Below are 69,091 nucleotides of genomic sequence, written 5' to 3'. Positions count from 1 at the left end.
ATAGAGATATCAACTTGAGGAAACACTTCTGAATAAAATGTCCTCCAAAACACTGCAATACAAAACTGATCGGAACAAAAGTTGGCGGTCAGTTCATTTGTTCAGATCCGAATAGGGTAAGAAAGTCAAGGTGAATCCGGCCCTTGCGTTGATTCTTCCTCGTCGATACAGACATTAAAACATCACTCAGTATCCACAAGATAAAAAGTAAGGGATTCTGGTACTGAATATTGCCAATTTTTAGAGTCCAAAAGAGTACTTGCCTGGCCTCTACAGATATAAAGGCTGAGCTAAGCTAAGTGAGGTAAAAGAAGCTGAAACAGAAAGACTGCAGCAGAAACATCACATAGACTCATCACCAGCTAAGAAACAAGCAGCTACGGCATTATAAAAAACCTCCATCTTCATCACAAACCTTTTAGCAAGAACGATCATCTTCAAGCAGCAGTTGCAAGCCAAACAAGCAGGCTAGTCAAACATCATATTTGCATTATGTGCAGGTTCAACGCAATATAAGAAACAAAATCACGAGAATGCAACCAGATGCTACGCAAACACACTGCAATTTAAAGCAAATGCCCATGGGAATGATGTACCTGCAGTTTTCTCCAAAGGAAATGACAAGCATTTAGAATGCGCTCATAGATGTCTTACACTTGCTAGAGAAATTACTCACATGACCTGCGTTAGACTAGCCTAACTGCACTACAAGCACCCGAACCTTACAAGCAGATGTCCTTTAAGTATGCAACTTGCATAAACTGAGCAAAAGCTAATATCCAAGAACTTGCAGTAACTAACACTTATAAGAAACACAACTTTATTACAACACAACAATATTACACAACAGAACTTTATTACAACACAAGAATATTACACAAGAGTGTACAACACCCTCTCTTTAGTGGCTAGCCTAGCACTCACCCTTTACTTCTACCATACTCCACTCATCTACCATGCTCATGGTTGAATGGCATGGCAAGGAAAGGGCCTCTATTTATAGGCCAAGGGAGTTCATAGGATAATGACATGTGTCCCCTTCTATAGTTTTCACTAGACAAATATCTATGTTCTACACTATTCTAATTTCTTCATGGCAACAACATCTAGTGCCTTCATGGAAAATATCATGGATCATGAGTTATGGGGAAGGCTCTAAAAGTTTGTATTGCTTTCCTTCAACACTCCCCCTCAATGCAAACTTCTCTCCAGAGTTATCTTACAGACCATGCCGAGTGCCTCCCAAAATTTCTCGAACTTTGTCTTGTTCAAGCCTTTTGTGAAGATGTCGGCAATCTACTCATCAGTCTTTGTAGGCACCATCTCAATCTCTCCTTCAAGGACCTTTTCTCTTATGTAGTGGTAATAAACTTTTATGTGCTTGGTCCTTACATGAAAAACTGGATTTCTTGCTAGGCGTATGGAGGATAAGTTGTCACAGAAAATTCTTACTCGGTAGTCCACAGGTTGATGAAGATCCTCCGTCAATTGCTTGAACCTCGCGTTCTCTTGTGCTGCCATTGCTGCTAATCGATACTCAGCTTTAGTACTAGATAATGCCACAGTAGATTGTCTCTTGCTGCACCACGATATAGCTCCTGATCCAATACTGAAGAAGTATCCTATGGTTGACCGTCACGTGCCATAATCTCCAGCGTAGTCGGCATCGCAGTATACCATCACCTGGCAATCCTTCGTCTTCTTGTATAGAATACCAAAATTGATGGTGCCCTTAACATACTTGAAGATACGTCTGACTGCATCAAGGTGAGGCTTCTTTGGATTGCTCATGTATCGACTAACCACTCCAACTTGATAAGAAATATCCGGCCGAGTTAACATGAGATAGATGAGGCTTCTGACCAGTTGTCAATACATAGTCATGTCCTCCAAGTCCTTCCCTTCATCTTCTTGTAGCCTCACATTAGGATCCATAGGAGTAGAGATAGGCTTGCAGTAAAGCATCCCATACCTTAGTAAAAGGTCCTTGGCATATTTCTGTTGACCCAGAAATAGCCCTTCCTTTGTGCGCTCCACCTCAAGTCCAAGGAAGTGATTCAATTCTCCAAGCTCCTTCATTTGAAATTGGACTAAGAGATTTTCTCTTGTCCTTTGTATCTGCTCAAGTAGTCTCCGGTGATGATCAAATCATCAACATAGACTAGGACTATTGCTAGTCTACCATCCTTGGCCTTCACGAATAAGCTAGAGTCTGATGGAGTGACTTTGAAACCACTTTGTACAAGAAACTCACCGATTTTCCCCGTACCATGCTCGTGGAGCTTGCTTCAAGCCATAGAGAGCCTTCTTTAATTATAAATGTACTCAGGGTGGATCTTACTCTCAAAGCCTCTTGGTTGCTCCATGTAAATATCCTTATCAAGCTCATCATGTACGAATGCATTCTTGACATCCATCTGCCACAACTTCCAAGACTTGCAAGCGGCTAATGCTAGCAAGACTCAAACATTTGTGATTTTTTCCACCGGACCGAATGTTTCTTCATAGTCTAGCCCATATTGCTGAGAGAAACCTCGAGTTACAAGCCGAGCCTTATACCTCTCAACTGAGCCATCAGGACGAGTCTTTATCTTGTAAACCCATTTGCAAGATATAGACTTTACTTCCTTCAGTCCTGGCACTAAATCCCATGTTTGATTCTCATTTAGTGCCTTGATTTCTTCCTCCATCGCCTTATGCCACTCGGGGCCTTTTGCTGCCTCTTCATACAAAGATGGCTCAATAGGTATAGACTCATCAACTAGGGCAGCATTAGCATACCTTGGATTAGGCTTGCTCTACATTGTTGTTCTCCTTAATCCTTGAACAGGCTCGGCAAGCTCCACTTGTGGTAGTTGGGGCTCCTCCGAGGTCATCTGATATACACCAGTCTTCCAAGGGCTCTTGGGTTTGTTTGGGGAACCCTCTTTATCTTCACTTGGGGTTGGTGGCTCCTCCTCCTCTTCTTGGATTTCTTTTGGAAACTCCTCAAAATCATGTGATTCTGGTAGCTCGACCTTCTCAGGTGACTACCATGCTGAGGCTTCATCAAATACTACATTTCTTGAGATGTGGCACTTTCCTGTGGTTGGATCGTAGCACCTCCAACCTTTCCGTGCATCATCATAGCAAACACAACCAAATACTTTGAGATGGCTGACCACCGGCTTCACCTTCCATAGTAGCTCATGTGGTGACTTGAATCCCATCTTGGGTCGAGGTAGCCTATTAATTACATAGGCTGTTGTCCTTATACACTCAGCCCAGAACCTTGCAGATACGTTCTTGGCATGGAGCATACTTCAACAAGTCTCCGCAAGATGGCGATTCTTGCACTCCGCTACTCCATTTTGTTGTGGAGTATTAGGACAAGTTAATTGCCTTCTTATTTTGTGCTCCTTAAGATAGACAGTGAACTCATTTGATAAATACTCTCTCCCATTATCAGTACGAAGGCACTTAATTCTCATGCTAAGTTCACCTTCTATCTTCTCCTTAAACTACTTGAACTTTGTGACAGTTTCAGACTTCTCTTTCATAAAGTAAACCCAAACGTACCTTGAGAAGTCGTCAATGAAAGTCACCATGTACCTCATCCCTCCAATAGATATTTGCTTAACTGGGCTGAAAATATCTGAGTGTATGAGCTCCAATGGCGTCTAGGACTGATGTTTTGATTCCTTGTATGGCAATTAATGAGCCTTGCTGTACTGACAACCAGCACAAACCATGTCTGTTCGGATGTCCACTTGAGGAAGCCCTTTTAGTACTTGCCTCTGGATCATCTCCTTTAGCTTACCGTAGTTAACATGTCCAAGACGTGCATGCCAAAGATCACCAGTCTCATTCCTCTAAGTTTAGTCCACATAAGCAGATTCAGCGGAGAGGACAAAGACCGATTATCTCCTACTTCCTTCCATGATGGGTGTGCAAATCACCTTCAATTTCCTAAAAATTGCCACACCTTCTGGTCAAAGGAGAACGTATTTTCCTTCTGCTGTCAACTGAAAAACTGACAGCAGATTCTTCTTCAAGCTAGGAACATGATAAACCTTATCGAGTTGGAGTTGCTAAGGACCATACCTTGGAACGACTGCCTTCCCAACATGAGAGATGGATAATCTCGAGTTGTCTGCCATAAGCACAACTCTCCTTCCCTTGTAGTCGGCTATTCCCTCCAACTTTTTGTCATTACTAGTCATGTGGTTGGAGCACCTAGAATCGATGATCCAATCCTCCTTGTAGTTAACTGTTGGATCAATTGTTGTTGCAAAAGCAGGTGCCTCCATGTCCTATTCCAACTCATCTTCTTCAACGTCCTGAGAAAACCCAGCTTTAACATCCCACTCTTCTTCACTAGTGTGTCTCCCCTTTTTCTCTCGTGTGGTGGTGGCCACATTCCCTTCAAAATATTTCTCATTCCCTTCGAAGCACCTCCTTGGAAATCGGTATTCTCGAGCAAAGTGACCCTTCTTACCACAATTGAAGCATCCATCCTTTCTTGGTTGTTGTTGCTGGTTTTCTCGTCCATGGGCTCCCCCATAAAGAGCTACTTTTCTCCTTTGGGTGATGCTTGCCACCTTCTATCCACCTTGCTTTCGGCTTTGCTTGCCCCCGAGGTGCTTTTTACTTGTGACGAGAGCCTCCTCTTCTTCCTTCACAGTAATGCCTCCCCCATCTTCTTAGCTAACTGCTCCTGATTAGCCAACCAATTTTCTAGCTCCACCAATGAAAGTTGAGTAGGCCATCCACTCACTGCGGTTATAAACACTTGATATTCAGATCTAAGACCATTAATGATGATTCTCCTCATACGAGACTCACCAACCTTCTCATCCGGTGCAAGTTTGAATATCTCTGGACAGATGGATTTTACTTTTGTGAAATATTAACTAATAGTCAAAGTTCCTTGAGAGATACTTGACAGCTCCTTTTATAAGAGTTGGAGGCGTGCTTCATTCTTCTTCGAGAATAATTTCCCCAGAGTCTCCCAAACTTCCTCTTCAATAGTTGTCTTTAGCACGAACATGGCCTTATCGGCTTTGATGCGTCATTTCCGCAAGGCATCGGCTCCATCCTTCTTCAAAGAACTATCGCCACTGTCCTTTGGTGGAGGCACTGTTTCGGCATCTGCAACAACCTCCCATAGGTCTTGGCCTTGTAGGTATCACTCCATGCAGGTCTTCCAATAGCCATAGTTATGGCTATTGAGCTTCTTAATCCCACCACTTGCGCTAGCAAGATCTGCCATGGTAATTGACGCCCGACTTCAAGTTAGCTTTCTTGGTCCCGGACCAATGAGCTTCATAGTCCCAGGTTGTGCACCGGTAGAGTCTCCTCTTAGCGCCTTGGTATTGCACCGAACATAGCAAACACTAGAGAGCCTCTTAGTATTGCACCGAACACAGCAAACACTAGAGAGCCTCCTCCAGACGGTCCCGGACCGCCAAGCTCTAATACCCATTGTTGGAAATTGAGGTGGCCCTAATACCCACTAATCTGAGGACCTACACCTAGGACACCAACTCACTCTAGAGTCGGTCAGCCCTTTTAATTTCTAGTTACATAGTACGACGGGTCCTTTCGACAGCAGAGCCACATTCTCACTTCCGAGTGGTAGAGCCTACCAACATATGAAGCTAACTTCCGGGTGGCAGAGCCAACCTACAGTGAAGTCCAGACCCTTGTGATCTCGGGTGATATAGCTAACCTTCGATGGATCACAACTTATGCACCTAGTACTTAGAAACTATATGGCCCAACCGGAAGACTAACATTTATAAGAAATATAACTTTATTACAACACAATAATATTACACAAGAGTGTACAACACCCTCTCTTTAGTGGCTAGCCTAGCAATTACACTTTACTTCTACCATACTCCACTTACCTACCATGCTCATGGTTGAATGGCATGGCAAGGAAGGGGGCCTCTATTTATAGACCAAGGGAGTTCATAAGATGATGACATGTGTCACCTTCTAGAGTTTTCACTAGACAAATATCTATGTTCTACACTATTCAAATTTCTTCACGGCAACAACATTTAGTACCTTCATGAAAAATATCATGGATCATAAGTTGTGGGGAAGGCTCTAGAAGTTTGTATTGCTTTCCTTCAACAGTTACTTTATTTCTCAAAAGGAAAAGAGAGCATCTCACGTATCTCCAAACAAGATCATCAGCAGATTCTGAATTTGATATCATTCTAGATTGCAGCAATGATCATTTGCCACAACCGTTTCTGATGCCAATTCAGTGCCATCATTTAGAGCACAGTTTGTGACATCATTCAGAACAAAATCAGAATTTGCAGCACCTACAACAGCCTCTTCATCTTTGTTTACACATGTATCTTCTTTGTTTCTTCACAGGTCTACCATTATTAGGACTTTGATTGCTGAAGTCTCCAGTCAGTACAGTTGCTTCCGCATAACATCCAGTGCCTACTCTATGCTTCGTCATTGGTCCATCATACTTAATAGACTGCGACTGACATTTTCCGGCTGCACATCTACAGCCTTATTTTCTTCATTGTCATCATCATCATCATCGTCATCATACGGTAGAATGAGTTTTCTGCACTTCTTTGGGTTGTTTTTGCCAAAGTTTTGAAGAGCATCGGAACTTTCCTCTTCTGTAGCACTGTCTGCAAGAATAAATTTTACCGGAGCCAATAGCTTTGATGGCCCGCTCTGATATTCCATTCGATTTTCAAATTCAATGTGCTCATATAGCATACAGTTGTTTTCCTTGGACAACATACCATTGGTTGATCGATGCGGCATGACTTTGTCCACAACACCATTTTGCAGACTGGAAGGCTGCGTTACATTTGCAGCAATGATTTTCTGCTGCAACTCAGTGCTAGCCCTACAATCCTGTTGGGATCTGACCTCTTCATCTTCTCTTTCCAGTGCCAAGTCATCTATGACATTGCCATTACCGCTGCTGCATGATACTTGCTTTGATGTGCACCAACTGAAGTTCTATTATCCTCTACAGGATTCACTTTTGTATTCTTGCATCCAACCTGAGCGGAGTGATTTATCAGATTGTCATGATCTCTGGGTTTGAAAGAAGAGTCTGCACCACTGTCCATGCAATTCAATTTGTCTCCACTTCTCATTAACTGAGTTCCCACGCCCAGATGTGGGACTTGTAGGCTCTACATTTGTTTCCATCACAACAAATCCTTTGAGTGGTGCTGTTACTGATTGGGAGGTTTTCTTCGATTTGCAATCTCTCCTCAATTTCGTGAGGTCAATATCTCCTAATTTATAACCCAAGCAATTGACAATCACAGGGCTTGGCTGCTCATTGTTCCTTGTGTGAACAGAGTTTTCATTGTTGACCTGCCAGTTCTCACCGTTGTTGCTCTTAGCTGTCTCTGTCCCAATTGTTTCACAAGAATGTAACACCTTCCCACTAGTACGTACAATGCTTGTAGCATTGCACCCATTTCTATTGGTGCAGTCGCTCATTGGTCCGACAGTTAACTTCTTTTTAGTGCACTTCTTTCGTGGAGAATTCTTTTCTGGAGAATAAAATTTTTTGAGAGATTTAAATTTTTTATACGGTTTCCTTTTTGCAATCCTCCCTGCCGCTGCATCATCCCTTGATGATCCACATCTTTTGGTAACTGGCTGGTTCACTGTAGAACCAAAATGAGCATCACATTGCTGCCTTTCACTAGACACCTTGTCTACAGGTCCGCTGCAAGGAACTTCACCATGCCTTTGTTGGCATTCATAACAGAACCAGCAGTCTACTGATGATGCATCAAAGAGAACTTTATCCAAACAGTACCTACACAATCACAAATCATAATAAGAAATGATAATTGCTACTTCTCTCTTGAAATCCATTTAAAGATAAACAAATTCGTACCAGCATAATTAAACTACCAAAGATACCGTACTTGATCTGATTTGTGATAAGAGTTTTCATAAGGAAAACAAATTTAGTTTGGGCGGTGCCCAATAACGAGCATAACAGACAGCTAGATATAACAAAGGTGTAGCCAATGTTTTTCTAGGCTAAATGATATAGCTTATAATTCAAAGAAATTCAAAAGCAGATAGACCTGGTAGCTGACTGTTCTATTTTTTGCCAACACATACTTAATACAGTAGCTTACCCCAACTTGCTTGGGACTGAAATGGTTTGATGTTGATGTTGATATTTAATACAATATGAAAGATCATTAGGGAGAAAAGAAAGCATACCGGTGTGTGGCAGATCCATTGCAGTCCCTGCAACATATCAAGAGGTGTTTAATTCCAATATCTCCGCACACTTCACATACAGTTCCCTGCATAAAATTGCAAAACGGTTTCTTATGAAAGTATCATCTAGAAAGTACTCCACGATACAGGTTTAGCTCGTATTGTTTCAGGCACTACCACCAAGAACCGTACAAGAAAAGAGAGGCAGGAATCCGCATGAGAGGAGAAGAGAGGGAAAGATTGAATGCATACCATGTTACTCCAGAATTGTGATGACGAGTGACGACGCCGACCAACTTCCGCTCCAAGAGAAACAAGAACCGCCTCGGCCTCAACGACGTACGACCAACTCCGGCGGAGGAACGCCTCACGCGATGAATGCCCGGCCCCTTTCTCTCACCAAGCAATAACGCGCACGGCGAGGCCACTCTTCTCGCCCTACTTTCGGCGGAGGCGAGGTCGCTGGAGACGGGAAACCACAGACAGTCAGCAATGGCTACCTGGAGTGGCGATTAAGCGGAGCCTTCAAGTCGGAACTCGGATGGCGGCGGGCAGGTATGCATGGTTAAGGCGGTGGAGGCGACAGCCTTGGGTTTTGGGTTCTCTGGAAACCGCACGCGCACGACTCGGCAGGAGGGGACCTTGGAGATCGTGGTTGGGCCAGATGGGCCTACCGTGATACCCGCGGTTTCTGCTCTATTTTTAGTTAATCGTACGTACGAAATTACGGGGCCATATCATCAGATATTACCGGGAATCAGACCCATCTTCGGAAGGTAGGAGAGCCTCCGACTTCCTGCACGCGTCCTGAGCCGTCCGATCGGCCTCCTTCATCATCTGCGCGACAGCTCCGAGGGTGCGAGCGTGCGTTGCATGCCGGCCGCCGCAATGGGCTGTTAGGGTTAGGGTTTCGAGGTTAGAGCTCTCCGATGGCCGGTCGATCTGACGGTGGAGACGGAAGAGACGGCAGCGGGTCGGCGCCCGAGGCAGCGGGAGACAACCGGATGGGTGGGGTCGGCGGTCGAGGCAACAAGCTGGGCGACAAGCGAATGGGATCTGGACGGGCTGGTCGGAGCTAGGAAGTGCGACGAGGTGGCTGGGATGCTGCTGGCCGCTGGTGGCGGAGGCTAACGGTAGGGGACTTACCCGCGGCTCAGCTCGCGTGGCAGGGGTGGCGGCGGCGAATTCGGCGGCAGGGGGATGGGAGCACTGGAGATGGAGAAGATGACAAAGAGTTCGCAGGCGGCAGCGGCGGTGCGTAGGGGAAGCGTGTGTGTGCTCCGCATGAGGCGGCGGCCGTGGCAAAGTAGTTGGCTGATATTGCTCTGCACCTTCCGTGCGATGCCGGCTATGTATCCCGCTAATAGAAAATATGTTCAAATTTGCCAGTACCATTATGAAGGTGGGTCTCTTTACTAAATCGCAACGTACCAATTAAAAAATGAATTTCTTTGATTCGAGGAGGGAGACAAGGTAGGTAATGTCCTTTTTGCCCTCCATAGAAGTGGGGTCGCATGTCAGGTTATCATCTTATCCTCTCCACGACTCCACCTCTTCTTCACGTGCTCCCGTCCACTAACACCGGTGATGGCACGGCAGTACCTAGCTAATTTATACGATTGCGATGTGAATTGGCATATTAGGTGTTATCGCGGTGTCTCACAGCAAATTTTGCTATACGGTAACGGTTCAGCCCTTTATGTGCGTGCCATTTTTTTCCTAACATTGCCATTAAATTTTTACTTATGGCTGAAATCACGATGTTGAGAAAATACACCGAAAGTAGTTCGAGAGAATCGACAGTTATTGTGACCGACGATAAGGCAAAATGGCCCATGTAATACTCACGACTGTCAATTAAGCCATGCCTGCCGGCAACTTCACATTGTCAAGAATTCTAAGCAAACTCCCTCCATACAAAGTTATCAAACCATTCGCTCAAAACCCTGCCCCCTATTGGCCAGCATTGTTAGACAACAAACAGAATCGACCTAATTACAGGCTCTGAATGCAAATGTACCAGCTCTTCAGGACTCCCCCTCTACATCAGTTTGGGATCTACGTCACCGGAAAACTAACTTCATTACAAGGAAAACTTCTAAAACTGCACTACAAAACTTACAGGCGCTGTCAGTAACTGGAGGAAGCAGCCAGCATTGGTAGACAACACAACACTACATTAGGGTTCTGAAAACAAAAGACAAGTCGTCCAGGAGTCCTGCACAGCCACAAACTCCGCAGCAAGCTTCAGAGCAGTGGCGGCAAGGAGGGCGCTCGAGACTGCTTGCCAAGGCTCAAGTCAAGGTCCACTTCCCTGCTAACATCTGCCTTGGGAGCCCATCCAATATGTTCCTGCCGCACCGGGAACAGCTCCAGGCAGGCTTCAGAATCTGCACCAGGCTCACAGTGGCCCATGGACACGAAGTCGAAGGCCTGAGGGGGCTCACTCAGATGCAGCCGTTCAGTGTCAGGGTTCATTTCAGAAGATACAACTCTAGTGCTGATGCCTGTGATGGAGCCAGTAGTCACAACCTCTTCTGGCACTGGGAACAGCAGCGCACCTTCACTAACCATCTCCTGGATGAGTTGCTGAGATCTCGGTGTTCTGGCAGTGACAAATCCAAACAGCTTTCTTGTCGATGGTTCTGAGCCTGAGTGGGGTTGTCCATGACCGTGCTCAACAGGTTTGATCAGCTTGGTACTGACTGCAGCAGGTCCAGAGTCACTTGATTGTTCAGTAATACTTGAGGCATTCGCGGGCAAAGAGGTGAAGTCTTCTTGCTGGTCCAAGTCTCCATGCGCGTCCAATTTACTATAATTTCTTGGCTCCACACAGCAGTTTGATCCAACTTTTGGAGAATTCATCTTAGCAGAGGACCAACTGCTGCCAGGTGAGGTAGTGCCTTCACTTGTGGCAGCTTTTGCAGCTTCCTTTTCTGCCTCGTGGTCGCACTCCACCAGCAGCTGGTTCTCAATATGCACGACATGCTTCACAGCACAAGTTTCTTGGTCTGATGACTCATATAATGCTTCATCCCGTTGGTTCAAAAGATCAGGTTCTTGTAGTTGCCCTTGCTCTGCAGCATTGTTCACTGAACCATCTTGCTCTTTGCCTAGAACAGTTTCATCAGCCATATCCTTCCTTCGCCTGAACACTCCCCACAGGTAGTGATTCCCCTGGAAAACTAAAGTTGAAGACAATTTAATCAGTGACTGGAAAAGTGGATATTACAATAAAATATAAGACAAGGTTATGCAAAGGCAATACTTTTTCTCAAACATGCAAGAGCTGTCTATCATTTAAGGGGGGAAAAGAGATGCATCACCAAGTCCACCCCCTGAACTACTCTTAGAACATACTCCCTCCGTCCCCCCAAAAAAATGTCATTCTAGGCTTGTCCTAAGTCAAAACTTTTTTAAGTTTGACCAAGTTTATATAAAAAACTACAAATGTTTATGGTACAAAACAAGTACCATTAGATTCATCACGAGATATATTTTCATACGGAGCTGCTAGCGCCCGGACGTCTGATCCAGGCGCTAGCGTTGGACGCTACGTCATCCATCTAATTAGAAAAGTGACTGTCGAATCGCAACCAAAAAATTACCGCCACAACAAAAGACTAATGTTGCACGCAACATGATCTGTTCCCAACCTCCTTTCTGCGTCATCCTCATCTGGGTGCACAAGCTCAAGAGTGAGCCATCCCCCAATGAATTCCTCCTCTGCAAGGCATGCTTTGGAGCAAAACTCAGTTGAAACATGTCCCATCAACACCAAAGAACCGAATTCACACCACCAAATCAACCATATACCCACCGCAACATTGAAAAGTGTCATATGCAACAACAGAATCAAACGCTTGAAACATTGAAAATGTGCGCTAGAAATAGTTCGCATCTGACTCCACGGGTGATCTCTACTCTTGGACCAATCTCAAAGGAAAAATGGCATGAAAATGGTTTGAAATCATACGAAATCTAGATTGCCCCCTCTAAATCACATCATTGGCCATAAACATAAGAAATTTGGGATTGCAACAATTCAAAATCCCAACTGCAACATGCTAAAACAGTAGGCGAAACATGAGCCGAAGCTAATCAAGAAAAATATCAAGTAGCAACATCTCAATTTCTCTGTTTCAACATCTCCAATCAGCTTTTGCAACATTTGACAAAGCACCAATTGTGACATCCAAATTAATATTTCAACATCGAGAAAATATCATCAGAACATCCTAAATAAACTACTGCAACATCAACAATCTGACGGCCCCAAAATCACCTTTGCAGCTTCAATGTTCCAGCTCCTCGCACCCCAAATCAATCCCCATCATTAGGATCAATCTCCTAGCTGCCTGAATTAATGATACAATAGGATCGAGTTTCACAGCACCTGGATCGACACTTGCTGCTGGAACGGATCTTCTAGCTACTCAAATCAGCACTCTGTGCTAGAAATCAAGTTGTTGGGCCACTGTCGTCCGCCAGAACCATTGGCGTGCGAGTTCAAGGGCTGAACCCATCGAGCATGGGTGCGCGAGGTCCTCACTAGTCACTACACCCTGAGCTGCTGGATGAATCGCTGGTAGAGGCCTCCGCACAAGGATGCGAAGGCATCATGGTCCAGGTGAAAGGATAGGATGAGTAGATAGGGTTGAGGAGACCAAAGGGATAAGCAGCTACGGTAAATAACAGGAGAGAGAAAGCTGTTGTTGGTGGGAGGCTGGACGGCAGTCACGTGTCGCACGTCCGTGTCCAATATTTTCATCTAGTGTCGGACGCCCTACCACTAGCATTTCCGATTTTCATAATATACCTATTTGATGTCATATCAATGATATTTTTCTGTACAAACTTGGTCAAAGTTAAGAAAGTATGACTTAGGACAAACCTAGAATGACTTGTTTTTTGGGACAGAGGGAGTACACTCCACACTAAAAAAAATAGAAACAACCAAAAGGACAACATATCCTACACTATCCTGCCAGCAAATTCTGGAGGTCCCTAGCTCCGGCACTGCCCGCACGCACAACCAAATACCAAAAGCAACACTGGTTCGCATGAAAAAAGTTTTAAAGTAGAAAAATAATAACAGCTGCACATAATCTGTTTCAGCATCCAAAGTAGGTGTATGCATTGTCCGGAACGGCAAGGAATCAGGGAAAAAGTAAATTCTCTAGCTGGAAACTTACAGTGGTATTGTTCCGGCAATAAAGAAGACGGGAAGATTAGTAGCTCTGCCATACCAACTGCAACTTTTAAGGCACCATCACTTTTGATAATGCCATTAACTAATCTGTTGGATACTTCATTTTGCCTGGGATGTCATGAGAAGATTAGTACATTGAATCACATCAAGCAGGAGAAGAGCAAGCAATAAGATACGCAAACACACCTCGAACTATTTGGGAAGAAAAACAACCCAATGTTGTCATCAGTAGGTCCGAAAGACTTCCAACTCTTTGGCCAGGCTTGTGACCGAGGGAGCTTCTTTACTTCAACTACTGATTGTAACGATGCTGACAATTCCCTCACTCTCTCACATGCTTTCGAGGACAAGTGGGCATCCAACATAAGCACTTCAGTGTCTATCTTAAAGACTCCGCTGTTGACAAAAGAAAAGATAGAATACACCATCTTATACAAAAGAAAATTCGTTTGGCACTTTGGCCCAAAGAAGAAAAATATCATCAAACATACCTCCAAACAGGTTCATCAAGGGGTTGCGAGTAAATGTAATATTCTTGATCATCGTATTCTGAATGAGATGGTCTAGATTGTTGGGAATGACCTGTTGCAACTAAAGTTTGTGGCACCATGTTTGCACCATCATTAAGAGACTGGTTCGTAGCATCATTCAGAGCACACTCAACATTATCAGAACCTACGATATCCTCTTCATCTTCATTTTCAGCTATGTATCTTCTCCTTCTCTTCACAAGCCTACCATTTATGAGATTTTGATCATTTAATTCTCCAGTCTGTACACTCTCTTCCACAAAATATTCAGTGTCTACCCTATGCTTCGTCATTGGTTCATCACACTTAGGAGGTTGAGGATTGACATTTTCCTTCTGCACATCTTCAGCCTTCTCTTCATCAACTTCATCGTCATCATCGAGAATGAGTCGCCGTCGCTTTCTCGGCTTGTCCTTGCCAAAGTTATCAACATCATCAGAAATTTCTACTTCTGTGGCACTAGCCATAAGAGCAATTGCTTCTGAAGAGATCTCTAAGGATGAACTTGAATTATCCTGATTCAATAGCTTTGATGGTCCACTGTGGTTTTCCTTCACATTATCATTTTCAATGCGCATAGATGGCAGACAGTTGTTTTCCTTTGGCAAAACACCCATGATGGATAAATCTGACATGGCTTTGTCAAAAGTACCATTTTGTGGAGTGAAAGGCTGTGGTCCATTGGCAGCTACCATGCTAACTTCATGATCAAGCATTTTTTTCTTCTCTCCTTTGAACATCAAGTCATCTAGGACATTGCTATTTTTATCACCATGTGTGTCAGGTTTGTCCTTATTTCTAGCACAATACATGTTTTGTGCACCGACCACAGTTCTATTATCCTTAACAAACTTATCTTCCATATTTTTGCAGATAACTGGAGCATTTGTTTGTTTGTCATGATCACTGTGTTTGGAAGACAAGATTGTGCCACTGCCATCTTTCAACCCTGATACCTGGTTTGCAGCCACTTTTCCAAAAGAAAATGAAATCTTTCTTATATTACTTTGGAGGTCACTCTGACCAGTTCGGTTGTGTTCAGGCGCTGAACCATGATTGAGACTTTCCTTTGCAATCAAAGAATCATGTTTCTTGTCAGAATAACAATGAGTAACATCGGCATCACCACTTAATGAGTTCTGAGGCGAAGCAATCATCAATTCCCCTCTTCTATCCTCAACTTGATGGCTCACCAAGGTTTCATCTGATGGTTTATTCCCTGCCTTTGAATCAACTTCACAAGTAAGAGAGCATTCATTCATATTAGACAGTTCTGATTCATTAGAATTATCCAATGCTTCAGCAAGAATTTTCCTTTCATCCATGTACTTTGATTTGTCTCCACTTTTTTCACGATCTGAGTTTCCTTCCTCAATTCTGGGATTTAATGACTCCTTGGATCCTGAAACCACCTTCTTTGTCTTCATAAAGAATCCTTTGAATGGTGCCGTTTGTGATTGTGGAGGTTCAGAACTTATATTATCATGTGGCTTCAGGTGATTGATTTGTTTTAATCCTGGTTTCAAATAATTTGAACCACGATCATTGTTCAAACTTTGAACAGATTTTTCATTGTCAACCTGTTCATTCCTATCCTTGTTCTTAGTTGTTTCTGTCCCAATGGTCTCACAAGAATGTAATGCATTCACACTTGTGCTGGCAATGCTAGCATCCCTGCATTGTCTTCTACTGATGCCCATACCTCCCATATTTGAATTCTTTCTAATGCACTTCTTTTGCAAATAATTCATCCTGGAAGAATATTTTTTCTTCACATACGCACTTTTTCGTTGTCCCCGTGGACTAAAAACTCTGGCTGACTCCAACCTCTTGGTAATTGGATGCTGTGATGTAGTGACAAAATGAATGTGACTAGACGGCCTTTCAATTGACACCTTCCCTAGAGACCTTATGTAAGAACCTTCACTATGCCTTTGATGGCATTCCTTGCAAAACCAGTCTACTGATGATGCATCATAGAGAATTTTGTCCAAACAGTATCTGCACCAATGATAAATTGTAATAAGAAAAGGCAGGTCATTACTTTTCTTAACATCAAAAAATGGAAAATTTAATATGCAGTATCAACATAGCTAAACTACAAAAAAAAATGCATTTGGTGTGATCTACTATTAAAAAAATTCAGAAGAGAGCAAATATACTGTGGGCTATATGCCTATTAACAAGCAAAGAATACAAATTGGATTCAACAAAATAGATTCACAGGAGCAGGAACAGCTTTTCTTGACCAGGTGACAATTGCATACTTAAAAAAAAAGGATGGACCAGGTGATCTGCAAGAAATCATTTTTTGATTGAAAAGAAGCATACTGGTGTGTGTGAGCTCCCTTGCAGTCACTGCAACTCAACAGAAGATGTTTGAAACCAGCATCTCCACACACTTCACAAACAATATTCTGCACAAATGTCAAGGGGTTACTTATATAAACCATAACTATAAAAGTGCTGCATGGTATAATCATAGACCTGCCTGATGATATTCTCATATTTTCTAAGGCGATATCAAAGTTTGTGGGCATTAAATCATTAGCTACTCAGATATTAAACTCACTACTAATAGTAACAGAAGGCTTAAATATAATTATTTGATATGGAAGGGCTTGGCATATATTTCTCTGAATATGTCATTTCATCACCTGCCTTGCTACTTGACCTCCTGTTTGATTTTCTTTCACTGCACCTCATCTAATAGCTAGTTCTACCCATACATTACTGCCAGCGTCCTTATCACTGCCAAATTGAATCCCTGCTGTACCATGCACCAGCAGAAGGTGCTCTTCCCTTACCTGAATACGTGATCATGGTGCACCCCAATCCATGATGTGCAAACAAAGCGAATTAAGTTAAGACACTTAAGAGTCCTGAACCAGTGAACAATAAAAGGTTATTGGCAGGTTTATGACCCATGCCAATGGTGTCTCCTTAGTCCTTAGCCCTCTCTACTTGTCACACACAAACTTCAATAGTCAAATTGTCATGGAATCCTGAACAGGATAAGCATTTGACTGCAAACTTTCAAATTTTGTCCAGTTACTTTCACCATTAGTCTAGAGCTCCGTTGTCTTGTAATTTATTTTGACCATGACCTATATAGGTAGATTAGACATTCTTTGTTCATTCCCACACCTCACTACAAATGAGTTAGCTTATCAAATTTACTCCTTTTGTTGCAAATGTGATGCCTCATGGTCCATTAGCCCAATGACCCATCTGTAGGCTAGTGCAATGGGGGACAGGGGAGGCATGGATAATACTCCGCTACACTACACATGGTTCAAATCTTAGTGCCCACTAGAGTGCATCGATGGGAAGTGAGTTCCAAGCCCAGTGAGGCCACGTGGCACGCTTGTGTTATAATCTAAAAAGCCAAGGGTTGGTAGGTAATCAATAAGCCCGGTGTGGCTATGCCCGTGGAGGTCAAATTGTGCAGCATTCAACCCAGAAGCCATTGAGCAGTCCCCACACTAGACAGGCTTGGATTTGGATTCTAGGCAAAGAAACCAGCTTAAGCTGTGGTCCTTCTCAATCAGCCCCAGCAAAAGAATATTCTGCCCGAGCAGTTGAACAGGATTGAACTTTCAGAGATGAATTTTGATCCGAATAGATGAATACAGCACGAAATCAAACGTATAGGGCACCACAATAATGATCTTCCCAACAGTAACAGCCCCCAACCCTGTTGAACAGTGGCCGTGGGAGACCATCTAGATCAAGGCCGGTACGAAGTTCAAAATACCCCCGTGTCCACGGGCCAAGAACTCATCTTCCTTGGCACATCGCCTACCAAATCCATTCCGTCCACACTTCTTGCGCGAAGAACCAATAAAGACAGGGGAAAAGTACCGCAAGGGAAGATATGGGAGACATACCATTTTACACTGACCAAGATTCTCCAAGAACCGCTCAGCCTCAGGCGCTCAAGACTGATACGAATTCTGGAATCTTCCAAGAAAAAGATCCGACGGACACCCAAGGAACCCAAGTCATAAAACCGTCTTCTCCCCCCAATCCTCCAGCCGACCCCTGTTCCTCCCCCAAGGCAGCAACAAAAAACCCTCTTCTCCCCAAACCTCCAACCAACCCCGACTTCTCCGCAAGGCAGTAACAAACAAAGCTCTTCTTGAACCCTCTCTCCCTCTCCCGCTCTCTCCGCAAGGCAGTAACAGGTAAGGGAGGGGAGTAGGGAGTGACGCCGTGACGGCCGAGCGGAGAGGCGAGAGGCAGACGAGACGATGGAGGAGGAGAGGAGCGGAAGGTAATGATGGCATCCCTGCCCCTGGATGTCGGTTTCATCGGGGGATTAGCGAAGGAGAAGGCGGCGAGAGAGAGAAGGTGGGGTTTCGGGTTGCGGGGCGCTGTTGGATTCGGCTGTGGACGGTGATTAGGGCGTGATCAGCGTTGGGTTTCCGTTTCGGGCCGTGGTGGGGCCCGCCACGATCAAAGCTGCCTGACGCGATCACTGGGGAGGAAAGCCGTCGGGTCAAAAAAACGGCCGAACGTAGGGTGGGGATGGTTTCCTCGTCCGCGCTTGAATTTGGTTCAATGCTTAGCACAAATTCTATAAAGCTTATGAGCGTTTGTTTATAAAAAGAGTTTTTAAACAAAGCAAGAAAAATGAACCTTGGTATAGATACGAGATATTCAGGTCATATCCACTTTTAGTGATAAAGCTTACGACGAAGGAGGTCAACATAGGTCATACTTATACCAAACCATACACAAAACACGCATTCAAGACTCCTATACTTACTAGGTGTATACTTACTGAGTGTTGAAGGATCAGGTACACATTTTCACTTAATGTATAGGTGTGTATTCCTAAAATTTATGGACCTCATCGTACAAAGTTTGGTGGATAGCAATTATACACTGTATAGTAAACTTATAATTTTGCATAATAGCAAAGTGCTAGATCATCTTAGGTTCATCCACGTTAGGCGAATATGTGACCACATGCGTATTCGTCACATATGAATTCCAATCTGGATGTTGGGATCCAGTAAACTTAGTTGGGATCCCAACTCTAAAATCTTAGACGCCGATTCCAATAGACACCCTAGGAGTCTACGGCATAAAACCCTCTTCTCCCCGAACCTCTAAGGCCGGATTTTGAAGGCACTAACCAATCTCGTATCTGCCTTTTGTACTCTAAAATCGATGCATGCCAATGCCGAGCCTATTGTATTCAGAATCTGCTGGAGAGCAGGCAGTCAGGCTCAGGCACCCCCTTTTCGGGAATGGTTAAGCTCTGTGGACCCCCACCGTCCAGATTGGGCAAACTCGCGACGGCACGTGAGCTTGTGCCTTTCTTGCTGCATGACCATGATCGGCCTCCGATCTTTTGACCAATCGGCCTGACCTTTCTGAATACCCCTTTCGCTTTTACGGACTTGTTGCGTGGCTTTTGGAGCTCATCTCCGGGCTCCGGCAAAGCAGCCTGTGGCTTTGTGCTCATGTGACCTGATCGATCTGTGCTAACCATCCGTTCCTCGAGTATATGCGTCCATCATCGAGCCCTATACCCTGGCTAAACTGTCAAACACCCTGGCTAAAACTTGCTAAAGTTGAGTTGCTAAAGTTTAGCACTTTAGCAAGTTTTTGGTTGCTAAAACTTGCTAAAAGGTGGGCTGGACAACCTATACCCCTCATTTATTGCTTGTCTCCCCCCTCCTGCGCACCTTTAATAAGGGTAGATAGGTCTTTTTACAGCTTATTAAATGTCTTTTAGCAAGAGTATCCAAACAACTTTTGCTAAAGTTTAGCAACTAAAGTTTAGCAAATTTTAGCTGCTAAACTTTAGTAAGAGTAACCAAACGGGGCCCTATAGTTCGGGATCATCAAAATATTCTCTTGTTCCTTGCGTGATAGCGTTCTCTTTATCTGTCCCTTGAGACATACGTATTCCTGTTTCACTTTCTTACGAGTCAATCTCTGTCCGTCTTGCTTTCTACTACTAGTTTTTTTAGGATAATCGCGTGGATTTGATATTTTCGCAAGTGCCCAAGGCTATTCTCTTTTAGTTTTAGCTTTGGAGAAGAACGGTCGCACATGGACTCAGTGGTACTAGTACTACGGGCTACAGGCACACTTGGAGAGTGATTGCTGGTCCAAAAACTCAAGGTATTTTAGGTACAGTCATCGCTACTCCGTACTAATGTTAACTTACAAATTTTCGTTTGCAACTCTAAACTACATGAAGTTCGATCTGTAGGGAAATTATTGGACGGTAGGTGGACCGTGCCGTACGTGTTGGTGGGTGCCATCCTGAAGATGAAATCATGAAAGTGAATTCCGATCCGATGCATTTGAAGCGGATACGGGAATCTTGTAGTATAAGTCGTCACGCCCACGTTCTACCCTTGCCAGAGTTGGACACCACCACCATCGTGCAGGCTAGCAAATCATCCACACCTAAACCGTGTCACGTACAACCTCACAGGTGCTATGGTGGCAATCACCCTAATTTTGCTTTAATTTCGAATGGTTCTGTTCCAACTAATTTGTGGTCACTATTCAGAATTGACCAAACATATGCTATCCTAGATTTCTGAAGGGGAAAAAAAAAGAAAAACAAAGATCATCGACTACAAGGCGGAATCAAACTTGCTCCAACTCAATGTTCTGTTCTTTCCTGACACTAAAAGATGGAATAAAATACAGTCCTTTGAATTTCGTCATCATCAACTGCAAAATGTCATGTTAAGCAGCACATCTTGAAGGCACTGACAAGTCTACACGCAGAAGAGGCTGAACATGGACTCCTATCCTATGTTCTACTAAATTAAGATAAAGATACAGTAACAGCGCTTGGGGGGAAGCAGTGCTGTATTATGGCGTTCTAACTCTGGATCTCCAATGACGAATCAGGATGAGCATGAATGCACCAATCAACTCCGTTATGATCTCTATGCCCCCTTGTGGCAGTTCAACCTGCTCAGCCATTTCCATGGCAATAGAAAGTCCAGTATCCTTAGCCACGTCCAAAGGGAACTGGACAGCTTTGGAACCACCTGAAAGAATTCCACGGGTCAGTACAACGCAAGAGCTAATTGATTGTTTTCTCATTGATGGAGGCTGTAATTACCGCATGGATCGGGAAACCTTAGCCACAGATGGACAGGGTTGGTAACTTCCATGTTTCCATTCAGCAGAAATTCTCCCTTCCGAAACACAAAACTGTCAAACTGATCACCATCTCTAGTTACATTCTCAATCTCAACCATGGAGACTGAAAATGGAGGTGATGAGAGCGAACTATCATTCTGGAGGAAAGAACTCCTCAAGAGCTCACTTGCAGAAAGTCTTTCAGCTGCTGGAGCTAAACAGTTCTCAATGAAGGATCTTACTTCTGAATCTTTAACCTTGTAGAGAGCAGCTGGTTTCTTACCCTATAATATCAATCGAAACATTATAATTAAAATTAATTATTGTTTTCTACGATAATAGAAAAGAGGTACTATGTAGAGCATAAAGCACTTACTTGAGAAACGTTCTTGAATATATGACCCATGCCTTGACATTCACTATAAGGATATTCACAAGTAACCAGTTCAAGCATGCACATCCCAAAAGCATACACATCCACGAGCTCATTGTAATTCCCAGTGTAGAGCTCTGGTGCCATAAATTCTAATGTGCCTGAATTTGATGGTATGACTAACTATTGTTAGTAATGGATCTAACTGAATAAAACATCTTTTAGAATAAGATATCTGCTCGACTTCAAACCTTTCAAAGAGTGTTGCATGGTGTGTCAAACTTTTAACTAAAAAAATGTACGTAGCCATTACAAAATCACTAGATATTGCAAGAAGATAACTGCAAAGAAGAGAGTTCTACCTTTTACACTTCTTGTTTTTTGTTGTTGCATGAATGTTGCCAAACCAAAATCACCAATCTTCACTTTCCCATAATTTCCATTTATGAATATATTATCACACTTTAAGTCTCTATGTATGATGGCCGGATTCTGGCTGTGTAAATATTCTAGCGCTGTTAGTATCTGTATTGCCCATCGTCTCATAGCCTTCATGTCCAATTTCTTATGTTTTGTGCGATACCTAATCATATGTTAAAATGAAAATGTTATTTCACAGTTCATATGGGAAAAAAAGAAAACAATATCCATTTTAGAAGTTCCAAAATAAAATAGAAAACTAAAATTGTAAGTTAAGTTTTTTTCTCTTTTTTTCCTTGAATGGAAGGATGAAATGAGTAAACTATATATAAAAGGTTAGCTTCTAGGTACTTCAAATTTTGTGAAGGACACTGATGAAGTTTATCTACTCTTTGCATATAACAGGTTAGGCAGCATTGATTCAACAAAAACATCAAGATGTTAACTGAAATAGTAATATGTATCCATAAGAAAAATAATCACATAGGTCTATGAATTTGCTACCTAAATTAATACAACAGACTGGTTTATTCAAGGACATGATTGTTGTGAACACTGAAAGTATAATGAAAGAAAAGAGGTATACTGTCTCAAGCTGCCAGATGTGAAGTATTCAGTAATAATGTTAACAATCCCCTTCTCCTCGTCAATCCAAGAGGCAAACAACTTCACAATGTTTTTGTGCCTTAGTGTCCTCAACAGTTGGATCTCCGTGTTCAGTTGCTCCATCTTTTGCGAGCAACCCATGACAGAATCATTAATTCGTGATTGGCTCCATGCAACCTCAACACCCTCCAACTTGTCGAAAGCTCTGTAGCTATTATCAAATCAGAATTAAGGAACACAGGAACAATAATGTTTCATCAGCATCACACAGCCAAGGGCTACAACACATAAGAGAGCTTCAAATATCTCAATTTAGCTAAAATTACTAAAAAAGATAGCTGGCATTACTTTAACTACAAATAATAAACAGGAAGATGAAATACTACAATTGATAGGTGAAATTAAAAGATAAATGAATAAACCTCGTCCAGTATGTGTTTCCAATGTCTTTTTTCCCCCCACAGATGTAACAATTATAGTAAATATTTTCAAGCTCATCAGTTGATAATCTACCTAGATGGAGTCGGTTTTCAAATGTCGTAGCTGTATAGATTATGTATCTGTCAAAAGCAAAACAAAATATCGGCACTAAACAGAACATCTAACCCCACCAGCAAACGAAAATTCAAAGTGTATTTAATCCACCTAAAAGGAAACGAGAGGAATCAGCAGATGAGATTGCTCGAAGGATACACAATTTTGACGGTCCCCGATCCCACGATCTCATCGTACTGCAGACACGGGACATCACAAAGGAAAAAAGAAACACACGTAAATCATACATTTATAATCAATGTAGCTCAATATCTGATCTGACTATCTGATCTGATTCCAGCAAAGCGATGAGCGAGGAAGAAGTCGTACACGGATGAAGCGCCCGGTAGGATCTCTCTCAGCGAATCCTTCTTCCTCCTCCTCGTCCGGGGGCTCCGTCTGCGCCTCCTCCGCCTCTACAGGATCCATCCGCACCAGCCAATACGATCGCGCGCGCAATTGCCTCCCACGGAGGAAAGGAGTTGCGCGCTGAGATTTACGGGGTCGTCGATCAGTTGGCGGCGGCGCGGCGGCCGTGTCGATCACAAGTCGACATCCAATCCATATCCTAGTGGTGGGCTGGGCCGCAGGCTTCGTGGTCTTGTCAAATCAACTGCGCGATGGGCCCATCCATCACCGCTAAATATTGACGGCTTGAAACGGTCTGAGCCGTCTGATCCGCATCATGTCCGGTTTCGGGCAGCAAATCCATCTAATTAGCTCGGGTACTCGAGAACTCACCATCAAGGCATGATACGAGCAACGTCCGAAAAATCAACAGGTGATCGGGAAAATAAATCACATGCCTACCCAATTTCTCAGTTTCTGACATTTTCATGCCAGCAGGTGCGACTTGTTAATTAAACAATATATTTGAAGAGCATTTTATAAACACATGATAAGAAATGGTTCGTACTGAAATCCTGGGTAGAATATACTCAGCGCACTCAAACTATACAAAAGAAAGAACCCTCAGAAGGACATTGCCACCACACAAAATATACATTTCCAAGGAAATAAAAACACACAAGTGCACCCCGCAGAATCTGTTCTGTTGTGCACTAGTCTTTGGGATCTCATGCATCCTCTACTTGAGAGTTGAATACAAAGCTTGGAAATGTTGTTGTAATATCCCTGTTAAAAATTAATCGATAATAAGGATCACTTATTTCAACAAATTATATTAATAACTGATCTAATATACACAGATTCAGCGGTAAAAAAGGGATTTAACTGCAACATCATTTTAACAGAAAGTGTTCTCTTTTTTCAGTTTCAAGTCAATCTTGAGCAGCATCACATGTATTTTTGGCCTAGTTTCAATTAGCAATCATGATGGTGCCCGATCAGCACAAAATACTGGCAATTTCATCAGATAAGGATCTGAAGGAGAAAAACAAGCAATCTGCAGCAAGCAAGGGTTGAATGAATATTCCCTCCATTTCACTATACTTCCGTGCCTCAGGAGTCAGGAGTATATGCTTCAATACATCTGTAGAAGGGTGGAAGTGATAGTGTTCTATTGTGATTTTTCCTGTTATAATCCTCATAATACTTCTGTTCTTTCCAACAAACTCTCAATGCACAGGGTGCTTCACTCTAGTCTAAACAAGAAGGCTATTTAACATCTCCCTTATCACGATTAACAGGACATTAAGCAGACTTTATTAAGCAGAGTAAAGCAAATGACACTATTTGCATTAAAGCTTGTTGGGAAAGCAACAGTATCCCGTGCACATCATGAAAAGCCACATTAAAACAGCATTTTTTTCACTCACTGAGGGACAATTAATTGAAACAGCATGTCCTGAGGCCATGGACAAGCATGACAAGCTGTTAAGAATCTAACATACCGAGTGAGCTTCACGTATATCCTTAGGGTGCAATTGGAAGTTTAGGAAGAAAACTCAAATAGTTAAGAAAAAGGCAAACTCATCAGGAGTACTGACCGGAGATATGGGAGGGTCATATTTTTCAACAAAGATGGATGCCTCAAGACAAGATTGCGCCATTCCTCCTTGTCAATTTTCCCGTCATGTTTTGTATCTGCTTCCTCAAATGTCTAGTAACATTGAAAATAAGGATTTGCTGAGGAAGCAACTAAGCATAAATTTGATAGATATTTACCCTATACAGAAATACATGTACCCATATATACCTTGTCAATAATGCCTTCAATAATATCATCTGAAAGATTCATTCCTGATTCAGCAAGTGTTGCGACCACCATTTGCTTGACCTGACAATCAAGAAGGTACACAACAACATTTTCACTTTTTCGCGACCACCATTTTTTTTTACAGGCAACGCCGCCAGTGCTGGAAGTGCCGGCCTCGCCCCCGGCTGCTGCCTCTGACTCAGCCGCGGTGAGAGAGAAGACACAAGCTTTCCTCTCCTCAGTGCGGCTTGCGCTGCAAACACCACTTGCGCGCCGGCCTACGCCGCAACCGGTGAACGCAGAACCTACGCACACGCCACGCCGCAGCACACGCCTCGCCACTCAGCTGTTGAACACAACAGTGAGGCCATCCAAGAAGGGGGAGATACTAGCAATGAAGAAGTTGGGTATAATTGCTAGAGAGGAAGAAGCTAATCGTGTGACAGAGGCAGACTTTGACAAGTTCCTCAAAACGACAATGCAACCACGGCATTTCGCTGCTCTTCGGGACATCTTCCCGGCGGCCAGTGTTCTATCAGATGCAGAGCTGCTGCAGATCAACAGTCAGGCGGATGGCGGCGCAGGTGCATGAACACCACCTCCTATCAGAGCGTCCCCGTCCCCCCCCCCCCCCCCCCAACAAAGTAGCTGTCTCTGAATCAATGGAACAAGTCCGCTGGTGTAAGGCAGGTGCAAGGGGCCTCTCGGCATTTAGATGGCCGGCATTAGGGAGATCAGCTAGTCATTGTTATCTCCTGTCTTCTTCTTTCTGGTTGTATATCAGTCATCATGTAGTCATGTTTTTATGCACCAAACCGTGTGCGAGTGCCCGGAAGGCCCGCGTTGTAACGTTCTAAGCGTTGTTTTCTTCTTAAGACAAAGATACGCAGCTCTCCTGCGTATTCACGAAAAAAAAAACATGTTCACTTTTTCAGTGATGCTGGCTGTATTTGATGTCAAATTGGGTATGCTTCTTCCACGCAAGTATTAGGACAATCCTCAAAAGGAGTTGTGAATGAGGGCCTCAGTTTAGACTCATAGATAGATGCTGACATCAGCAACTTAGTTCTGTTAAACTTGAGAAATAACCACTCTAAATTCCGCTGGCAGCAAATCATGTGCTAAAATCAGAACATGATTTGAGAGGATGAATAATGATCACATACAAGGTATTGTAGCACCTATAGGAAAAATACATGCAACATGGAACACGCAAACCAATCATATGCACTAACACATGCAGCTTGGAACAAATTATTAACTTATGAATAAGCAAATGGAAAGTACCTCCTGCTTTTCAATAAAACCTTGTTGTTTGAGATCATACAATTTAAAAGCAACTGCAAGTTGAGATGAAACAAGATCATGAGGATGAATGATTTAGTATCACAGAAGCATAATTTCTCAAAGTAGAATCAACTGAATTGGTTCACTACATAGTCATTATAAATTGTTCATCACAGAAAAGCTCAAACCTAAAGATTTTGTATGTTCTTGGAAACAAAGATGCAGGCCTTGCATAATATACTCTAAAGGCCTCCCCCTCCCTACACAGCCTCAGTAGGTAACCAAATCAAAAGGAACTATTTCTAGTTGCAACAAATAGAATTTAGTGGCAGTCCAATTGACTTCTGAAGGGGGGAATGAATGTCTTTCCAGTTTTTACAATGTTCAATCTTTAGGAAAACTGTAGAACATAACATGCATAGCACTTCTTCCAGGTGCCTATGATGTCCACATACACACCAAGGGATGTTACAATGAATCCAACAGCCAACTGCCTTTCATGGATATCTAGTAAGCAGTAATGACTCAACATCTTATCTTGAACTATTATCACATAAAACACTGTAACTGGATATTCAGTCAGTTATTTGGCATTATCAAAGATAAATATATGGATAAATAGAGGCAAGCATGAAAGGGCTCACAATCAATTTTTTCATCAATTGGTGCATTCGGATGGAACACAGAAAGAGCTCGAGCAAATTCCTCAAATTCAAGAATTCCATTATGCTTCGTGTCGAACAAGTCAAACACCTGGGTCAATGAATTGAAAACAGGGCACCTTAGTGCTGACTTTAGGTCAACCCAAAGGAAATGTAAATATGCATATTTTTTAAATCAAACAAATTTGTAACAAGAAAAATGGAGAGTTCACATTTAGCACTCCCGACAATTGCAGGTGGGTGATTACACATGCAGACACATTGAGATATGTGTCCACGCATGCCCACAGAAACATGTGTGTGAGCACATGATCGAAGCTTAAAAGCTCATGGTCCATGCTGTGTCCTACCACTGTTCTAGATAGCTTGGCATAATGTCAATGTTCATAATACATAGCGTACCATTGATCATTTTGTAACACACAACTTGAAAAAATAGTATGACCAAATAGCGCAGGACACAATAATAGGAAAGAACAGACTGAACACCAGGAACAGAGCAACAGTGAACCTTTTTTCCATGACAACAAAATTTTCACTGACAAAATTTTCACCGACTAAAGGTATAAGGATCCAGTGCACATACCCGATCAGCAAACATGCTATCCTTTCTGTTTGTCTTAAACAGGGCTAATTGGAATTCGTCCTGCAGATAAGATGGTCAAAGCCTCAATGCAAGATGAGGCATCATCGCTTCATGGGTGACAAAATTGCCACCATGGGTGACAGAACTGCCATTTACTGCCACTCCACAGTCAAAGAAATTAGCAGAATTTACAAACCTTATTGATCAAGCCATCATCAACCACGGCGCTGCTAATCTTCTTGAACAGCTCATACAGAGCCTCTATTTCGTTTACATTAACTGCAAGATACAGGATATTCGCTGCTGAATAAAAGGCAACAAATATGAAACAAGCATCTGACAAAGTAAGTGAGTAAAAGAGAACATACAAACTGTTTCCCTGGCCAGGCGTTCGGGGTCTTCAAGGCCCTTTGGCCGATTGGGTATGTCAAGATCACAGCACTTGAGCAAGCCAGCAGCGAGCCGCCGAAGAAAGTCCATTTCACACTCTTAACAACAGCGATCTAAATCAACGCGGTTCACAGCTGCAGAGACCAACAAGTGGGTTGGGTCAGGACTCATGACCACAGTGATGAGCAATTTCGGTGACAGGATGCCACCGCCGCATAATTCCCCCACCGATTTGAAAAAAAAAATAATGAAAACTGAAAATAACCACTTCCCCCGCTCAGTATCAGGATCACAGGAGCATAGCTCAATTGGAACCACGCGAATTGGAATCCCGAACCCCCAGTACCTCGGACATGAAATCAAGCCACAAAAGGATCCCGTCGCCGCACAAACAGCCTCACAAACATGCGCACCCCGCATTCTCTCCACCGCGGCGGCGTCTACCCGCGAGCGGCACGGCCATCCACCACATCAGAGTACGGGCCTGAGATGAACTGGGGCACGGAAAGAGATCGGTAGGGCAGTCTACCTCACCTCATCGGGATCCTCCCCGCGGCAGTAGGGGAAGTTTGCACCGGTGGTGGCTGCCGGCAGCGAGGAGGTACGGAGGCCGGGGGCCGGCGGCGAGGATGGACGGAGGGCGGGGGCCGGGCCGGGGGCGAGAGAGAAGCAGGGAGAGCGTCGCCGTCACGTGGAGAGGACCGCCGAATCGTCCGGAGAGGAGGTGCGCCACGTCAATGATCTCCGCGCTACTTGCCAGATCCCGGCAACATTCCTGGGCCGAGAGATAGGTGGGCTCTGGTGGCAGGGTGGTGGGCTGGCAACCTCGCTCGCAACAAGTGGGCCTTGATTTGTCTGTTATTAGCGAGTTTTGAACCGGATCAAATCAACGAACGTGTACTTCGCTATTTGCACGTACATAGTACATTTCCATCTTAAAACTGGACACCCATTACCTTTTGATTTCGTCCACCATTGCTTTATTAAAACCTCTCTTTTTTAACTATAAGTTTATTAAAACCCCTCTCCCACTCACTCCCAAGTCTTATAAAGGTTGATGACCAAAGTTAACACGACTTGCAGTTCTCTAAATGGGGAAGTCTCCAATCTCATCGAGGCGATCGGAATGAATTTAAGGTCATTTTAGAAATCTGCAACGAGAAAACCGAAGGTTCCGATTCTTGCTAGAAAAATGGGTTTGAGTCGATTTCAAACGTCCTTCCCTTCCGTAATGTATTTGGATTTTTATGGGGCAAAAAATCTTATAAATATGAAGGATGATAGAGCATAGACAATTAAGGATATCCAATCAAATATATGGAGCACTCTACCCTTTTTTACCATTCTCTTTGTCCTGATATTTTCCAACTTTCTCACGTCCCTATGGTGTGAGAGGGCGCGCTACCTACAAAGCCGAGTGTAGAGCACACGGTCAACGAGAAGTATCTTTTGCGGGATGCACTTTTAGTACTCATGCAAACGGCGCTTTTTTTTTTTTGCATCCAACACCTTTCGACATCGGTGTCTTGGACAGTTTTTCTTTTGACGTGAGATCAAGAAGAAAGGTGGGAGAGAAAGGGAATCTTCAGGGCTTCAGGATAGATCCAAAGATGGGGACTGAAGTAGCGACTGTTGTGGCCTGTTCTTTTCTTGGCGCCACATCGGCACCTGAATTACAAGGACAACAAAATCTCCTCCGATCGGAACCTTAATCGCATCAGCAAATGGCTTTTTCCCACAACCACAATAGGTGTATACTAGGAAATTTTGGTTCCTGCGGAGATTTGACTTTTGAGGATCTGAGGCCACTCGAGGTCAGGAATGCTCAGCGAGAGATCGATGGACCCAAGCCAACGGCCAACAGTCCAAGTGGCCAATAGCAAAAGATGTGTGTACAGTAGTGGATCCGGCACTGCCTCAACTGTTCATTAATTTTGCACCAGGCTATCTATCTGCAGTCAGTCCTCGTACGTTTTTTCAGACCTTTGACTAGCGAATCCGGCAGCTGCGTTCAGCAGGGTTCTGCTGCGAACAGCAATCTGCGATTAAGATATACATGTCTCGTTTGCGACACGGGGAGTTGTAAAATGTCAGGTGGTATTGTTTCAGGACCCGGTCCTAGCACCACGATCGCGCAAGCGCAGAGAATCCCAGCAAGGCAACCGACGTACGCGAATGGTCAGCATCCCGAGCAGCGTCAGACGATGCCTAAACCGAGGATTAGCACTAGCTTACGTAATGATCAAGGAGTTAATTACTAAATTTACTAATCGGGCGGCAATGGCGGTGGCGGTCGATCTCCCGAATCGGGAAGCCGGACGGATCGGATTCCCACAGCGCCAGCGCGCGCCGGGGCGGAGAAGATTCGCGACGGCAACGGCAACGCGTCGGCGGCGGCCCGGCGCGTCCCTGGATTCACGTGGGCTCGCGCGCGTCGCAGCCGTAGCCGCCGGCCTCCTCCCCTCTCCGCATCGCGCGCTTCGCTTGTCCGTGGGGTGTGGGGGCCCGCCCGGGGGTTGGCGTGGTGCGGACGCCGGACCCCGGAATCACGGGGGAGCCGAAGCCGACGGCCCGACGGGTGGTGCTGTGCTGCCCCGGCCGTCAACGTGGGCGGCGCGATGGGGACGCGCGGCCGGAGCATGCGCGCCACAGTAGCAAGCGGCCAATGCCATTCTGCGCACGCCTCAATAGGAGGATGGAAATATCCGTTGCCACGATAGGATGAAAATATCCAAAGTTACACACAGGTCATGTGTTTTCAGCACCTGGCTTTATCGAATTAGAATAGAATTGCCCAGTGAGAGACCAAATAAACCACTGGCTTTATCGCCGTTAACACTGGAACAGGGTTGGGAATCGTCCACTGGGAATACAGACGGTACTACCCATGACGCGGCCAGACTGAACCATACACATCCTTCTTTGTGTACCTCCGATCCCATGACCAAGGGACGTCTGCAAGTCAAAGAATAACGTTTTAGGACTTTTTACTATGATCAATCAAGATGCAACAACAATTAAGAGTGTGTTTGGTTGCATGCACCACAAGATCCTTCTAATTAGTATCCTCCTAATTAGTATCTAAACATTCGGTGTGATAGGGACTAAACTTTAGTCCATGGAACCAAACACTCTTAAGACAGCGGAAGGCTAACCTTCTGTGCCGTAAGGTTGTGGAGGGAGTTGATACGGCACAGGCAATCTGACGGTCTTCGTAGACGGTTCCTTTTCTTCGTCGCCTTTCCAGCAGAGCGTGACCAGCTTGGTCTTGATTGTCTTGCCAAGGGCGAGGCCATCCTGGATATGCATGTAAAAACAAGGCGTAATGACAGGAACGGATTCGTAGAGAGATAATTGCAGGGTATACTATTAGAAAGGAACGACTTGCTATTTACCCGGTTTGAAGCGTTCCTCTCCGTGCACGAGAATTGAGGTACAGATTGGAGTGTTTGGGGCAAGAATAATACACCTAGCTGAAAAGTGGTCAAACAACAAGGCATAAGTGGTGACTCCATGATGACCATGGATCATCCGCAACTTGTAGTAAAAAACTATTCCTAGCTAAGTCTTAAGAGCTGAATAGTGCTCCAAGTTGCAAAATCTGTAACCCTGAATCTCCAGAAAATATCATGAAAATGCAAGAAAGCGTACCTCATATGAGCGTATCATCAGCTGTGTGTTGTTCTTTTGCAGCGCACCCCAAGCAGCTTTGCTTAAATTTGATGACGTAAGCAGAAACCATCTGATGGGAACAGACAAGATTTCAGATGTGATCATCCAGAAAAATACTGGAGTTATTTAGTCCTGGAGTGGAATTAAGCTATACCAAAACTTACGCAATGTTTTGACCACTGTAACGAGTAAACGTTTTTATGTGAGGCATTGCCCGACTGGTACAGGGGGAAAAATCAAGGTCAGAATGTCCATGTCAACAGTAAGCACTATAGGAAGATTTAGAAAGCATGAGGAAATCTTTTGGAGGCCATTTACTCACTTGAATGGAACACTCGAAAAAATATACAATATCACAATCATTACCCACTAGTGCTATGAAGTGATGTACTGATGCTGCTTGGTTTAGAGAGAGAGATTATTCCCTGTCCTGTTAAGTAGAGCTAAATCTACCTGGCCTATGCTATCAAGCTATTGTTTAGTAGTAGACGTTTTATGTTAAGAACTATTATGCGTGCAGAAACATGGAGACCTGATCTGCTGCCTTCGGAAAATGGCAAAGAATGGCAGGGCCAGAAGCGTCGCCTTCATCCTTCCTAACCTCTTTTATTACTGATACTCCCCCATTGGCAACTAATAGGTAAAGAAATATTTATCTGGAGAAGTTATACTTGTGCAGGAGGTTTGAAGCCTTAGGCACTTAATTAAAGGTCCTGAAACGCCAGTCTTTCAATCATGGCTATGCAGAAGCTATTCTATAAGTGGTAAAAACATGGTGGTGCAGTGGTACATCATGATGGGCCAATAAATGCTCTAAGCATCCTGACGGTGTAACAGTCATGGAATTTCATTCAAATAACATCATAGTTCTTCAGGTAATTACAAGAAAAGTGAGCATACCAACGACCTACATGGTCCGCTTTCCACCTGGACCAATATTTCTTCAAGAAGTCTTTCTCAACATTCTTTTGAGGACTTGGAATGCAACTACCAGCTGCATAACCCTACATATGAATATGAAACACAGAGAATAGCACGAGAATAAGACAGGTGGTACTCAGGTAAATACGATAGAAAAATAGATACCATGGATCTTGCAAGCCAAGAATTCATCTGAATGGAAGATTAATCTTGAGGCCAGTACAGATCAATCTTGAAAAATATCAGAAGCTACTACATGTTTTCAACAAGTTAAGAATGCACAGACAGCAGGGAGACATCTTTTTTTTTACATTCACAAATTTAAGAAGAGCACTTGAAGATGCGACGAAAATTATCAGCCTTTCAGCTGTTTTTACCTCTATTGAGCAACGGACATCTTCCACTGTAGGCCAGACAATCAGTGGCTTCCCGATACCTAGCTGTGATCCATCATCTGATTTACCAGCTGACAGCGAGTATGCAAATTCACTCATCCATTTCTCATCAAGTGACCCCAAGGAAGAAAACTGCAGCCAAGAATAAACAAATGCTCAACATACTAAAAGTTCAACTTGGGCAGTGATAGATGATAATAAATACATTTAAAACTTTTGGAAAATTGGATTCATGACAATGAAATATCTCAATTTTAGAAATACTAGTCGGGGGTGCCCATGCATTGCGATGGACTTTAAAAAAATTTCTAAATTCTACTCGCTAAGATACTTAAAGTTTAATTGTCCCTATATCTAAAACTTACATACTCACCCAATAATTAAGCTACAAAGAAAGCACATGAATACAAACTCAGCACTGAAGATCCTCCATTCAAACACATCAAATGCAGAGAAGATCCTCGAGTGTAAAACCAACCACCACAAACAGCTCAGATTTTTTTCAAGTGGTAAAGATACAAGCAAACTTGGTCAGTACACTTAAATACCATCGAAAGATTTTACAACATTAAGTTATTAAAGATTAGGAATAAAATTTGGTACTATATCACTTTTATTTATTTATTTATTAATTCAAACATTTACATATTAAAGATCAAACGATTAGTTTTAACGCCATGTTTTGTAAAGTTGCATGCCCTAGAAAATGGAGAAATGGACAAAAGGTACCTGATAAATTAGAGGGGACTTGCAAAATTGTTTATCAAACATGCATTCCTCAAGAACATTCCGAAGCTTCATATGGCCCCACTTTCTAATATTGGGGCCCACGTGATAACCAGGAACTGATCCAATCAACCTGACCTGCAAATGATCACTTGAGATTAAATAATATATAGATAAGCCAAAAAGGATGGGTTAAATTGGCGTGGACGAGGAAAGTAGCAGGCCAAAATGGATAAAAACGCATAGTGTGTTTTTGTGAATCAACGTGAAAATTCTTCCAAGTAATGAACACTTTGTATGATAAGCAGCCAAACGACGATCAAAATGACAGAGTATGTAACTCCTTTGGCATGATATAAACCTTACTGGTCAAGCAGCCCATCAACAATGCACATAATATCCAAAGCCAACTATTACATGGTTAATAATTTGCCATTTTTCTGTTGTTTATCAAAGCTAAGCATTGAAACTTGCTATAACCCCAAATGACATTTAGACGGAAGTGCTAACATCATTGCATGTGCCAGTCTAGTTAAGAGAGAAACCAAAAAAATTAAACCGTTCAGCACTGCATGTAAGTTTGAAGCAACTTTGAGATCAAAGAATTGTACTAACCATTGAATTACTATAGTCAAATTTCCTAAAGAATGCTGCATTGATGTTGACATCACCAACCTCTGGGAGATTTACTCTGAACTCAGGCCACTGCATTTTCATGAAGTGAACAATTCACTTTACTACCTAAAATAAATAAGATGAGTTTAAACAAAACTGCAACTACAGGGGAAACAAACAGGTACAAGAAAAGTAGTAGCCAAAATCAACAAAATCAAAAAGGTACAAGAGTTTATATCCTCATGCTAGGATGGATTAGATAACAAGAATGGAACTTATTACAGAAGCACATCTTCCACAGAGAAGCCAGATTATATCTTGTGCTTCACAGAAACATTCTTCAACTTATTTAATGCATCTTCCAAGCATGCTTTACTGCTTATAACAATAGATATGACAAGGGATAAAAACATAACTTCTTGTGTCAATTGGAAATGCAAAAAAAAAAACATTTTCCATTTTTTCTTCTGATGTGATAAATAATCAGATGGTTTTAAAACTTCCAACGATACTTTTCAGAAAACTTGTCTAGGGGAGATTCCGTTTCTGTGATTTTCTATGTAGGACACTGGAATTTCCTGGCACTCTTTTTTGTCAGACAAGAAATTTTTTTAACAGTGTCCTACACAAAGGTCGGTTTTTTGTTAGTGTCATATAGTCAAATTGCTCTAATTTCAAGACATCAGCAGAAAAAAATACTGAAAATTTTAAACAATTAACAATGGCACGCAGAAAACACCCTGTTACCTTAAGTGCACTAAGATAATCAACTAGATCATTCTCAAATGGAGCTTTTTTATTCAGATCCTTTGTGTCTTTCCAGGGAAAATCTTGCATCCATAGCCCCTGGCTTTTGTAATTCCAGTCAACATGTATCAAATTTGCTGTGTGCACAACAATACGGATTCCTTGAGGATATACAAGCAACATGGCCTTAGAATGATGTGTTCCAAATGAAATTGGGAGTGGAGGTTTGTGAAGGATCCAATTTGCAGGCTTCAGTTTCTGTCACTCAAGCATGAAGATGAAGTAAGCAAAAGAATGCAAGAAACATAACATAGCAAACAGTTTGCACCATTTTGCAACCTTCATAAGCTCTACTGAAGCACCATCTTGTCCATGTAGGACTAGGACATGTGGAACTTTTCTCAAACTTGGACATGCTGCACAATGGTGCATCTAATTAGCATTACATTAAAAATGAATGATGTAAAAAATGGTGAAAAAAGAGAATATTGATATATTACTATGTAGCACAATAATCTGAGCACATTTGTAGGTTGCCTTTTGGATTGAATTTTCCAGAAGCACAATCCAACAATTGTTCAAGCAGCTAAAACGAGTGGGAATAGGTTTTGTGGCTTTTGCAGTTCGAACACAGGCAAATGCACTGTATTTGAAGGAAATAACCTACCTCCACTACACTAAAGGCAACCTTCATGAGAAAACATGCCACATCCTAAGTTCCTAACTACCCATGTCTCAAAGTCTCGTGTGGCAGTGCGAACGACCAGATTCAGAGACCTCCCCTCACTCCCTCAAGACTAGTAGCCCAGCACAACCTCCAAGGTCATCGGTACTAGCTCCAACACCAGCAAGGGTACTGCGACCACAGCTAATGAAGTTGGACTCAAAGTCAGCTTCATCCTCATCTGCACTCACTGACAACCAGTGGCCGAATTTCTCACCGCCCACTTTCTCAGCTTCGTTAGAGAAAGCCATGCATGAACTTTCACCAGTTTGCCACTTTCATCATCAAGCACAACCAAGAGGGTGCTAGACTTTTCCTCTGCTGCCATTCTGCCCTGTCTCCTACTGTCCAGACTCCAGATATGGACAGGGGCAGGCTACTTGACGGCTTGACTACATCCAGCTGACTTCTTGACTTCTAGTTGATTCTCTCTTTTCTTTTCTTTTCTTTTCTTTTCCAGATAGGTTTCTGTTGGTTCCTTACATCTAACAACTGCTAACGTCTCATTTCAAAACTGTTTTTAATTGGTTAAGATTCAAAGATCTGAATTATTGATTTTAACTGGTCAATCTTGATTTAGATTTAAGATCTTTGAATGATCACAGGTTTCAGGGTTTTCAATGATGGATGCTAAATGAGTGTAAGACAAGTGTTACCAATCGGTTCTTGAATACATCGGTTCTGTGTGAATGGAAGCCAAGATGCTCTAAAGGCTGGGATGGGATAATATTTCTTGTGAACTTTGCAAGCGCTTTAGTGCTGATAATTTAGTGGATTACTCTTAAGTTCCATAGATGCCTAGTTTGCACTTTCACCAGCTACATAGTTCACTAAAGGGCATGGTGACTATACATGACACATTGTCATAGCACATAGATGGTTTCACTGTTTAATGTTTGAAACCGTAGGCACACAATATTTTCTCTTTTACTTTGAAAAATAAACAACTAAAAATTTGATAAACATCAGCTAAGGCAATACAGAACATAGACACCCTTAGGTTTCTAACAAATTACTTACCAGAAAGCAACCAATCCATGTCCACCATGTAATTTGAGAGTACAGCAAGAAGCACTTCACCCTAAGAATCCAATCGGATGCAAGAATTAAGAACTACTATACTTCTAAGATGAATTAGGCAGAGTAGGCATATAGTGTGAAAACAATGAATAACATTTTTTCACGAGAAATGGTTGCGAAACATGGACAAAAGGCCCAGTACATTAGTCAAAATGTTTGTGCTATACATGGAGCTATGGAAGAAATGGGCAGTACACCAGTACATAAGTGAACATTGCAGTCCAGGAGTGCTCTTTTCTGTTTGCATTTGCATCATAGAGGTTACTCTTGAGCACAGTGGTGGCAACAAGCGCACAAAGAACAAAAGTTCTTTCATGCATTATTTAAGAGGTGAAGGAATTGGGTTCTTATGCAACGGTTATGTTACTAATAAACGTTTATCTTAACAGCACTGGCATGCCGAATGAAATGAATTGATCAAACACATTCCATCAAAGATGCAAGTCGGTTAAATGAGCAAAACCTGTATGACATCCTGAATGGTAACTGAAGAAGTGTTAGTCCATGATGGAAGACCTTGGACCCGCATGAGCCGGAAAGTTAATGAGAGCATATCTTTCAAAGGATCAACAGAGTGCATTCTTTCATTATGTTTTCCAGAAGAACCAGCACTATCAGGTGGACTTATTTTTTGGCCAGAAGTCATGCCGGAAACAGTTGTATTCTCTTCTGTGAAGCTTTCCTGTTTAGATAGAACACACATAATCAAATGTAAGATTGCAATGATATGTGCATAATTTAAGGGTGCACTGTGATTTTACATAAGTAGACAATATATAAGTGAACTCTGATACTCAGCGAGAGAAGGTGCACAAAGCACACATAGGTACAGAAAGGCATAGAAAGGAATCATATTATAAATTGCATTAAAATACAAGGATTTATGCTCATGTGCAGTGTGATGATTACGGTAGAAACAATTTTGATCAAATTTCTTTTCCAGCCTTCCTTCATTACCCCACTGTTCACTTTCATTTTTAGTTTATTAAGTGATGAAACATGGAAAACTGTTTGTGAAGAAAACAAAGGAAAAGGGAACAATCATATCATAGTTCAAAGTCACCTGTACATGCAGTCATGCTTCATTGAAATTTGAAGAGCATGAAAAATAACACATAAATCCTAGACTCACAAAAGTAGTTTGCAAAACTTATCAAGATATTTATCATTGAACTTAAACCTATAAGAATAATAACTCAAATACATCCATTATGACATGTTATTTCAGACAAATGAGATTAAGGCATAACTTTATTTTCTGTTAGCAACCAACAGTTTTGGCTTAATTGCTATAGTTTCTCAACAGAACATGGCAATTCTAAAAGTAAATAAGCATCAACAAGTCACTTATTTTTCAAGTCTGCTATATTGGTCACTAAGATCGGTTTTAGTGTTATAATACCTAAGTATTGCCCAAATTAAGCAGATCCTAGAATCGATTAAACTCAGCTATTGACAGTAGGAAAAACACTTCAACTTAAGCATCACATATATCATGGATTGGCCTGTTGTCAGTTATGCAAGCATGACTTGAATGGTTTTGCAACAAAAACAGAATATTAGCTAACCTGCAGTGTTCTTGCCAGAGCCTCATCTTCCATGATCTGTCGATTCCTCTTGACTGCTGCACTATCTTCCTCGCTATGCCTCCTTTCCTTCTTTATGCTACCCAAGTCCATTGGTACTGAACTTTTATGTTCATCACCAAGATTCACATACTTCATGAAATAATCACCAGGAATCAGTTCGAGGACATCATCATGTGCAATCCTGGCTTTCTCCAGAGCGCAAACCTTCCTCCTCTGCCCCTTGGATTGCACAACTATAGGGTTCGGTCCTTCCTGAAAATCCATTCACTTAGAACTAAAACTTATTTCCCGAATCAAAAGCCATCAGAACAAAATTGTGTGGGACCATTCACTTAGAACTACAACTTATTTCCCGAATTAAAAGCCATCAGAACATCTTATCATACTGACCACTGCGACTTCAATGGAACCGTCAGCAGAGGTCCGGAGGCTCAGATGTTTGCGGCTAATCCTCTTGTCGGCGACAACCAAATGATTCCTCCCGACGACATTGGACCCCTCGAAGATGGGAATGGTTGATATGGATCCATTTGATGAGCCAGCATTGTCCTTGGCAAGGGGAACTAGAGTGCCAACCCTCACCTGCAAAAACCAACGCGCCACAGATCACAATGGGTTGATCCCCCCGCGAAATCAGACCATTTAATGGGCTGGAGAAACCATGATTCGTAGACAAAGCGCTGCACTCAATTTCGCAGAGAGAGAGAGAGAGACTTACACGAGATGCAGACGCCATGAAGGAGACCGGAGAGAGGGGTCTTAGTCTAAACCCTAAACCCTGACCCCGAATCGCCTACCCATGCCCAGCCTGACGACGTGACACACTAGACGGAGAGAGCTCGTGGCCTCGTGCGGTGAAGAGATCCGGAAGACGAAGACGAAGGCTGCAATCCCACCGATTTCAAGTCGTTTGAGTCGAACCCTGTAAAATATCCTACGAAACACGGATACTCCACCTGGGGACCGTATCCCGTATCGGATACGTATCCGATACGGATACGCCCCGGATACATATCCGTGGTGTATCCACGTATACCCGATTAAATGGGCCGAAAATTTCGGATCGGAAACGTTTCCGCGCCTGGATTCGGCCCAGCCGGCCCAACATCACAGCACATCCCACCTCCTGCCCTACTCCCGTGACCCGTCGGGCGTCGGCTCTCCCACGCGCAGCCGCCTCACGCAGCGCATCGCCGCATTCTCCCGCTCGACCTGACGGCTGACGCAGCGCCTCCGCCTCTCGTCGGCCGCCGTCCGTGAGGCCGCCTCCTGCCAGCCGCCGTCCGCCTCCCGCGGCCACGGGCCGCGAGGCCGCCTCCCGCCGGCCGCAGGCTGCCTCCCGTCGGCCTCCGTTCGCCCGTGATTACTCCCGTCGGCCTCCGGCGTAAGGAGCCCCAGCCCCTGTTCAGGTGCGTGACTTCCTCTGATACTGGTAGTGCAGGCCTCCCGTGAACCGTGAGTTCCTCCCAGTAATGGTAGCATAGCATCCGTAAAGTGCATAGAGATTTACATTTTCTGTGTAGTGTATCCAGGCAATTTGGAAGTATAATCCATAGTCTACAGAATAAGGGCCCATGCAAGCATGGATGGTGGATTAAGTTCAGGGGCAGTGTGATCTTTATAATGTTGGCTATTGCACAGTTGTTGATTATCCTTTCTTTTCAATACTTAACCGGTTCAAAAACAATTGCTTGGAGAATAGTACCATATAGATTGCAAGTAGGAGGTAACGTGATGATAATTGGCCAATCTCCAGAATCTGGATATGAGTTTATATTGATTGATTGCAGTCCCAGGCTCCCATCCTCTCCTAAATTAGAACATGCTATCATGTTATTCTCAGTGTAATAGACCTTAAATGTCTCTATGTTGAATTTGAACATCTATTTTGCAATTTAATATGCATTGTTATTTATTTATTAAAAAAATAGTTAAAACGTATCCGCGTATCGGGTTGTTTAAGAAATTGCCGTATCCGCATATCCATATCCTTCCGATACCGATACGCGTATCCGTATCCGTGCTGCATAGAAAATATCTTATTTCAAAGTAACTTCAAGGAAATGAATCGAAGGACTTAGAAAGTAGTGATCAAGGATCTATATGTAATTACGCAATTCTTGTTGGAAACATTGTGAAAAGCCCAGCAAGCTGTCGGGAGGGAAACCGGAACCGGAAGTGGATTCAGGAAGGCACTTACCCCATCCGGAGGCGGGGGCAAGCAGCGCTTGGGGCGCGAGCGGCGCCGTCGTTGGAGCGGACGGCTTGGCTAGGGGAGGGGCACGAGCAGTGCGGCGGCTTCAGAGGTATCACGAAGAACTTGGCCTCCTTCTCTTAATCCCTAATCCCTAAGTTTACTCGATTCAATCCAAATTTCGAGCTGTAACTGCGACTCGGCGACTTGTGGCTTCCCAGTGATTAGAAGTTTTTGCTCGCTCATGAACTGAATATCCTGTGGGGTTGGTCTAATCCAAAGTAGATATTGTCGTAGTTCCACGCCTACGAAAATTGGGGAATCGACCTTTCCTTGTTGAGAGCTGTTTGAGGACTCACCATATGACAGAAAATTTGGGAATTTCACTCTGCTCGTTCGCAAACCGGAGGAACAGATTACACAAAACTAGAGAGTTATGGATGCTTGAACTTCGTTCGTGTGATGCCAGAGTGATAATGGCTTGCTGGTACATGTACCATCACTAATATCCTTTTGCATTTCCATAGTAATAATGAATCTGGTGTGTCCTGATTCCTGAAGTTCAACTCACAGTCTCTTGAAATTTTTTAATGAATCATTTGTACTTTTCCTTATGTCAAATGCTACAAATATAGGTGATATTTTTAGAGAAGACATTAATACACCAGCGGTTTCCATCTCTTACTTTACAGCACAATAGCTATTTCCCCCCTGTGGTATGTATTCATTGAACTTATTATTCTCAACCTTTTGTTTGTCAATGAAGGAGGCTTTTTGGAATCACGATTTTTGAAGAACTGTCTGCTGTATAGCAAAATTAGGTTCCTGATCACATTATGGACCAGCAACCTCAAAGTGATGCTGATTTTCTTGAGCCATCAGTACTATTAGACGAGACACATTACCAGGAGGGCTACAAAAATGGTTATCATGATGGCCTATCATCAGGGAAGGAAGAGGGCAGGCAGGTTGGTTTAAAGATGGGTTTCCAGGTCGGTGAAGAGCTGGGTTTCTATCAGGGTTGTCTGGATGTGTGGGCCTCCGCAACTCGCATTGATCAGAACGTGTTCTCAGCTAGGGTCAGGAAGAACATTGAGCAACTAGCTGCACTGGTGAGCAGCTATCCGCTGTCTGATCCGGAGAATGAACAAGTTCAAGATGTGATGGAGAAGATAAGGCTGAAATTCAGGGTTATCACTGCAACCTTAGGGGCGAAGTTGGAGTATGAAGGTCGCCCGGCATCATCGAAACAGGACGTTGAGGATCTGTGAGGGCGATAGAAATTTTGGTCTCTCTGTCTTTGTCATCTTGAGTTCTCCAAATCCTGTCTTCAGCTCGTTGGTATCATGAAGAATTTGGCGTGAGGAAACAATTGTCGAAGCATGAATCAGTAATACAATTTTAGCTGTCTTCAGCTTTGTCTTACCCGCGTTATCCGATATGTTGTCCATGATCAGTCTCTAAGATTTCACCAGAGATCCACAAGTACTTGCTTAATTGTGGAATATTTCCCTTTCACAAGTCAAAAACATCCCTTATAAATAGGTTCAAGCCTTCCTTACCTCTTTTTTTAAGAGCATCGTGTTATCCTATGTTACGGACTACTCCCTCTGTTCCAAATTGAAGTTCTTTTTAGATTGTCTAGATTTCCAGATTTTGTTATGTATCTATCTATATATATATATATATCTAGATCCATTGGAAAACTATGTATCTAGAAAACGGGGGAGTACAAACCAACACCCTCGTCTCATCTTCGGAAGCTGGCCTTATAATTTCGACGGTTAATCAATAATCACTTACTCTATTCTGTAGGCTACAATGCATACCGCATTATACATCTAGCCTCACGTCTATACATACTTCGACGAGCCCTATTGATCTCTCGTCTACACATAGGGGGGAAGTCTGTTTGAGAGCTTCTGATAATCTATTCGACAAAAGAAGAGAAGCTTCTGATCACCAATTCGCCATGAGAAAAAGCCAATAAAAGCTTCCCGGCAGAGGCATGTAGCAGGGGATGCAAGTCCCAAGGGGATGCAAGTCCGCGGGACCTTCCACCGCCCTGGCTTTCCCAACTGCGCTGCCGGCGTAGTGGCCGGTCGGCCTCCTCGCCACACTTTACAGCAGGGCCCAGGCACGCGGTGGCCCCACATTCTCCAAACCGCAAGACCCAACCGCCATCCAACTGACACGACACGGGGCCGGGGGGGACCGCCCCCTCACGGAGCACTCACTGGCATGTGGGTCCACGCGAAGCGGGACCTACGTGTCATTGGGCGGCAAAGGAAGCCACCGGCAAACAGTCGCCCGGGCCCGCGTCGGCTGCGGCACGCTGTTGCCTGATAGGAACAACGCGGCATGGCATCCTTCCCTGCGGAAATGACTCTTTTGCCCCCCACTTGCTCCTTGACTTGCCTAGACCTAGACCACGCGCCGTTGCGGAAATGACAGTATCTTTCCGAGGTCCCAAGCCGCCGCGACCCATACACCGAGTCCATCCGAACTCCCTCAGACACCTCGCGTCCACACCATTTACTCCACGCTAAGATTCCCCACGCTCCCTGCACCCTCCGCACCAACCCAGGCCCGCTTCCACCGTCCGTCGACCTCGAGATCCGTGTCGGAGCTCGCCACCTCCGTGAACCGGGACCACGCGGTGGCCAGCGGCAGCAACCCCGCGTCCTCCGCCCTTCTACTCCTCACACGTACGCCACGCCCACCAACCCGACCCACTGCTCTCACTCTTCTCTCTCTACCCCCACAAGAGACCACGCGCCGGACAGCCGCGAGCCCGCCGCCGCCTCCGCCGCCACAGGGTGCGAGAGCTAGCCGACGACCTCGCCGCCGTCGCCGACCCACATGGACCCGCGCTTCCCGCTGCCGGCCGCGCCGGCGCCGTCATCGGGCGGCGGCGGCGCCGCCCCCCGGGGGCACCACCGGCGTGCCCACTCGGAGTCGTTCCTCCGCTTCTCCGACGCGGACCTCCTCCTCGACCCGGACGGCGACTTCTCCTTCTCCGACCTCGACTTCCCCTCGCTCTCCGACGACTCCCCGGCCGCCTCCGACCCCACCCCGCCTCCGCCGCCGCCGCAGGCGGCCCCCGCGCCCGCGCCCCGCCCGCCTGGAGGGTCCCACACGCGGAGCCTCTCCCTCGATGCAGCTTTCTTCGAGGGACTCGCCTTGCAGGGCGCGGGAAGCAGCGGCGGAGGTGGGGCTGGGCACAAGAGGAGCGGGTCCATGGATGGGGCCAGCTCGCCGTTCGAGGGAGAGTCGGCGCTCTCGACTGGGCTGCCGGACTACGCCAAGAAGGCCATGCCCGCCGAGAGGATCGCCGAGCTCGCGCTCATCGACCCCAAGCGCGCAAAGAGGTGGCGGAAAAACTTAGCCTGCTTCCCTTTTTTTTCTTATCCCCCATCAATTGATATTTGATGCTTCCCAGATCCGGATGGTTTTTTCTTATCCAATATTGTAATTCGGAGCGCGAAGTCTGCACGTTAGGGTCCTCAAAGTTTAGTAGTGCTATCTGCTAGTGTTAGTGTGCTATCTGCTACGGAATCTGAGCTATCTGCATCGTTTTATTCCCAATAATTGCGAGTTTTTAGGGTTGGAGGTATCCTGGAGTTGTAGATTGCCAATTTATGTCAAGTTTTTGGTGATGCTGTTGTGCAGGATTCTGGCGAACAGGCAGTCGGCAGCGAGGTCCAAGGAGAGGAAGATCAAGTATACAAGCGAACTGGAGAGGAAGGTCCAGACTCTGCAGACCGAGGCCACTACGTTATCAGCGCAGCTCACACTCCTCCAGGTATAGGGTTATATTTGCTAAAATCAGTTAAATTCGTTGATGAATTGGTGTCCTCTGTGAAAAGTTACATCCAATCAGATTCATCTTTTTTGTTGTGCACCTGGGTAATAACAGGTTCCTGTTTTCTGTTCCGTAGCTTGGTTCGTGTTTGTTTTGGACTACAGCTATTTATTGCTGTGTTGAGTCGATTAGTTGGTTTATGCTATAGGATAACTGCATTTTTAGAATTATTAAATGCATATTCTGCTGAATGACTTTTTCATCAGACAATCACTTTGGAGTAGCTTTATTGTTGCCACTTTTGTCAGAACCCAGAAGTTTATGAGGAATTTAGCATGCGATGTAACATGTATTGATACTGGGATAGTGCAGCTGGTACTTTTCTGGATAACAGCCTTGTCAGTATGCATATGGTGCTCTTAGCTGTAGAACACTAGGGGGTGAGATTTTTCAAACTGAAAAATGAACAGTTCTGAATACCCCCTCCGTTTCAAATTGTAGGTCGTTTTAGCTTTTTTAGGTTCATAGATATTATTATGCATCTAGATATAGTGTATGTCTAGATATTATTATGCATCTAGATATAGTGTATGTCTAGGTGCATAATAAAATCTATGAACCTAGAAAAGTCAAAACGACCTACAATTTGGAATGGAGGGAGTACCTAATTACTAACCATTTAGAAATGGTTGCACAAGCCAATAAGGATGCATACAGTCACACGCTGGAAAAAGTACTTCCTCTATACGGCGAAAGGCTAATGTTTATGTATATACATGTGCACCTAGCATTTGAATGTACCGTATTGTGAGGCATTGTTTGTGACAAAGGGATTTTACATATTCGGGACAGTTCAGTCGGTGGGAATCTGTTCCAATGGTAGATATACTTACAAAATAAAAATCATAACATGAGTATGCACTGGCATTAAATATGTCCATGTCAAGTTAGAAAGACAAGGTAAATTTGTTTTCTATTAATATTCTCAAATCTTTTCTGGAATCATTATGGCTAGTTGCACGGTGTTTTAGGGTCGGGTGCATGGGGGCAGCTTTGGGTATATATTGATATTTAAAATCTATAACCAGAGCTTAAGGATTTACTTCTTTTAGTCAATACTGTTCTGCTTATGGAGTTGTAACTGGCATGGGGAAAGGAGTTGGGTAGGATTGAATGTGCCTAGTAGTTTTAGAGGTAAAGCGAATGTTTGGGGCCCGATAGGTCACAACCCACCATAAAATGGGCCGGTGGTGCTCCATTGCAGAGTATGATTTGAATGAAGTGGATAGAATGAGATGTTTAGGGTTTTGCTGAAGATTAAGTGGTCACAGATAGAAGACATTTCACTATCAAGAAAAACTTGGCTAGTAATCTACATTTAGTTAACAAGGACAGGGAACCCACAGTCTAGGAGGTACACTATGCTCTGAAGGAAGAAACAAGTGGATTGATGATGAGATGGCTGGGTTTAATTCATGTTGGTAATTGGCAATTGTCCACTTAAAACTTCTAAACAAGTTTTTATTGCTAGTTTGCTACTGGTAGGACCTCTGTGATAATAGATACATTTTCACAGTAATGGAAGTTATCTTGGTTATCTTAATCAACTATGTGAACTGTATTAATACTGATTGTTGTTAAATACACCACTTTTCGTCCAATAAAGTCAGTAAGTGTTTAAGCGTTAAATACACCACTTTTCGTCCAATAAAGTCAGTAAGTGTTTAAGCGTATACTTTTGCAGGATTTGTATTCTCAGTTTAGTAATTTTTCCTGTGTGCAGCACTCCAGTAATGTTTCCCATACTTACCTTTTATTGATGTTTGAACCTTGCTACCGCACGACATATGCTTTTTATATGCGAGAATATTTGATAGGGGATCATTATTGAAAGAGTTTAAACTACCATATATTTTCCTTGTTCACTCTTCTGTGAATAATGTTGTTTAACATTTTATGGTGCTACAATTTCTTTTGTTTCTCACATATATAATATCCTCATATCTGATGTGTTGCGATTTGCTTCAAACCCAGAGGGATACAACTGGTTTAACTGCTGAGAACAGAGAGCTCAAACTTCGATTGCAGTCCATGGAAGAGCAAGCTAAACTGCGGGATGGTATGCTCTGATCTTTGAAATTATTTCAGATCTCCTAATCATCATGTGTTCTTAAACACAAACTCTCACCGCCACAAGATCTCTGATTTTACTGATGAATTGATTGATCTGTTGGTGAAACGAAACAGAACAATTCTAGTTGCCTACTTATTTTAGGAATCAGCACATTGAAATGTTCCATTTTCTACCTCTACAGCTTTGAATGAAGCCTTGAGAGAAGAAGTCCAGCGACTTAAGATATCTGCAGGGCAAGCTGTTAACATGAACGGGAACATCTTCAATGGTGGAGTCCAGCAGCAGATGCCATCCTATTTCATGCAGCAGCAGCAGCAGCTGCAACAACAGCAGCAGCAGCAGATGTCATACTTTGGTGGCCACCAGGCTCAGCATCACAATCAAAACCATCATCACCAGAGTCCATCCAACGGGGGGCAGTCACTGAGTGGTCAGTCCCTAAACGACTCCATGGATTTCATTTGAGGACAATGTCCGGGCCAAAGTTGTCACATACCAACTGCAGTTCAGCATTGTAAAGATAGCTAATGTACAATGTATGCATATGCCTCATTGGTAGGGTAGTTAGCTCTTGTATCATTAATCAGCAAGTAATTCCTGTATGACATAATATTCATCTTCTTTTTTTTATCTTTGTTGGTTTCTGAAGTAATTTGTTAGACTAGTTAACTACCCTTTTAACAGTTGCTGTACATGTTAAGTTTTTTTAACCGGTGGAAGCCTCCAGTTATCTAATACTCGCTGTTCCAAAATACTATTCGAGATATATATTTTTTCTATGTATCTAGGTATGGTAAATGTCTATTTGATAAATGTCTATTTGGGGTGGAGCTAAAATGAATAGTAATTTATTCATTTAGGACGGAGGAGTATCTGTCAGTTGTTTTGTTCCATTCTGTGTCCTTTCACTGCCTTGGGTTTCTAAACATGATGCTACTTTGTGCAACGGATATGGAATACGGTTGGTTAGCAAGGCATCAGTGGGAATCAAGTTAGAGCTAGCATGTCAGGTCTAAATCAAATAATAGTGGCAAAAAGACACGATCGCTAGAATATGACGGCCCGGAGGCCACCAATAATTGCTCCACGATTTTTTTTAAAAAAAATGCGTTTTCGACATGTATGTTACTTTCAAAACCGCATGTTGTATTGTAATTGATAAATTTTCATCTGGGGCTACTCCATATGGATTATTTCTCCATTCTAACTTCTTTTTAATTATGTATAACTAGAGTTAGAATGGTTTGAGCATTCTAAGATATCACATAATCTTTACCCAAGGCTATATATTAGTCCAATAGCAAGAAAACAAACCTACTTTCTTCTGAGATTTACTAACTCTCCTTGAAGGCTAGAACATGCTTGGCCTGGACCTCACCGGGCAGACACAGGCAGGTGGTCGGTCTCTCTCAAGTCATTTGACAAATCAGAAACATCATATTGGAGGTGCATCGGATGTGGCGATGCACCCTTCAATATCTCACCTTTCCTCCCCTTTGACACTTCCATCCAAATGATAGTAGACCTTTAATCTTTTATTTGGACAAAAATATCCACTTTCACAAGATTGGACAGGGGAACCTGTTTTTTCTTTATATAAAAAGGACCCGGTTGTATCACCTTTTTTTTAAAAAAAGTGAGGCCTGCCCAAAGGGCCAAATTATGTTGGTTCTTCTGTTGCTGTCCGTTACCATATATTTTTTTGCTCATCCTACTTAACATGCCTATATAATATAACTGGTGTCTACGAAACAAAAACCAAAAGGTGCCTGGAATAAGGTTATTATAGGAAAAAAAATATTGGAGTATAGGATTACCACCCCCATCTAAAAATTCTAAACGTTTGCTGCAGGTATGCACGTGTTTAAGGCTTTTGCTGGCTTGCTGCATGCATTGCCTAAATGCCCAGCTTGAGGAATTAACATCAGACCTTTTGATGCCTGCTAGTTTTGAGGCGAAAAGTATATCATTGCCACTTGACCAGTCTTTGATGGTTTTGCATAAAGTTTCATAGTAAAATTTTAAGAGGAAAGTGTGGAACTTGTTGCTTGTGCTATCATAGCTAGAAACTGACCCACAACCCTAGTAGCATTCAGGTATATAGCACTAGCACTAACAACAAGGCCTAAATTTTCTCCTGTGTTAGTGTTGGGCAGTAACCAATTTAGCATGATCCGAAATTTCACCAAACATTCATGTGCCTCTGAGGAACAACAGACTCCCTCTATTAATAATGTACTTTCACTATTGATGCTGGATGGCACGCTCTTAAGAAGGATAATTATTTTTGAAGTCCAGATGAAAAACCCAAAGCAATAGGAAACAAAAGTGCATGCTTTCTCTAAGAATGCTTTTCATATGTGTTAGCTGACCAGCATGGGTACTCTGAACCTCAACAGCCGATGTTCATTTGTAAGCTTGTTAGATCTACCTGGCAAGTGAACAACTGAACATGAAGATCAATAAACACGTGGATCACATTTTAGGCAGGATCAAGGTCATATGTCGTATTTTATGACAACACATTCACCACATCATTTGTAACGGATTAGTGATATGCATATGTTACAGTGGTAGATTGGGCTTCGGATCCCCCTTCAAAAAGATTGGGCTTCAGATATTTGGTTTCGGGCTTCCTTGTTTTGAAAATTGACAGTCTGTGGCACTCACTCAACAAGGACTCAAAGAGACAGGCACCAAGCTGGTCCTAGAACTCAAACCCAGGTGTGTGTTGACACTTGACAGACACTCTAGCACTCTCAGAGGAAGGAGATGAGCACCGTAGCCATATCTTGGGCTCAAAGCCGTGCCCGGCTATATCAAATAGATAACAACAGGTTACTATGGTGTCAACTCCTTTTTCCCTCCTGTTGCTAGTTCGCTACAAGGCGCATCCTACCATCCTACCTTTCCCTCAAGAACTAAATGTTTGTTACTGAATATTTTCTGCCAATCACATTTTGAAAAGTTTTTGAATGTCGGCTAGATTCTTTATTATTTGATTCCACGATCATCATGTTGACGCTGCGTGAACAAAACAACTAAGGTTTGTATATCATATAAAATTGTCACAATACACTGATTCCATGACTTTCAACCAGAATCATTGGTCTGATGAAATCATTGATCCACCGCTGCATTTGTGATTTGTTCTATTCTCTAATGTAATGTTTCGCTTCTTTCTCTGGTACGATTAGGATGACACCAAGGTCTCCATCGGCCGGCCTTGACTCATTTGATGTCATTGTTGGTGGAGTATTTCATAAGCATGGCAAACAGTCAAACCCATACTATGTGGACTATGCAGTCATTTCCTTTCTTGGCTTCAAAATAATTGCTATTAAACTCTCTATATGATGGCACCATGTAAGTCTGAGTTATGGCTTTTAGTTTCCGTCACTTGTATCATGCATAGATTTCGTCCTGGTTAGGCTCATGGTTGCGAACTTATGATGATCACGGTAAGCTTCTTACTACCCTCTTCACTGACAAAACGAACTACGAATTCATGTGCGCAGCCAAGAATCTTTTGTTGTAAAAGAATAAATACTTCACTTTCCAACTGTGCGAGCTCTTGTTTTATTGTACTTTGATGTCCCTTTTGTTTTGGTTAATCATGACAAGGAAATTAACACTTGCGATAAACAATGCATGGGAGTACTGAGACTGGGCTAATCACAAGACACCCCTGATTAGCGTGGACACCCCTGATTAGCGTGTGGATGGTGACATCTAAGCTTGTCCTCTAATACCATCCGTTTATGCGCCGCTTTGCAAGTGAGCAAGAAATTTGTCTCTTCATTTGTTCCGCTTTATAGTTGTTGCTGCTTATTGCTTAAAGCTTATCAAAGTATAACATTTGTGGGGATCTTTTACATCTGAGCTTCTTTATTCAAGATCTTGCGTCGATAGCAGCTCACGATCTCAACATGTAATATTATGTTGCAGATTTCAACCATGTTGTAGATAACTGTAATTCAAAATTACCACAGAGAAGAGTTTCAGTACAAGTTGAGATGGAAAACAAGGGGTAGATTGGAACCAAGAATATCTCAGTGGCCCACATTTGTTCTGTATGAGTACCCTTTGTGCATCAACTCTACGCCTTCAGACAAGCACCATTGTCCTCTTCCAGTTACATTCTATAGGCTACCTCTCCTGCATCTCTTAAAAATTGATGTGGTGTTAGAATCAATGCTGTACCAGCTACATTATGAAACTGCAAAGAGTTTAATATTAATTTGCAACATCAGTACTGTATGGCTGGTAATAGGCTTGCACATAAAAGAATTGGGCATGGCAGCTTGTCCGTGTCTTAAGCTTATTGGTCAATATAATCAGTATAAAATTGGACACACAGAGCCACAGAGGCATAAGAAATTAATTATACTTGGCCTGGTCTTAAGTAATTTTTTCTTCAAGATTTGATCTTAAGTAAATTTGCTGTCTCCCAACATTAATTCTGGAGCTTGACTGAAGAATATGTAATTAGCCAGAAGAGACATGGATTACTGTCTTGTGAAGAGAATTACTCCTATGCCATTGCAAATTAGGGATACAAATTGATGCCCCTAACAATATTCATCACCCCCATTTAATTCAACGAATAATACTGGGTTTTCAAAAATGAGCCCGCGTCCCAATTGCAAATCTACCCAATCCCGGACTCCCATGTCATAGACACAAGTCATGGCAAATTCGGGACTGGAAAAATTTTCAATGGCATGAGAGGATTTTAATTACCTAGATCACAACTCTCTTCTTATGATTGCAACTTTGTTTGCTTCGTGCAATCATCAACATACATTGTGCACATGGATGTTGCAAGATGCATGGAATACATTGTGCACATGATTCAGAACCTGACCACATGCTGCCACCTAGCTAGAAGCATTCTAGGAATATGCTCTGCCATGCTCTCACCTTTTTCTGTCAACTCTGATTGTACAGGAAAATGACACAGTGACACATCATTTATATCCTCTGAAGTTGGTAGAGAACTGTACAAAAACGATACATCTTCTGCTAGATCAGTGCCAAATTGTGGCTCCAAGGAAAGACAATTTAGCTTACACAATCCATGAAGGTCCACATATAAAATTCCATCCTCTTGTGAAATGGTCCTAACCCTCCTGCCTCCTGATTGTGTACATAAGCTGTATGAAACCACAGGTTCCAGCAATCAGTTCTTTCTCTCTGAGGACATCAGCCAGATGGAGACCATGTCATATCCTTGCTCCCCTCTCATCTCCTTCCCCACACAGCATGAAGAGAGCAGCTACCTCCTGTGGTCTCCTCAAGTACTGATCCCCCTTTCCCTTGAGAATGGCGATGGCGATGCCGATCCTTCCTCTGATCATCATCAGCAGCAAGATCATGAGGTCATGGACATGCTGATCCAAGAAGCCAATCGCTTGCCGCTTCAAGATGAGCTCTCCAACGGCGATCCATTATTCACCGGTTTTGATCAGAGGAGGGAAGGGCAAGAAAATGGCAGCCTGTTGGCAGTCCAAGAGGAGTTCATGGCGGAGAGCAGTTTAAGCGACCTCCTCGTCGCCGGCGCCAGGGCAGTTGCGTCCCAGGACTCGATAAGCGCCTCGGCCATCTTGTCGAGGCTCGACGACCTCATCCCCGGCGTGCCTTACAGAAGCTGTCACCACGCAGCGGCCAGCCCATCCGACCATCTGGCCTGTTACTTCGCCAGAGGCCTGCGGTCCCGGATCTCCGGCGCGCGCACCGAACGCCATGCGGCTGCTGCGCCGGCACCGGAGAACCGGATGCCGGCGTACCGGATGCTGCAAGAGCTCTCGCCGTTCATCAAGTTCGCCCACTTCACCGCCAACCAGGCCATCCTGGAAGCCACCGCGGACGACCCCGGCGTCCACGTCGTCGACCTCAACGTCGGCGAGGGCGTCCAGTGGGCGTCACTCATGTCAGACCTCGCCCGCCACGGCGGCAAGCCGTTCCACCTCACGGCCGTCGTCACGGCCGCCGGCGCGGAATCCGACACCGCCGGCGCGCACCCCATGGCGGCACGGTGGCTCTCGGAGTTCGCGGAGTCGCTGAACCTCCCCTTCCGGTACAGCTCCCTCCACCTGCGCGGCGAAGAGGACCTGCATGGCTTCACTGCTAGTGGCAACGGCGGCGGCTCAGTGATCGTCTCATGCGACACGACGGATAAATCTTACAGCTCCCTGATCAGGTTGCAGATGCAGCTTCTCGGCAGTGTCAAGATCCTACACCCCAAGTTGGTGATCCTAATCGAACAAGAGCTCTTCAGGATCGGCCGAAGTCCCGCTCCATTCGCGGAGTTCTTCTGCGAAGTGCTGCAGCACTTCGCTGCCATGCTGGAGTCCTTGGAGAGCTGCTTCTGCGACGGTGGCTACGGCGCGTGCCTGGGGCTCGTGGAGAAGGAGACGCTGGGCCCAATGGTAGAGGACGCCGTGGGGCAGTATGGATCTCTGACAGGTGGGGCTGTTGCTGAGCTGGAGGGTTTTAGGACTTGTGAGCTCAGCAGCTTCAACGTTGTTCAGGGCAAGATGTTGGCTGGGCTCTTCGGTAGAGGGTTTGGGGTTGTCCAAGAGGAGGGCAGGCTTGCATTGTGCTGGAACTCTAGGCCCTTGACCTCAGTCTCTGTTTGGAGGCCCGTGTGAGTAGGAAAGATAGGAGTTGTGGTCAGTGGTCACTTGTTCAATGTGTCCTTTGTTCTTCGATTGCATTCTTGTTACAAAAATTTTGCTTTGCTAGCCATTTTTCAATTTGGTTGCGGAGACTAGAAGAAACAAACATTTGAATACAGACCAGTTTCAGTTTCCTGAAATATTTTAGCAAAACAGACAGCTGGTTTTCACTTTTACTTCGCGGTAACCATTGTATATATGTCTTTCCTGTTTGAAAAGGATTGTGCAGTAACAAACTTTAAGGCGTATAGATTAGTAGTGAAACTTTGCTTCCCTGTCCATGACTGGGCATCCATTGTAACTTTCTTCAGGTGTCAATTTCACCTGAGAAAGTTTCATGCATGGATGCATAGACTCGATCAACCACAGTCCACAGCCGGCTGATTACATGCGTGAGGCTGGATGATTTTTTATTTATTTTTTGCGAGTAGAGGCTGGATGATTTTACCGCAGCACTAGTCGAGATTTATATTGGTGTTTGTTTTCCTCTGACTGAGCCACTTGTCGTTCTGTCAGCCTCTGTTGAAACGAGGCGCCGGTTGATGATGCAGAAGTTTCTTGAAGCCAAGCTACGGTTTTTCAGGTGATTCCAATGCGACTTGGAGCTCTTGTTTTTGGTCCCTTTGATGGATCTGGTTTTTTGGGCTCTTTATTTTCCCCTGCAAGTGCGATGTGACGTTCAGGTGGCATGAACAGGTCAGGTGAGAAGAGAACAGGTCTTCCTCCCCACTCTACATGAGAGCATACAAGGAAACGACACGAGCGATACCGAAAAGGCAACCCCTCTTGGCTGCTGCTGGCATACTCTTTTCCTGCACATGTAGCTGCTGACCTGTAATGGAATTGTACTGACCTGATTATATATGATATGTCGATTATGTACGATCTGTCGACTGATGCGTTGCAACTTGCAAGTGGTGCCACCCATGAACGCAGGATTGCAGGAGGAAGGTTTCTGACAAGATCATGGCATAATGCTGCATCATGAGTTCATGACTCGTGCAAAATCGACGCATTGCTATGGTTATACATTTTTTTAAAAATAAATCATCTTTGCAGAATTTGTTTGTTAGAAAAAAGTCATGGAGGGCAAAAATTATAACATATCCCAAATTATGGTATTCCGATGCACATGATGTTTTTGTTCGTTTCTAGTTTCCTTTCTTTATTTTTTTTGTCTTGTTATAGGAGAAAACAAATTAACACAAACAGCAGAGTGAGCAGTACTCTTGAGGGAGCCCCCACCAAAAAAAAAAGACTATTTGTCGGCCCATATGCAAACCGAACCAAACCCGCCCGGGTGTAACTAACGGCCCAGTAATTTTCTCGCGCCAGACCATATTTTGGGCCCAGACTGCTGATGCTTCCAGGATCTCTCTCTTGAGAGAGACTGAAAGAGTTAGTCGTACAATCTCTGCCTTCAAAAAATTGTTTCCATATTCTCAAGTTTTCAACCGTCTCTGACTTGATGCATCACCGACTCAGCTTTCTCTGTAATCTGTATGACAATCTCTTCACCACAGGTGCGTTTATTTCTTATTATTAGATTAGATGGCAATCACGGCGTGACTCTGCTTTCTGTGTGATGCCTATTTCAGTTCCAGCTTGTTGAATCTTGTTTTTCATGAATAATTCTAGTAGAGCCACGAGAGAAACAAGGTTCCTCCAGGTCGATGCTCAATAGTGTGGTATCTCTCTCTCAGTTCCTCCAGCTGAAGATTCATGATGGATGATCATTTTTTACAACGAGAGTTGATTTCTCAAACCAAACTCCTCCCGTGCTGTGCTCCGCCTTGGCCAGCTTCAAACATTTCTAGACATAGACATAGACATGGTCACATGGATGGATTATAGCACGTGAAAATGACCCTATTTTTAGGTCAAATGTGGTTGTGGTCTACTAACAAACCTAACCTATTGGTGATTGGTGGTTCAGCTGCAACAACCCACAAAACCACAAAAAAAAACCCCACAAAACCATATGGCTTCCTCCTCTTGTAGACTGATCAATTAGGTATGCATATGGATAAGAAAGAAGCTGCATGTCCTTCCTATAATATGTATGATCCTATCCACCATGCATGCTATTCGCATGTGCACAATCCTAACCAGAGTTAGGACAGGCAGAGCTGAATGGGAAGCGTACGATCACAATTATTTTTCTCGATCACACGGATTCATAACCAAGTTTGTACGATCTTGATTATCTTTTGCAGAAAGGAGTGTTAATTGGGGCCAACCAAGATTAGACAAACAAACATGGAGGGTAGAGAACTAGAAAAGGCTGCACATGATTGTGCAAGTTGACTGCAGAGCAGCAGGCCTCTCTCACACACACCCCTCAACCTTTGGAAAGCTACTTCCATGAGAACCCTTCCAAATTCCAATCTTCCCCAACTCCCAACCTATTATAAGCTGCACAAATGGATAACTATGGATGGCACTCACACTGCTCTATATATTTCTTTGCATATATACTATACTATATGTTAAGCTGTGACCTGGGTAGGACCAGCACTCCACTAGTAGATTGAAAATGTACCAGCAGCACTTGTTGCCTCACTCAACAAGACCACATGCTTGAAGCTTTTACCTTTACCAATGAAAGGGAAAGGTTTGGAAAAGACTTTTGTAGCATTCGGCAGCTTTCGTGCATAGCTTCTCACATCGCAAGTGCCTTGCAGCCACGGCAAGGCAATGATGTCTGAACTTCTTGTTGTTCCTTTGATGATTGCTCAGAAGACCCTAGTGTAGTTGGCATTCCTACACCTTGTGGATAAGGTTAATACTATAATACTGTATGCGCGCGCGCGCGTATTGACTATGGTAGTGCTACTTCTTGATCTTTTTGTAAGGTGTAATTGATGTTTCACTTTTTTTTTTCAAACCAATCAAATTTATGCATATCTGATGAGGAAACAAATTATTTCCTTCTTTCTATAGATTTTTTAAGCTAATAAAGTGGTTCTTCATGGTGCAAGAGATACCCTTTTGCCCATATTCGCATTTATTAGTTGATACATTATCATTTGTTTTTCATTCCACTGATGTCCACTTCCACATTCGAGAAATACACAACAGAACTAATTGTTCTACATCCCTAATAGTAATACCCCCGTGATATATGAGGTCACTTCTCCAAGAAAATGGCTGCCCCTCAAGTGCACACCAAGAAGGGTGGCATCCCTTTTTGCCCAATCGGCTAAAAGGAAGGAACAGGAACGGATGAATCAACTAATGGCCGACAGCAGTGCCCCTTGAGTTCCAGGCTTACGTAGCCTACTACCCAGCCATCAACCTCGCGATAGAGCTTTCTTTTTTTGAGCAAATTCTCGTCGGCAACGTGATGTGCGTCTATCCAGTCCATCGCTGCAGCCGTAAGCCTGACCCAGCGTTGCGTTGCACGCTGCAAATATATGCTTCACTTCACCAGTCAAAAGATAAAGTGAGTACTTTTTTATTTCATTATGTGTATTAACTTCCGATCATAACTTTTCTTTTTAATATAAAGATATGCAGCATCCTAGGAAAAAAAACATCGCATGCTCACATATACATAAAGTGGCAGCTTACTTAAATGAAAAATATATACTTAGCCAATTATGAGATAGAAATATAGAAGCTGCAAGCATTCAATTCGTTAAAAAGGTTTAACTTGATAAGAGGAGGCTATACAATACACAAAAAGTTCAAAATGTGGAAAACAAATGGTTTTTAATCAGTATCCTACTCCATCTATTTTGAAATATATGTTAAACTAATTAGCTTGTCCTAAACATCATATATTAAAGCACCAACTCATCAAAAGGTTGAGCTAACCAAAAAAAACGTTGGGCAATATATACTTCATCGCAAGTTCGTATATACAGATGCAACGAGAGCTACAAATTATACCTCTCTTGCCTGCGATCAGTATTTTGTGTCATAATTACTACTCTCCACTTTGTGCTTATATATGTTGTGCTTGTGCAAGAGATAACCACGAACATTAGAATTGCCTTTTTTAATTAGTTGATCGTTGCACATTGAACTGCAATCATCACTTTCGGTAATGGACTAAAGTATCTTGCTTTGATGCGATTTGTCAAAACGAGATCTTGCTTTGGTGCTAAGAGTATATATGCTTGATGATGTCACCGCATACAATATAATGAAACATCATTAGGACTAATGAGCGAGTAGATAGCCTGCACGCGTACATGCTGCATCGATGCTAATCATACTACGCTGCTCACTCGAGTCCCTTATTAGGCATTGTTTAGATACATGGTAGTCACCTTGAATCCATACTTTTTAAGAGAGGGATTAATGAAGAAATTAGTTTATTTTCCATACTAATTCATGCGCATTGGAAGATAATGGTGTCATCCAAACAGACCCTTAAAAGTACTCCCTATGTCCATAAATATATGACGTTTAGGATAAGCTAGTATGTTAAAAAATGAATTGTCCTAAACATCATATGTTTATGGACAGAGGATATATTAATGCTCCTTTGTCCTTAAAAAAACAGATCGTGTTGCAAAACGCAAACATTATGAATATTTTTTTGCATCTGGAAATAAATACGGGTTTACAAATTCTAATTCCTGGTCACGAAATCTAGACAACGAACTTCTCTCAAATTGGTTGAACCGAGATAGTCTTTGACACCCTGTCTAAGTGGGATGTTTTCGCTGCAGAACAAACCATACAAAGCATAACTGAAAGATCAACTGCTATCTCTAAAATTATAAACAACCTACCTTTCAGTGACAATAAGTAGATTTTTATAATCGTTGAAAATGTTGGAACAAGATTATCTGTGGAATCATTGGAGCTTGTGCAAATCTTTGTGCACTTACGGTGACGAACGCAACAGGGGATGCGACATGCTTGCATGAGAATAAGCATGGACCCCAAAGTGAGATCCATCAGCTCAGGTTCTCCCCTTCCCTCCCACTTTAAGTAGATTCCATCCAGCACTACTATGGCCTGGTTCTAATCCACATTTTGGATAAAGGCAAAGAACAAGGTTTAGAGCCATCAACATCAAGGGCATCTTTGTCATTTCCTTGCAAAATTCACATCGACCAACTAAAGGACTTCTCCTTCGTCTAAGGACTCCTCCTTTGTTTAGTCCTTTCGGCTGAACAATTTCACGTCGTGAGTGATGTAGGAAGCATGAGAAAATGGAATATACTAGGTCTCAATGCAACTAAGCTAATGCTGGGATCTGGTGCGAGAAATTTCAGCTGTACCAATTCCTAGAAGCACTTTGTCTTTGAGATGGGGTCGGTGATTATGGGAATTAATTAAACAATCCCAATCAAACCCTGTCCACTCCTCTTTGTCGATCCCAATTGTTGTCATTATTGACCTATTGTACGACTATTACAAGCTCAACTTGAGGATCAAAGAATGTGCTTAGGATCAACCTCGAGGAATACATGCAATTTCTTAGTTTTAGTGAGGTGGTCGATACCCGTCTTATACTCCCAAATTAATGTGCAAATATTTATCCGACAATAGCCGCGAAAGACAAAAATAATAATAACAATGTAATAGGACTAATAATTACATAAAATTCACAAACACTATTGTTATGGTACAACTATTGCGATAGTAAATCGCTGAATGATTGGATCAAATAATGATGCTTAGGATCATCTTCCACGAGGAACTAGCATCTTCCAACTTCTGATGAGATGTTGATGTTTGGCTGAACCATTCAACAAAATGATTTGACAGCCTGATACCCATAAACCAAAAACTCAACCATAATAACAACTAGTAATAAGAGGTTGAGTAATAATCTCACATCAATAATGTATTACTTATTTGCAACTAGTACGATGACGGTTTGACCAAGTTATTTTACTTAGGCTACTTTAGGACATATTTCGTTAGGATGTTGGTTGCCCAAATCTAGATTCAGTGTCGGTGATCGTATGAGTAGGTTTCACGATCAACTTATTCATACACAGAAAGCCGGTTTCCTTGCTAATTAAAGGTAAATGTTTATATCAAATACAATGTACCTCATTTTTGGTTATGTTAGGCACTAATTTATTGATACCACGGCTCATAGTGTTCTTGCAGTATGATAAATGATATAGTATGTCGACAAACCTTGGTTATAATAAATAGGCTATGAAAATGACTTCACTTAGTCTAACACCGGCGCTCTTGGAGATTGTCACTTGATCTACTTGCTGCTAAAATATTACTGGTACCAGTAGAGTGCCAGCACTGCTTAATGATCCATTCAGACGACGTTCTTATCCCATCTCATCATACTAAATGCACGGGCCCACCTGTCACCTGTGCAAAATCTGCGAGAGACCTTCGTGGAGTGCACGTAGCACACACCCGTTCGAAAACCACATTTCCACGTTCACGCAACCTGCCCACTCCATACACCACGTTCACCATTCTCCTCCCACTGACATCCGGACCCACACAATCTCCTAGGCAAGGACCAAGCCCACGGCCCACAAAGTAATCCTGCCACGCGGCCGCGCATTTCGCAACAAGGCCCCCGTGGTCCAGGACATCCTCGGCCCGCAGCGATCTACGAAAAGACGCTTTTGCCCCTCTAGCGCCCACGTATTCTCTTCCTCATACCTCGCGCCTGTCTTAAGAGCTCTCTGTCCTCGTCTTCTCGCACTCCTATCCTTCTCGCCTTCGACTGCCCAGCGACCCCACCGCCGCGAACCTTCTGGAACACGCGAGCGAGCTGGCGGGCGGGCGAGACTTCCGTCGGCGAGGCGAGGCTAAGGAGGAGGGAGGGGCGGCGATGCGGGGCAGGTGACGTGCTGCGCGGCGGGGGAGGCGGGGATGGTGGCTGCGGCGGCGGCGGCGGAGGGTGGGCTCGGCGGGGGCGTGGAGGAGGGCGTCGGGGAGAGCTCGTCCCCGCCGCGCGACGCGGCCCCTGTGCCCGCCGGCTCCGGCGGGAGCGGAGGTGGGGGAGGCGCCCGCGACATCTGCGGCCAGGTGCTCGACCGGCTCGTCGCCGACGGCCACGCGGAGGCGTCCGACCCCGAGTTCCGCGACAAGCTTGTCGCCCATTTCGGGCGGCTTCCGCACAGGTGATCCATTAGCTCGGCCTGCTTTCAGCTGCCACATCTTAGGTTTGCTGTGGTTTAGAGCTCGTGGTTGTGGAAATCCGTGCCCATTGTTTCGATCAAGGAAGGTAGCGTGGTCGTTTGGGCTTGGGCTTTTATGTGGGCATCGCGAAGCTTAGCGGTGAGCTTCGTCGTTAATTTGTAGCATGTTTGACCAATTGACCTTTGAGTTAGCTCCTACTGGTGCTCGATAAGCTAAGGGAGTGTTGTTTGACTCGGCCATGGAATTGGAGTTGACTCGGTACTGTTTGCTTGGGGACTGGATGGAATTGCACTACTTTTATGTCGGATGGTGCCTAGCAGCTGTGTCTTGTTCAATTTTGATCTAGTGTGTTCTGGGATTAAGCTAAGGTTGGAAATGAATGGAGTGAACAGGTTTATTAATTTCACTAGCAGGGTGGGCTCATTCTGTTCCAAAAAGGAAAGCTTTGATCCTTTGCCTGAATTAGTGTTTCACTTGCTGCTTGCTGATTTTGATTGAATGATTGTTCTTCTGGGAATCTGGGTGTCTTTTTTTTTAAGAAAAAGAAAATTTTGGATTGAGTTGAGGCATAATTGGCTGAGTTTTGTGCTAGTTGAAAGCATCTATTTTAGATCTATGGAAGCAAAACGTTCTGGAATTAGCAAATATTCTTAAAATGGCTAGATTCCAGAGAGCAGCATGGCACTACAATTGCAAACTAGCCTTTAGTCTTGTTGTTTACCTTTGTATTGAGCACAGTATTCAGAAACTGGTCCCTTAGTCTTGTAGTTTACCTTGTATTCTTCGCTTGTGGGGTACTTCACTTTTATGATAGTCATATCTGCAAAGGAAGCTGGTAGCTGCAGTCACTATTTTTGGATTAGCATTGCTAGGCCAATCAATTAATTCTTTCATTGTCTTATTTGTATAATCCTAAACTAACATTGTCTCTTCTTTTGTTTTCTCATGCTGCAGCTATCAGCTGGATATCAATGTTGACAAAGCAGCTGATGTATTGGTCCACCAGAACGTCTTAGCAGAAGCAAAGGATCCTGACAGGCGCCCCGCGTTCTATGTCCGTTTCTTGAGGGTAAAGCTCTTTCTTATGCTGGTTGAGAGTTTGGACAGTTCTACAAGCAACTATATGTGCTATATAACAGTTTTGCCTACTTTTAGTGGCTAGTGGTTGCAAATTTATTTTATTGCTGCCGAAGTTAGTTGGGAAAAAACTAGTAGCGCCAGTTATTGGTTACCATATTTCTCACTCTAGACGAACAGTCAACACCTTACCCTTTGTAGCAGCCATTTTCTGCCAAATGAATACATGCTTGGCAGTAACTATAACTCAGCCTGTGTGGTACAACTGGTTTGTGGAATAGAAAGTTCAATGTGTATTCATGTTGTTGTTTTCTTTTTTTGCATAGAGCAAAAGGGTGTTTGATATTTTGAAGTATGAAGGATAGTGGATTTAAAATGCAATACTTAACAGTGGTAAGTTATATATGGATGATTTTGTGGAAATTTAACTACAGTTAGATAGTTAATATGTAAATGAGTAGATTCGCTTGTTTTGTTGGTGCTAAACTGCTAATTTATATTTACAGTACACTTAATAACTTGCTTGCAAAATGTGAACAACGTAGGGAATGACTGGTTTTGACTAATATTCATACAGGCTAACAGGCCCAAAACCTACCTTGAGCTGAGCCCAGCCTGATACTTTTTTGTTCATGTGATTTTAGCTTATATATTAAGAATCTTCACAACCTAGTATATTAGGGATTTGGAAGAGAGGTCTGTTAGCTTGCGATTTTATCTTTCCCTTCATCTCTTATCGAGGCTAAGTGTTTTCCAGTGCATTAATGATTGCTTGTCTTTAGTATCACCAATAGAAATTGGAGTTGTCAAATTGACTCTAAACTTTGATCAAAGATTGAAGATGCGGATCAAGCATATGACTCCGATGCATCTGAAGAAGGGGATGATGATGGTGATGATCTCTCTGTAAGGTAGATGCCTATGATATGTGCTGCTTCGATAGATTTTAAGGATCCCCAAGTTGGATGCTACGTGACTAGTAACATGTGGTTCATTGCTTTTGTAATCTGCACTAAACAAATGTCTTGCATTGTCTTCACTAAGCTTATGATTCTTCCACATGCTGGTTGAGTAGTTGTACATCTTATGGAATATCTTTACATCCTTGGGTAATTGTAATGCATTGTATTATTGAGTAACAATTATGTGCTTCACAAAAATGAAAATCAGAAGACATGCTAAAGAATTGATGAAAAAAAGTGTAAAGTGTATATAATAATAGGTGGTGGAAATAAGAAATTTCCTTATATGTTAGGCTCCATGTTTGCAGTGAATTTGGTGTTCCAAGTCTTGGAGGATCAGAAGCCCTTTTTGTCTTTTTTTGGGTCTGTGCATAGAAAAAAGTAGCTTTTAGTTAATTTGGTCTGATCAAAGCTCTGTATGAAGGTACAACTCAAAAACCCTTGCATAACAGTTAACTTGGTCTGATGAGCAATGAGCAGCCTTTGTATCACATAGTTGCCTGTTTCCTCTGCCTTCCTTCTAAATATTGCATTGCATCTTAAGGGTCGCGGCCCTTTAAATACAAATGCATTAACATTATAGTTGTCTTTGCTTTGACTGTATGTTGGAGTCACACAGAGGGATGTTGGCCTTTGTACAAAGTGCACATTTACTTCTGTAGACCCCCCCCCCCCCCCCCCACCACCACCACCAAAAAAAAAATACAACTACTCATGCATTTTCAATTGCATGAACAACTATGACATGCCCAAGATGTATTTAACAGAAAACTTTATTTTTGAATGTACTAATCTTTACTGTCTATATTTCACAGGCAGGACACAGAATATACTCACATTCATGAGATTGTTTTCTCCACAATTGACAAGCCTAAGCTACTTAGTCAGGTCAGCAGTATTATGTGCCTTTTAAAACTATCCTCAACTCTGTAATACATTTTTACAAGTAATAGCATTTTTCAATAAATCTACAAAGCTTTACCACTGATTATTTCATGCTCAAGTTGTTTGATAATTGATATCTAGAATCTAGTTGGAGTACTTCTGGTTATATTATATCCATGAATCCATGCTTACAGCCTTACACCCAAGATATCTTATTGAAGGACTTTTTTTGGCATTCAACCATGTATTACTGTACAAAATATGATATTAATAATTGGTCATTTTGCTCACAGTATAGCATCTAACGAAACATGTTTTGCAGCTGTCTGCGTTGCTATCTGACATTGGACTGAACATCAGAGAAGCACATGTTTTCTCAACCCATGATGGCTATTCTCTTGATGTTTTTGTGGTTGATGGTTGGCCTATTGAGGTGATATGTTATGTCCTTATCATGGCATTGGTTGAATTGCTGAGGGTTGAGGGATTGATGCATTGGGATTTGGGAGTTGTTCCTGGACTTAGCCCCCATCTTGCTTGAGGCTAGAAGGATCTGTTGTTCTTGTTAGCACTGTGACACTGTCCACTGCCAGTAATAAGATTCATCTTGAGCTATGGCAGCCTTAGCAAATAGCAATGTTCACTGGTGCACATTTAACTGGGATATAGTTTATTCTGAATAGTTATATCTGCTACTAAGTTATCACTTTGTGAAGTAACAAGCCTCATGAAATTTCCAGTTAGACCTTTGCAATTACTTCCTGAGGCATTAGTCCTTCTCGACATCCAACTTCTAAATTTGGTAGAAATTTTCTGAGGCCTACAGTGCCTCTATGTGCATATAGAAGCAACTCAACATCCATGTTAAGTACTGTTGCACTAGATGCAAGGGTTTGATCAGAAATCTGCTTCCATAGCTCATGGTGTACACGTAGTTTGTAAATAAATAAAACTAGGATTAGTCAAGGGGTCATCCCAACCCAATCTACTAGCATCCCTTATTGCTTGGACATACTTAATGTAAGATTACCTCATTGAGTTGTTTTGTACTAGGTGTACAAAACTTTGCCAAAATATAGTGATTTGTCATCAACTCTGTTTGAGATTGTTTTCCTAGTTAAATATGAATCTATCTGTTGCCTCCCAACACCAGGGGGGTTCTGGCTTATGTCAATCGATTAGCTAAGGCATTCTGGTGCTCTATTACTCTTGTTTTCACAATATAAACCCGAACCCATCATACGTGTATACCAGGGAGGCTCCAAGTCTTCGAAAGTTTGATGGGAAATGACCACAAATACCTCTATTAGCTACAATTATCAGTGCTCTTTCACACTGTTAAAATAGGGTTAATGAGTGGCAAGGTAGCACTAACTGCAGCCATGTTTTCTTCCCTGGACTTATGTTTTGAAACAGCAACTCCTGGTAATATGACTTGTATTGTGAAACGAAGGGAGTATCTGTACTTCTCAAATTTCCCTCCAATGATGCTTACTTCATAATTTTATGATCAGGATACTGATGGCTTGCACAAAGCACTGGAAGCATCCATTTTAAGAAATGAGGTGATTTCTGAATAATTCATGTAAATATGCAATTTATGATTGGCAAAGTATTAGGCAGGCAGGCCCTGCCTTGCTTGTGGTTGGTGTGGGAGTCAGTATGTATTGTTCCTTTGTCCAAAAGACCAAAACTAACAACACATTTGCTGGTTCTTTCTGCACACAGGGTTCATGGTCTGGTGGTTCATCTCATTCCTCGGCAGCTGAAAGAACACTGCCCTTCCAAGTTAAAGGTGGTGAATGGGAAATCGACAAACGACTTCTTAAGATGGGAGGGATGATTGCTTCTGGTTCTTGTGGAGACTTGTGAGTCAAGTTTATACTAATAACAACTTAGTTGCTGTATTCAGTGGTGCTTTCTTTTTACTGTCTTATGCCTATGTGAAGGTATCATGGGACTTACCTTGGTGAGGATGTAGCTATTAAAGTTCTAAGGGCTGAGCATTTGAATAAGAATGTTTGGAATGAGTTTACGCAGGAAGTATATATTCTAAGGTATCTAACATATTGTTGGATCACTTATGACTTATGTGATGTACTTAATATCTTATGTCCTACTAAAATTTTTTGTTGAAATGATTTAATGATGTATGGCATGGCTTCACCTTCCACACTTTTCAGAGAAGTTCAACATACAAATGTCGTGCGATTCATTGGTGCGTGCACAAAACCACCGCAGTTTTGCATAATTACAGGTGAGATTTATGTAGCATCTACTGGATGTAATAGGAACCTACATTGTTTGTCGTACAGAAAATCTGACCTGAATATGTGCAATGCAATGCCCTACTTTTCATAGCATTGGCCTAGTATAACTTGCAGCTTTCAAGGATTGCTAGTTACTTGCTGAAACCAGATTTTCCCCTCACTTCATAACTGATGCCCTTGTAGGTTTTGGCATTTTAGTAATACTAACAGTTTCTTAATTACCTTGCAGAATACATGTCTGGAGGAAGCCTGTATGACTTTGTGCACAAGCATCATAATGTCCTAAACCTCACAACTCTCTTGAAGTTCGCAGTTGATGTATGCCGAGGGATGTGCTACTTGCATGAAAGGGGCATCATCCATAGAGATTTAAAGACTGCCAACCTTTTAATGGACAAAGATCATGTATGTAGCATTGAACTATTTACTTTTGCATTTGTGATGGAGTTGTTTAGGGGAGAAAAACGGGGTAAAAAGAATACTGGTAGCGAAAATTTTGGATTTGTTGATGTGCATTGTCTTTAGCTGTGTATCATCTGTATTATGGGGCTTAAGGCTATGCATCATACAAATATTGTAAGTTTGTGACAGAGACTAAAGACTACTCTGACTGATGAATGATTTTGTTGCTTGTTTCTCTAGGTTGTGAAAGTGGCTGATTTTGGTGTAGCTCGGTTCCAGGATCAAGGAGGTATCATGACAGCTGAAACTGGAACGTACAGATGGATGGCACCTGAGGTACAGCTCTATTTGCTGGAGTAGTGTGGTTGCATATTACAACTTACCTGACATAGAAATTCAGATCTTTTGAATCTTGGCGTTCTAAAAGTTTCAGAGCAAGCTGCTGATAGAAGCTTTTCATCTCAAAATACACTATGTTGCTTAGTTTGAGATATCTATTGTTCATACTGCTTTAAGTTGAGAATTCATATTGCTGATAGAAGCTTCCCAAATGATTAGATGTTTAGACTCTTGTTCAACAGTTTATCTTGACTAGTAAAGTGATGAAAATGTTGAATTCCTATCTGATAAATCTTTGGTGCTACGTGCTTAGGTTATAAATCATCAACCCTATGATAATAAAGCAGATGTGTTCAGCTTTGCTATTGTTCTTTGGGAGCTGATAACGTCTAAGGTAAAGTTGTGCTTATTTCTGTGACTAGTTATAGTTGCCTTTCACAAATGATGCAGTTATCACTGCAATTGCTGAATCTTGTTAATTTTTTTTTATTTCTGGTGTTCCCAGATCCCATATGATACCATGACCCCACTCCAGGCGGCTGTAGGTGTTAGACAGGTGGGTAAAAAAAAAGATTACTTGTTATGGCATACTATTTGCTTTGTGAAATGCGCTAAATGTACTGTCATACCAGGGACTGCGCCCAGGACTCCCAAAGAAAGCACATCCAAAGCTGTTGGACTTAATGAAGAGATGCTGGGAAGCTGATCCATCGAACCGGCCTGTTTTCCCAGACATCCTAGCCGAGCTAGAGGATCTTCTGGCACATGTTCAGGTATGTCGAGAAGCAATCACATTTGTTTCTCCTTAGAGAGAGGAACCCTAGCCAAACCCTGTCCATTTCTCTCATGTAACACTGTAATGTTTTCCACCTCTTGGACTTGGACAGGGAGCTTCAGGAAAGACGGTCCAAGATCCAGCAAATAACTTGAGCACGAAAGATTGACTCCCCATGCACATACCTGACATTTTTCTCAATTCGGTGATTTGGCATATTTAGGATTCGGGTCACTAATTATGAGGAATGTAGCATATCTTTTTTTTGTTGGTTTTGCTTTGTTGTACATTTGAACAAGCATCTTGGGGCCTAATTTTTTTGGTCCCCTTTCTCATTGTTCTTACATAGAGGAAATTGGATCGGCCTATCAGTTTACCTTGCCTACCTATGACTGATAATTTACCTCATATAATGAGGGTCAATGTTTGACCTTGAGCCATTTGCCATTTCCAAGAATGCATAATGTGCTATTCACGTTAGTTTGCAGCTTTGGAATGAAAAAAAGGCATGGGAACTACTGTTGGATGGGAGAATCGTTGGTCAAAAGTTTACCATGTTGTTCAAATGTCGGAATTTTTGGGGATTAGAATGTTCATCTGAAGTCCATCCTCGGGCAACTGACAATAGACGATATAGTTGCTGCAAGACTTATCTAACCTTTTGGCGGCGTCACTCGTCTATCTGATGCATGCACAAGCATACACAAATATTATCACAAGATGACAAGATACTGAAGCAACGCGTTTCAAGTTTCAGAATTGGTGCCATAATCTGCTACTGTAAAATTGAATTGAATTGCTCGTATTCATTTCAATTTTACCAAGTCGCAGAAGCTCCAACTCAAGCAGATGTTTATGCTACATTTCTTCCTATAATAACCGAACGTGCAATGTCAATTGATTTGTTTGGCTAGAGTTTCATAAACCGGTTATAAATGACCATTTCCACCGTTACTCTGAATGGTAACAGGCTTGAAATCCAATGAGTAAATGCTTTTAGCTACCAATGCCCTTAAGGAAACGAGTCTAGCAATATTTGAGAAAACAGAGGAACGTGATTCCTCTTGTACATGTAAACGCCTGCACGAATTAGATGATAAGACCCGTTTAAATTCAAGCACCCATCCGTGTTTGCTGTGCTGCTCGAAGAGTTAGACAAAATAAGGCATCCTGTTACAGGGTCGGCAAATAAAAGCAGAGGCACGACAAACAGGTCAATTTATTTAAGTTCATGAGAACTGAAATGGGGGAGTGCGAGTGTCCAACGAAGTCACACGTCAAATGTAGTAGCATGCCATCATCACTTGAGCTTGTCAAGGAGCTTTGGTGCCACCTGTAACACAAATCACAACATGAGTTGCCGACAGACTGATCAAAAGTCAAGAATGTTAATTTGTAACCATTCAACGAGCAGGCGATACTTACACACTTGTCAACGCATGACCAGTAGTCGAAATATTGGCCGGTGCAGTGCTTCTGCCCACTTCCATCGTTCTCGACTCTCTTGACACACCTCTGCGCACAAGAAGGCTAGCATTAACACCAAGCACACGAGCTTAGCAAGTAAACATACTTCACAGGAAAAGCCTCAAGATCACGCTTGCCAACACTAACATAAAACAACACAGTGGTTCAAAATTCTAGCACCGTGTTTTGGCTATAGAAGACTGGAAGATGAAAACCAAACTGGTATATGGTAACCACATCCTATCTTCTTTCATGATTCAAATAGCATGTTTGTATGATTATACCATCCGGAATTCAATCTTGCACCATTTGACTCGGAACATATTATTGACAACATAATAACAGAAACTCCTAATTAGTCTGCTACAGGATGACTAGACAACTGAAGTGGACTCTGGGAATGCAAAAAGAATGCCAGGAAATGTAGATGG

The 69,091-nt window shown here is 43.0% G+C and overlaps 8 protein-coding genes across 14 annotated transcripts; 4 read left to right on the top strand and 4 right to left on the bottom strand.

The window, feature by feature from the left end:
• Positions 1–10,086: 10,086 nt before the first annotated feature.
• Positions 10,087–18,351, bottom strand: LOC117864137 (uncharacterized). Its single transcript, XM_034748152.2, has 6 exons — positions 17,862–18,351; positions 16,303–16,388; positions 13,933–15,972; positions 13,628–13,837; positions 13,425–13,549; positions 10,087–11,414 (listed from the first exon to the last, which is right to left on the bottom strand). The coding sequence occupies exons 1-6, from the start codon at positions 17,862–17,864 to the stop codon at positions 10,477–10,479; spliced, it is 3,402 nt and encodes a 1,133-aa protein (XP_034604043.1). The 5' UTR covers positions 17,865–18,351; the 3' UTR covers positions 10,087–10,476.
• Positions 18,352–20,577: 2,226 nt separating this feature from the next.
• LOC117864056 (probable serine/threonine-protein kinase WNK9) lies at positions 20,578–23,755 on the bottom strand. The gene is made up of 7 exons (XM_034748033.2): positions 23,360–23,755; positions 23,189–23,226; positions 22,476–22,706; positions 21,832–22,052; positions 21,473–21,630; positions 21,077–21,380; positions 20,578–21,002 (listed from the first exon to the last, which is right to left on the bottom strand). Exons 1-7 carry the CDS (start codon positions 23,456–23,458, stop codon positions 20,821–20,823), a joined length of 1,233 nt encoding a protein of 410 aa, XP_034603924.1. The 5' UTR covers positions 23,459–23,755; the 3' UTR covers positions 20,578–20,820.
• Positions 23,756–23,889: 134 nt separating this feature from the next.
• Positions 23,890–28,840, bottom strand: LOC117864057 (calcineurin B-like protein 6). 3 transcript variants are annotated; one of them, XM_034748035.2, is made up of 9 exons: positions 28,642–28,840; positions 28,091–28,246; positions 27,919–28,001; positions 27,723–27,782; positions 27,119–27,227; positions 26,475–26,527; positions 25,188–25,268; positions 24,979–25,091; positions 23,890–24,163 (listed from the first exon to the last, which is right to left on the bottom strand). In XM_034748035.2, the coding sequence occupies exons 2-9, from the start codon at positions 28,200–28,202 to the stop codon at positions 24,106–24,108; spliced, it is 669 nt and encodes a 222-aa protein (XP_034603926.1). In that variant the 5' UTR covers positions 28,203–28,246; positions 28,642–28,840; the 3' UTR covers positions 23,890–24,105. The 3 variants fall into 3 exon arrangements, with proteins under 3 accessions (XP_034603926.1, XP_034603925.1, XP_034603928.1); XM_034748034.2 differs by having other exon boundaries at positions 28,647–28,840; XM_034748037.2 differs by lacking the exon at positions 28,642–28,840 and adding an exon at positions 28,459–28,614.
• Positions 28,841–30,802: 1,962 nt separating this feature from the next.
• LOC117865308 (tyrosyl-DNA phosphodiesterase 1) lies at positions 30,803–39,467 on the bottom strand. 5 transcript variants are annotated; one of them, XM_034749472.2, is made up of 16 exons: positions 39,300–39,467; positions 38,972–39,163; positions 38,561–38,833; positions 37,456–37,674; positions 36,933–36,993; positions 35,528–35,604; positions 35,189–35,446; positions 34,442–34,531; positions 33,830–33,964; positions 33,083–33,232; positions 32,685–32,788; positions 31,949–32,002; positions 31,764–31,854; positions 31,508–31,585; positions 31,268–31,409; positions 30,803–31,067 (listed from the first exon to the last, which is right to left on the bottom strand). In XM_034749472.2, the coding sequence occupies exons 1-16, from the start codon at positions 39,315–39,317 to the stop codon at positions 30,994–30,996; spliced, it is 2,016 nt and encodes a 671-aa protein (XP_034605363.1). In that variant the 5' UTR covers positions 39,318–39,467; the 3' UTR covers positions 30,803–30,993. The 5 variants fall into 5 exon arrangements, 2 of the variants coding, with proteins under 2 accessions (XP_034605363.1, XP_034605364.1); XM_034749473.2 differs by lacking the exon at positions 39,300–39,467 and having other exon boundaries at positions 38,561–38,848; positions 38,972–39,104; XR_004642508.2 differs by lacking the exon at positions 30,803–31,067 and having other exon boundaries at positions 31,347–31,409; positions 32,696–32,788.
• Positions 39,468–41,611: 2,144 nt separating this feature from the next.
• On the top strand, positions 41,612–42,046 carry LOC117865311 (uncharacterized). Its single transcript, XM_034749477.2, has one exon. The coding sequence runs from the start codon at positions 41,612–41,614 to the stop codon at positions 42,044–42,046; it is 435 nt and encodes a 144-aa protein (XP_034605368.1).
• Positions 42,047–43,496: 1,450 nt separating this feature from the next.
• LOC117865310 (transcription factor VIP1) lies at positions 43,497–47,449 on the top strand. Its single transcript, XM_034749474.2, has 4 exons — positions 43,497–44,146; positions 44,448–44,580; positions 46,615–46,699; positions 46,896–47,449. The coding sequence occupies exons 1-4, from the start codon at positions 43,638–43,640 to the stop codon at positions 47,177–47,179; spliced, it is 1,011 nt and encodes a 336-aa protein (XP_034605365.1). The 5' UTR covers positions 43,497–43,637; the 3' UTR covers positions 47,180–47,449.
• Positions 47,450–51,831: 4,382 nt separating this feature from the next.
• On the top strand, positions 51,832–53,367 carry LOC117864923 (protein NODULATION SIGNALING PATHWAY 2). The gene has a single exon (XM_034748991.1). The coding sequence runs from the start codon at positions 51,832–51,834 to the stop codon at positions 53,365–53,367; it is 1,536 nt and encodes a 511-aa protein (XP_034604882.1).
• A 6,691-nt stretch (positions 53,368–60,058) lies between these two features.
• On the top strand, positions 60,059–67,633 carry LOC117863486 (serine/threonine-protein kinase STY46). Its single transcript, XM_034747207.2, has 15 exons — positions 60,059–60,464; positions 61,438–61,552; positions 62,395–62,471; positions 63,338–63,410; positions 63,730–63,840; positions 64,922–64,972; positions 65,136–65,275; positions 65,357–65,464; positions 65,591–65,664; positions 65,907–66,082; positions 66,320–66,415; positions 66,732–66,812; positions 66,924–66,974; positions 67,051–67,191; positions 67,306–67,633. Exons 1-15 carry the CDS (start codon positions 60,214–60,216, stop codon positions 67,360–67,362), a joined length of 1,602 nt encoding a protein of 533 aa, XP_034603098.1. The 5' UTR covers positions 60,059–60,213; the 3' UTR covers positions 67,363–67,633.
• The last annotated feature ends 1,458 nt before the right edge of the window (positions 67,634–69,091 follow it).

This window comes from Setaria viridis, chromosome 7 (genome assembly GCF_005286985.2).
Source record: "Setaria viridis chromosome 7, Setaria_viridis_v4.0, whole genome shotgun sequence".
NCBI classification, from domain to species: domain Eukaryota; kingdom Viridiplantae; phylum Streptophyta; class Magnoliopsida; order Poales; family Poaceae; genus Setaria; species Setaria viridis.
This window is presented reverse-complemented; position numbering and strand designations above follow the sequence as displayed.

What these genes read in the sequence shown, in the direction of transcription:
- LOC117863486 (XM_034747207.2), top strand. Translation starts at nt 60,214, where the DNA reads ATGGTGGCTGCGGCGGCGGCGGCGGAGGGTGGGCTCGGCGGGGGCGTG. An exon ending in GGTGATGATCTCTCTGTAAG is followed by an intron (nt 62,472 to 63,337) that starts GTAGATGCCTAT and finishes TATATTTCACAG; the next exon opens with GCAGGACACAGAATATACTC. An exon ending in AGCCTAAGCTACTTAGTCAG is followed by an intron (nt 63,411 to 63,729) that starts GTCAGCAGTATT and finishes CATGTTTTGCAG; the next exon opens with CTGTCTGCGTTGCTATCTGA.
- LOC117864137 (XM_034748152.2), bottom strand. An exon ending in CTTGATGAACCTGTTTGGAG is followed by an intron (nt 13,838 to 13,932) that starts GTATGTTTGATG and finishes TTTTGTCAACAG; the next exon opens with CGGAGTCTTTAAGATAGACA. An exon ending in ATTGCCGGAACAATACCACT is followed by an intron (nt 11,415 to 13,424) that starts GTAAGTTTCCAG and finishes CTTCAACTTTAG; the next exon opens with TTTTCCAGGGGAATCACTAC.
- LOC117864056 (XM_034748033.2), bottom strand. Translation starts at nt 23,458, where the DNA reads ATGGATCCTGTAGAGGCGGAGGAGGCGCAGACGGAGCCCCCGGACGAG. An exon ending in TATTCAAGAACGTTTCTCAA is followed by an intron (nt 21,381 to 21,472) that starts GTAAGTGCTTTA and finishes TTGATATTATAG; the next exon opens with GGTAAGAAACCAGCTGCTCT. An exon ending in AAGGTTTCCCGATCCATGCG is followed by an intron (nt 21,003 to 21,076) that starts GTAATTACAGCC and finishes GAATTCTTTCAG; the next exon opens with GTGGTTCCAAAGCTGTCCAG.
- LOC117865310 (XM_034749474.2), top strand. Translation starts at nt 43,638, where the DNA reads ATGGACCCGCGCTTCCCGCTGCCGGCCGCGCCGGCGCCGTCATCGGGC. An exon ending in CGCAGCTCACACTCCTCCAG is followed by an intron (nt 44,581 to 46,614) that starts GTATAGGGTTAT and finishes CTTCAAACCCAG; the next exon opens with AGGGATACAACTGGTTTAAC. An exon ending in GCAAGCTAAACTGCGGGATG is followed by an intron (nt 46,700 to 46,895) that starts GTATGCTCTGAT and finishes CTACCTCTACAG; the next exon opens with CTTTGAATGAAGCCTTGAGA.
- LOC117865311 (XM_034749477.2), top strand. Translation starts at nt 41,612, where the DNA reads ATGGACCAGCAACCTCAAAGTGATGCTGATTTTCTTGAGCCATCAGTA.
- LOC117864923 (XM_034748991.1), top strand. Translation starts at nt 51,832, where the DNA reads ATGGTCCTAACCCTCCTGCCTCCTGATTGTGTACATAAGCTGTATGAA.
- LOC117864057 (XM_034748035.2), bottom strand. Translation starts at nt 28,202, where the DNA reads ATGGACTTTCTTCGGCGGCTCGCTGCTGGCTTGCTCAAGTGCTGTGAT. An exon ending in ATGATGGCTTGATCAATAAG is followed by an intron (nt 27,783 to 27,918) that starts GTTTGTAAATTC and finishes TCTTATCTGCAG; the next exon opens with GACGAATTCCAATTAGCCCT. An exon ending in AATTGATGAAAAAATTGATT is followed by an intron (nt 26,528 to 27,118) that starts GTGAGCCCTTTC and finishes CTCAACTTGCAG; the next exon opens with TTGCTTTTAAATTGTATGAT.
- LOC117865308 (XM_034749472.2), bottom strand. An exon ending in GTTCCATTGAAGTCGCAGTG is followed by an intron (nt 38,834 to 38,971) that starts GTCAGTATGATA and finishes ATGGATTTTCAG; the next exon opens with GAAGGACCGAACCCTATAGT. An exon ending in CTTCAGTAGAGCTTATGAAG is followed by an intron (nt 35,447 to 35,527) that starts GTTGCAAAATGG and finishes CTTGAGTGACAG; the next exon opens with AAACTGAAGCCTGCAAATTG.